The sequence below is a fragment of the Pseudorasbora parva genome, chromosome 6 (genome assembly GCF_024679245.1).
Source record: "Pseudorasbora parva isolate DD20220531a chromosome 6, ASM2467924v1, whole genome shotgun sequence".
Classification (NCBI taxonomy): domain Eukaryota; kingdom Metazoa; phylum Chordata; class Actinopteri; order Cypriniformes; family Gobionidae; genus Pseudorasbora; species Pseudorasbora parva.
Window position 1 is genome coordinate 29,248,138 of NC_090177.1, and position 72,089 is coordinate 29,320,226.

Sequence of the window (72,089 nt, forward strand, 5' to 3'; positions counted from 1 at the left end):
CGACTGACTCTCCCTGAACGAGTCACTATAGACCGGGCAGTCTGGGCAGCAGCACCAGTACTGGATGCTTCACCCTGAGATGGCAACACCGCAGATGACTGGGGAGTTGTAGGAGGTGAAACTGGTGAAAGGGGGCTATAATCATCCTCTCCACATTCTGCAGGTGCAGGCTCTTGAACATGGAGAAGGAGACGTCGGTTTCTTGTGTACTGTCTGCCCTGAGATGTTACCACATAGCTGTTAGGCTGAGAGGCAGGGCCTTGTACAACCGCCAGTTTGTCGAAGCCCCGAGCTGTCTGCATCCTCACTGTCTGTCCCTGTTGTAAGGTTGAAAGGGTGTGGGCTTTGCTGTCATAGTATGCTTTGCTCTGCTCTCTCCTCCTGGTCAACGCAGCCTTGACATCACGGCATACAGAGGGCTTCAGTCTGTCTTTCAGCTCCGGAAGAAAAGTCCTTGTACGCCTGGAGAAGAGGAGCTGGGCAGGAGATGGTAGGTCAGCACGTGAAAGATTACGCAGATGGAGTAAGGCAGCCTGTATGTCACTGTGCTCTCTGTAACATTTCTCAAGCAGATGTTTGGCGGATCGCACTGCGCGTTCTGCAAGGCCATTGGACTGCGGATAATGAGGGCTGCTCCGAATGTGCTCGAAATCCCACGCACGTGCAAAATCAGAAAAGTTGCTGCAGACAAACTGCCGTGCATTGTCTGTCATGAGAGTCTGGGGAACGCCATGAACTGCAAAGTGTCTCTTGAGTTTCGCAATTACTGTGACACTTCTCATGTCAGGTAGATGGTCAAGCTCAAACCAACCAGAAAATGAGTCTACTAGAACCAGGTGCATTTTGCCATGCCATTCAAATATGTCAGCAGCAGTGAACATCCAAGGAAGGTCAGGAACATTGTGCAACTGCATGGGCTCTCTTGAGTGATGGGGCTTGAGGGCATTGCAAGGAGCGCAATGAGAGAGTGCTCTCTCTATATCACCATACATTGTCGGCCAGTACATTGTTTCTTTTGCCCTGCGTTTTGTGGCTTCCAGACCCGGATGACCTTGATGTAGCTGAGTCACATAGTAACTTTGCAATGATGATGGTATCAGAAGTCTCTGTCCTCGAAAAATTAGTCCGTTCTCAACCACAAATTCCTCTCTCATTGCAAAGAATGGGCGGAGATCATATGATAGCTCTTTGAAAGAGCTTGGCCAGCCATGCATTATCATGTCAACAAGTCTTTGGCATGTAGGATCAGATTTAATTACAGATCGTAGTTCTTCTGTCCGTTGCGACGAGAGGACTTGAAGTGTCATTACCTCTAGCAAGTCGTCAGAGAGGGAAGGTTCAGTTGAGGAGAGATAAGCACGTGATAGAGCATCAGCGACAAAGAGTTCCTTGCCCCGTTTGTAAATCACATTGAGACTGTAACGTTGGAGCTTGAGCATCATGCTTTGAAGACGTGCCGAGGCAGTGTGCAGCGGCTTTTTGAGGATTGTAATGAGAGGTTGGTGATCCATTTCTATGGTGACGGGTCGGCCGTAGATAAACTCATGAAACTTCTGTGTCGCAAATACTAATGCTAACATTTCTTTCTCGATTTGGGCGTATCGAGATTCGGTGGGTGTTAAGGCGCGTGAAGCAAAGGCAACAGGCGCACCCTGCTGAATACACACAGCGCCAAGTCCATGTTGGGATGCATCAGCTGAGAGGACAACGGGTTTAGTAACATCAAAGTATTGCAGGACTGGAGGACTGGATACAGCATCTTTCAACTTTTGGAAAGCAGAATCCTGCACCTCAAACCATGACCATTCAGCGTCTTGCTTTAACAGTTCACGAAGTGGGCCTGTGATGTCACTATAGTGTGGAATGAACTTTGATAAATAGTTTGTCATGCCAAGAAACCGTTGCAAGGCCTGTTTGTCCTCAGGTTTTGGCATTTGGCGGACGGCTGTAGTCTTGTCAGGGTCAGGTTTGATGCCATCAGCAGTCAGGAGGTGGCCCACATAAGACACTGAAGTGACACGAAATTTGCACTTATCAGGGTTTAATTTCATGTTGCATGCACGGATTTTTTGAAGTACCTGTTTCAATCGCTCATCGTGTTCTTGTAGTGTGCACCCCCAGACAAGGATGTCATCTACCACGATTTGACATAGCTGTCCGTCAAAGAGATGTTCCATGGTTTGCTGGAATACTTCACTGCTGGTGGAGATCCCGTATGGCATGCGCAAGAATCTGTACCTGCCAAAAGGCGTCATGAATGTGGTCAGCTTGGATGATGCCTCATCTAAAGGGATTTGCCAAAATCCACATTTTGCGTCAAGAATGCTGAAAACCTTGGCCCCTGGCATGTCAGCAATAACCTGTTCAATGGTTTTTAATGGATGACGTGGCCTCAGGAGTGCTTTGTTGAGGTATACAGGATCTATACATATCCTTACAGAGCCATCTTTCTTTTTGGCGGCGACCATTGCAGACACCCATTCCGTAGCATCGGTTTCAGGGGTGATGATGCCCAATTTGGCCATTCTCTCGAGTTCTGCCATGACTTTCTCCTTCATTGCAATGGGCACTTTCTTGGGTGCACACACAGTGGGCGCTATGGACTCATCTAAACGCATGTGATAAACAACAGGCAGTTTCCCAATCGCTGTGGTGTCAAACAAGTCACTAAATTCCCGTACCTCTGGTTCTTGATGTTGAACTGCATGCACATGTGGTCCTAACTGTATTAGGCCCATTGCTACGCTGTCTTGCAATCCAAGCAGTGGTCTCACGCTGCGATCAACAACATGGAATTTGAGCTGGCCTTGCTCACAGTCTAATACTGTGGTGCCTTCAGTCTTGATAGTTTGCCCACCGTATACAATGAGGTTCACTTTTTCATAAGTATTTATGTGAGCTGAGGGTACAATGAGGTGTAGCTGTTGGGCAGATATAACGTTGCATTTGGCACCTGTGTCCACTTTCAGTTTTAACTGATTAGGTCCATGCTTCAGGTGTAGTGTTGAGAATATTTCACCTCTTTGAAAAACATCATCCACTGTCTCACAATAGAAAGTGTCCTCAGGGGCATTTAGGGTTGTGTCCAATTCGTTAACTCGATTTGATTTTGAGCTTCTAAATTGAGCTGTAGTTCGCTGAGGAGGGTAATCACGACTTTGAGGCTGTTGTGCTGTTCTTGGCGATGGAGCCGATCTGCAGCACTTTGCAAAGTGATTCCGTTTTCCACAGTTATTGCACTGTTTGTTGAAAGCAAAACACTTAAGTTTATCAGGGGCATGGTATCGGTTGCAATTGACGCAGCGAGCTTGTACAGTGCATACTTCAGCCTCGTGTTTCAGTTCTTTTGTGCTCTTTTCGGATTGCTCCTGTAATAAACATATATTGACCGCTGAGTCCAGCGTGAGCTTTTTCTCACGGAGCAGTTGTTTCCGCACATTATCACTTTCAATCCCACAAACGATGCGGTCGCGAATCAGCTCATCATTTAATATTCCAAAGTCGCATTTTTTTCCAAGTATTTTGAGTGTGGCAACATAGGACTGAATTGACTCACCAGGCTTTTGATTAGTGGTGTTGAAAACGTGTCTGTCCATTATTATGTTCTTTGTGGGCAAGCAAAGCTCAGCAAACTTTTGCAGTAATACATCGGGATCTTCTTTGTCCTCTCCCTCAGCGAACGTGAAAGCCTCGGATTTTTCCACCGCATCGGGACCTGCTAAATTTAGCAGAGTATATGCCTGCACCTTTTTCGACTTGTCTGATAAGCCAGCGTTGCAGTATATGCGCCATTCTTTCTCGAATTTGCCCCAGTTATCAGCAATATGCTCGTCGAAAATGAGCGGATCAATGCGGCGGAGTCCCTGAGCCATATTTATCCACTTCTGACACCATGTAGATTGTGTAAAGAACTGATACAACGCAGGATGTAGTTGCCAAAACGAACATCTGGTTTATTTCCAACTTGTGCACCTCTCACTCGCTATATCCTATTCATGCACCTCCACCGGAACCCCCCGCCCACTCTCGCATAGCTCTAACCTTAAAGGGCTATGCAACCTTTAACAACTCTACACTATATTTTTAATTTGGACTACAGTACCCATTTCAACCATAAGCTGTCATTCCTACATACAGCACCTTTAAAGCCATAGACATTGGAATGACTGAGTGGATGGATTTCCCTTTCTCTCATTGGGCCCTATTTTAACGATCTGAAATGCAAGTGTCAAAGCCTGAAGCGCAAGTAACTTTGTGGGCGGGTCTCGGCGCTGTTGCTATTTTCCCGGCGGGATAAATGGCTCTTGAGGCAATCTAAAATGAGTTGGTCTGAATTAGCTTAATTATTCATAAGTGTAGTTCGGGCGTAACGTGAATAAACCAATCAGAGCTTCATCCAACATTCCCTTTAAAAGCAGGTGCGCAAGTTCCATTATGGATTGCTATTATTATGGCGTATTTACCAGGCGCGCCAGGAGCGGTTCACAGCCGAGGAGACTGATGTTCTTGTAAGAGCAGCCCTTACGAAACAAAAATATATTGCAGTATATTGGAAAATTTCATGCAATATATTAGGCAATATATTCACATGTATGGGAATATATATTTATATTTTTCAATATATTGCAATATATTGAAAGCGGCAATCATTTATTTTGCAATATATTAGGCTACATGAATATATAATATATTTTATAATACCGTCAATATTATTTCATATATTTACTATATTAAAAAATTATTAATATTTAATTATAAATTATTAATACAGTTACAGATAGCCTACATGTTTAGAGCAAACAATCTATATAAATATTCAATATGACAATATAATAGAAAAGGCTTTTAATAGAAAAATATATATAATAGAAAAGGCATTTACATTCAAATACACAAAGAGGTACGCTATACAGGCAGGTACATAAATTAAAAGCAATATTTACTCAAGAACAACTGATCATGTACCAGACACATTATTTTTATTGGAGCACAAAAGGATATGTCAGTCAGAACATAATGAGACTCAAATCACAGGTTCTTTTCTAATGGTGACAATTCTTTTCTAATTGTGTTACACAAAATAAATGCATATGGGTGAGTAGATGGTTGATAAAGAAATTGTATACAATTAGCCTGAATAATTTGTAAGCTAGTTTTATTCCTATTTTTTCACATCTTCATGGCACACTACTGTGTTAATATTTTTTTTTTAGTGTAACAATTTATGATTTCCAAAAATAACTGTTGCATGTGTAGATTTCATGAGCAAAGTGTCTGCGCGTTGTGCACGCTATACATTATGGTCAAGCATGCGGCCTTAAAATAGCATAATGAACAACGCGCAACGCGCCACTGACTTTAGACTAGTTTTTTTCTGGTCAGAGGCGCAACTGTTTAATGGAACAGTAAAATAGCACCAGGGATTGTTTGCGCCGGAACACGCCTCCTTTTTTGCGCTGAACAACCCAGGGAGCGCAAGCTCATTCACTAGTTTAGCGACGTGCTTCTGTGGAGGGAAAAGCGCGCTTTGCGCGGGTGCAAAATAGGAATGACATATGCGTCGGTGTACAAAGTCAATTGCGCTGGGTGCAAGATAGGGCCCATTGTATTGTAACTCTGATGGTCTATCAGTGTTCACAAGCTGTTTACATCTCCCACAGACCCTCATAATGGTATTTTGCCTCAAGCCGGAATCTATTGTTTAGCATTTGACGCATGAGAAGAAAAAAACAGGTGTGAAATAGTTATTTAGTATATTCCTCCAATAAAGAACACTCAAAAGAGGTGGTTTTATCAGTGGGATTGCGCAGTGTTTTGTACTGAATTTAATTTCTAGTGAATTTTTGTTGTTGAATTATGTAGAATACTAGGCTGCATTTCAACAACTGTCTGGTATAATATGAAGGTACATATTATTATATATTTTAATATATATATATATATATATATATATATATATATATATATATATATATATATATATATATATATATAATATATTAAATATTATATATATATATATATATATATATATATATATATATATATATATATATATATATATATATAATTACAATGTTATTTGAAAAAAAAATTAAGTACAAAAAATAATTAATTAAGTACAATAAAACTGAGATTTGCAAAAAATGTGAAAGCTTGTGAAAGGTAATTAGGCATACCTACGACTTTTTATCTTAATCAGGTAAAAGTTGGCCTAATTGCGAATTCTAATTGTCTTTTTCCTCGCAATTGCAAGAATATATCTCACATTTCGAACTTTTCCGTTTATAACGTTTTTTATGAAAAGTTTCCCATTTCGGCACTGAGAATAAAGAGCATGCAGTGCACTCTTATTCTGTCTTTCCTGTTACGTCACTTCCTGACCCTTTCTCTTTCCTTTCCGTGTCGGCCATTTGTGATAATCGGTAAGAACACCATGAGCTCTTGCTTACAAGTGTATTTTTGACTGTTTTTAGCCAACATTTGCAACGTTTTTTCTTTTGCAAAATGTACACGGAGCTGTTCTACACAGTGTAGGTCAGATATTCGCGTTTTCTGCGCGTTATATTGTGAATAAATGTGGCAGCAGGGCTGAGTCGCTATACATGTGGGGGATTCGCTAATCGCGGCCGCTTGCCAGACCTTTTGATTTCACGGTGTCCGGTTGAAATAAATGTAAAAAATGTAAGGCTCAACTCTGCCTTCAACGTGTTAAAAGGTTTGTTTGAATGAGTGATCTCATTTTTAATGCAGACTGAGCTGATTGACAGTCATCAAGTAAAGACAAGATGCAGAACGACGCTGGCGAATTCGTGGACCTGTACGTCCCCCGTAAATGGTGAGTTTGTGAAGGATTTATGGAAAATATATCTTATGTATTTATACTATTGTGAGTGGTGCGCACAACACTAGCCATCTTTTGTTCTGTGCTAGAGTTTTATCTTTGACAGTCACATAAGCACAGTGTAATACTGGTTATAAATAGTGACCACACAAATCATATATATATATAAGGCATATATATTATTAACACTTGTTCATTGCTTTTTTTTATTCCCAGCTCTGCTAGCAACAGAATCATTGGTGCCAAGGACCATGCCTCCATCCAAATCAACATTGCTGAGGTTTGACATGAATTTCACTATTATGAAACAGTAATAGTGAAATTTACACAAATATGAGCTATATGATGTATTTTACACCATATTATAGTTGGTGAAGAAAATTGGGAAACAAAGTGTGTATTTTCTTTGACAAAACTGTTGTTATATAATGGGACTAATTTCTTTTAGGTGCCAATAGCTATTAGTCTATTATAATAGTCACGTCAACAAAAACTCAAGAGTTTTATTAATGAGTCTCTCGATCTGTTTGTTATAGGTGGACAGGGCAACAGGCAGGTTCAATGGCCAGTTCAAGACTTACGCCATCTGTGGTGCCATCCGTAGAATGGTATGTATGTTCAATCACATCTAAAGCCCATTTTACTGCATCATTACATCGTGTAGGATGCCAGGTTTGTATCAGATTTTGAATGTGTTAAATGTATAGTGTCACATCTGTTGTAGTCTCAAGACATTTATATTGTCTTCTACAGGGTGAAGCTGATGACTCCCTTCTGAGGCTTGCAAAGAACGACAGCATTGTGGCAAAGTAAGCTCCTGTCAGTGGATGACTGCTGTTGTGTTTTTCCTCTATGAATTTCCTATCGGATTGTAGAGGCTCTCTAAATCACCTAGTGTAGTGTTTTTCTATTGTGCTTGTTTGATGTAGTTTTCATAGTTTTTCGTCAACCCCCATTTTGTTGTTGTTTTGTTTTTACCAGCTTCAGTGAACACTTCATGGGGTTAGGTCACCCAAAATTGAAAATTCGGTCATTCATTATTCTTCCTCAAGTTGTTCCAAACCCATAAGACTTTCATTCATCTTAGGAACACGAAAACTGAGAGATGTTTGTATCTCCATTGACAGCTACACAGCTACTTTGACAGTAAAATGTAGAGATCGTGAAACCAATCCATATGAATTGAATGGTTTAGTCCAAATTTTCTGAAGCGATACATTTGCATTATATGGACAGATTTACATGAGACTGAATTTTGTTCACATATAAACATTGATCACTGAACATAAACAGAAGCTCATCTGTACTCGCTTGATTCGCGAGAACAAACCTCATTAGTTCTTGCAGAAGCTCATGCGTGCTGCGTAACACAAGAATGAACCTCATTGGTTCTTGCGGAAGCTCAAACGTGATGCGTAACACCAGAATGAACATCAATAGGCTTGTTTAAGATGAGCAAAATCTGCGCAGAACCGATCACCCAGAGGTGCATGCCATTAGAAATGTCTGAACATGATCCAGCTTTGGTCTGATGTCATGCTGACGTGTCAACTCTTGCGAATTGCAAGGCAGAGATGTTGGACTCTGCAGGCGGACCCAGTTGCTCTCCACCGACTGCTGATCAAAAGCACGATGGGAAACGACTTCCAGCCGACACAGCTTAATGCTTATTGGTTTAAACATCTGTGATGAATGGTCTTTTTTAAAATGTGTTTATGTATGAATATTCCAAAACTCTTGACCCGTGCAATCTTTCTAGGTTATGTGATTTATATGTGCGATCTCTCTGGGTTATGTGATTTTATTTATATATATATATATATATATATATATATATATATATATATGCGCACACACTGTACATTTTTTGTTGGTTTAACTTAAAAAAGTAAGTAACCTGGTTGCCTTAAAATTGAGTTAATTGAAATTAAAAATTAGTTGATAAAATAAATGAAATCTTTCAAATAAATAGAAACTCAAAATATTATTGTATCTGAACCACATAAAAAATTGATAAATCATGAAAATAGCACGTTTCACTGCGTCATCAGAAATAAAACACGCACAATTACCCAATATGCTTACAAAATCTTTTAATAATATTTTAATAACTTGTCGAATCTCAAAAAATGTTCATTGTATTATCTCAATTTTAAGGCAACCAGGTAACTTTTTTTCAAAAATGTTTAGTGTACATGCATACACACACATAATTAAAGTAAAAATTATTGATAAACATGTCTTTCGAATAGAAATTGATAACAAAATCATTGGGGCTTAAAGAACACCACCGTTTTTAGAAATAGGTCTTATTTAACTTCTTTTTTACTTTAGGATATATGGGCAAATGTTTTAGGGCATTGTTTTAGTTTGGCAGGGTTGCTGCTAGCTTAGCATAATGAATGGAATCCTATGTTATCAGCTAGCAAGTCCCGAGTAAAAGCACCCCCACACCTAATAACTTCTTGTGGCCTGCACATTCACAACGAGTACAAATAGCGATGCAGGTTAAGACTAGGCAATTTCCTAGGCAGATATTAACTTGGGACTATATTATGTGAAGAACAGGCGAAGCACTGCTGCTTGAACGCGCAGATATCCTCTGGCTGTTGAGCGATCACAATGTTGCGTGATATCTGCGCCCAATTAGCATTCATTTATACATATGTTTATTCTGAATGAACTGAACTTTACTGAAGAGACACTATCGCTTTGATAGTGTTTCTTCAGAAAATTTGGACTAAACCACTCAATATGGATTAGTTTTGATCTCTATCAACGTTTTAGTGTCAAACTAGTAGCATGTATTGTCTCTAGGACAAAAATCTGATTTCTTTAAAACATCTTCAGTTATGTTTGAAGATAAGTTTTACAGGTTTGAAACATGATGGTGAGATTGATGACAATTTTAATCTTTGGGTGAACTAACCCTATGAGTGACAAAGCAAATATGTGCTTATGTGAAACTGTATTGAAATGGCAAAAAACTTAAACAATCAATTTGAAATGGCTGCCATAATGCTCACTGAATTTCTACTCTTGTTGGTAATGTGTGTGGTTTGCTGATGTTTAAATCAAAATGCCTGATGCTGATTATGATTCTAACGATTGCTTTCTCTCTTTACAGGAACATCTAAGTTTAAGGATGGCTTCTGGAAGTTTCTTTGTAAAATAAAAAAGTAAAATTGGAAACCTGTGTTTGTGTTTTAATATTGTGAGTGTGTTAGTTATTCATTACCCCTAGGCTCCATGTGAATAATTCAAATGATTAACCATTTGAGGATTATTATTAATTGACCATGAGAAAAGGGAACAAATTGTGGTGGTGAGAATGTTCTATGATGGATTTCCTAAGATTCACTGTTGCCTAATGTGTGAATATCAGATAGAGCAAGTGATTTACATGTGGTACACCCTCACAGCAGTTTTAAATAGCTAGATGTGAGCACTGAATGAAGATTGGTTAAACATACAACACATACAAATGTATGCACTGAAATAACATACTTATTAATACAAGTTTTTACACTAATCTTTTCTACACAATATTCGGCGTCACTGACAATAGACAGCGATTGTCCTCCGTCCGGTAGAGGTCATTGTGAACTCAAATTCATGTTTGAGTTCGTGCTGTCGTTTCGGGTACATTTTTCAAACTGCTTGTGTGGGATAGTTCTTCCTCTAGGGGGCGTTTGGCGGCCGAGCAAGCTGAAGCCTCATTGTGCCACAATCAAAATTGAAAAACATTTTTTTGTCTTTTATAACACTTAATAATAATAAATATGTAGATGAGTTAAGTTTTGCCTTTTGCAACTGTTATATACTTTTAATATAATCGCATAATGATAGTGCAGTGCCAGTTATTCATAAGTTGTTCCTATTCCTGCAATGTTATCATCGAGTGAAAGGAAGACTGTTGCAAAATGTGAATTGGGTGATTTACATTTCAAATAAATCTACATTTACTAAATCCCCCCAGCTTTGTGGTGTTAATGATAGTTTGTTTTTTTTTTGTTTTTTTGCTTACTAAATAAAATACACCTTGAAAGGGCCAATTAGAATCTACGCCTGGTACGTTAAGCCCCGCCCATATAAGAATTTACGTTTGACGTGTAGTCTCCATTCTAGTCGTTTACGTTATTTCTACTCTTCAATGGCCGTTCTCCTGCAGACACTGAGGATTTTGTAATCCACGCGTGGAAGAATGAATATCATACTGCATGCACGGCTATTTTGATTACGTGTTCGAGTCAGTTACGGGCTACGTTTTCTCTCAAATGCCGGGGATTATTCCCTGCTTTAATCGACCTTGCACAAGATAACCTCAAGCTAGAGGAGACCTGCTGTCTGTTTGACAGCTCTCAAGTGCATCTTAATTTTTGTATATATATTTTCCGTATGTGAGACTTCTTCTAAATCCAAACCTACTTTTTTATTCCGTCTACAGTCGTCGTAGCAACATTTCGAGATTGTTTATAATAGTAATAACTGTATTTTTTTAACGCGTCTCGGAAAACTCGTCCTTGCAAACTCAAATCGTCGTCTCTTCATTAAACAATAGCAGCATATTCGTATCTAGATTTAAATCTAAATCTGGATTGAACTCTTTTGTTCACAATTTCAGATTCAAGTACACACAGCGCTTGAATGGGAGTGAAGCTCTCCCACACGGAAGTGACTTACGCACGTTAGGCCAGTGTGTGTTTTCTTAGTGTCTAAGTTGTATTAGTTGCGTTCATTGAATTAGTTATTAAAATGATCCCTGATAAGGCACCGGGCGAGGACGTGTTACATGCTTCAGAGGACTTGAAGAAAGAAGCGCACATTCCCAGTTTTGAGAAATACAAAGAGCTCTACATCAAATCTGTCGAGTCTCCCGAGGGTGAGTTTTGTGCTTTTGGGCAAGTTATGCACAGGTTAAAGCTGTTATTTTGGAGAAGGAAAAAAAATAATACTTCACTTGGCTGTGTCTCAAAGCCTTGTGCCCTTGATAGACAGCAGTTTTGGATATCTATAACCACCTATGCCCTAGTTTTGTGTTAGGTGAATTATTTTTTTATGTAATGTAATATTTCTTTGAATCCTTTATTGTTAGAATTATCCAGCAAAGCTTTAAATTCATGTATGTTTAATGTATAAAATATAATTCATGTTTCTTTAAAAAAAAAAAAAAAAAAAAAAAAAAAAAAAAAAAATATATATATATATATATATATATATATATATATATAATTTATGTATAATTGTTGTTGATGTAATTGTGGTTGTCAAATACAAAACAAACAAAAAAATAGACCAAATAATTGAATTTGAACATCTCTTCAAATATTAGTACATTACAATACATACAAAAATAATAGTAATTACAATACTTTATTAATTAAGTCAATTATTATTATTATAGTTACTTATATATTAGTGCTGGCTTTACTAGTACCACTGATAGCTAGTAAATGTGTCTGGTTTTGCTCTGTTTTTTTGTACACAATTTTTGAATCTGCATTTGTTTGTCCCTTTGTGTTCAGAGTTCTGGGGAGATGTCGCCAAAGATTTTTTCTGGAAGACAAAATACACCGGGAAGTTCCTGGACTACAATTTCGACGTGACCAAGGGTGAGATTTACGTGAAGTGCATGGAAGGCGCCACAACCAACATCTGCTATAATGTTTTGGACCGCATCGTCCACGAGAGGAAACTGGGTGACAGAGTGGCTTTTTACTGGTTAGTATTTGTGAAGTATGGGGTTTAAATGTTTGTTTTCCCCGGATGTTGCGCAAGTGATATTAAAAGTCTCTTATTGTATTTGAAGATTGGTGATGTCAATGTTTTGATTTTCATCTACTTTGCCAATGTCATTATCCAAAAACAAAATACAGTACACTAAAAGTGCCCCTATTGTGCTATTTTAAAGTTCCCTGATTTTGTTTTGGAGGTCTACTTAAATAATAATAATAATAATAAATTTTATTTATAATGCACTTTATATTAAACAAAATCTCAAAGTGCTAAAATAAAATATTTTATTTTAAAATAAATAGGTGGACATGCATCCAGGGTCAAAAAACACTTTAATTTTCTCTTAATATACATTGAAGCATCACCTCATAATTTCGTAAAGAGTCTGAAAAACGTTTGTTCGGAGATTCACTAAACCCCTCCTTACTGCCAGCCTACTCTGCTCTGATTGGTCAAATGGCTTAGTCTGTCAAGTATATGTCTCTGCAGGATAATAATAGGAGTTACTAGATCAGTAGGCAAGGCCATAAACAGAGGGCCGTTTTCCGTTTTCCACTTTGAATTTTAGCTTCAGAGCTTCCTATGCACTTGATACACAGTGATACGAACAGTAACAATGGTGCCGTATTTTTGTGTGTTTTTTTGTTTGTTTTGGATCTAATGCGAGTAAAGTGTTTTCGAAGTGGATTTGCAGCTTTGAAAACAGCATCTTCTTGAAATGTCGACAGCACTCTGTGTTTAAGGGCGGGTTAAAGTAGACGTTGTTCATGGACAGCCATTAAAAACAATTGGCAGGGATTTTGCTAATTTGTTACGTTGTTACATAGGTATCTAACAGGAAGTATGACTGGAGTTCCTGACAACTCCTTTCTGTAGTTTAGAACTGATTCTTTCTTTTAGGAGAAAACAACTTTATTTGTTGTGCACTTTGATCTTTAAAACTTTGCAGACATTTTACATTCACAAACAGCTTTTTTTATTTACTGCATGGAAGTAAATATTCGTAAAAAAGCATAATGGGACACATTATTATCTCAGAAATAACATTGGATTGTGGTGATTGTTAGCCCTTACCGAATTTCAGTCTACAACCTTTCAGTAACCAGTCTGATACTTTTACCACTAGGTTAAACTACACTTGTATTTAGGTTAGGACCTGTATATTAAGCCACAAACCTACATGGTTTAGTCCACTTTCAGATTACCTTAGGCTATACAGTATTGCTGGACTATTATATTCATATTATAATTTAATACAGGCTTGCTGACAGACAGGGACACATTGGAGCTATTTTAGTAAGCTTGAACTAGGTCCCACCAATAGCTGTCCTCCTAGAATAAAGTGTATATTGTGTTGCATCTTCATAGGCTTCATTTGTTCATGTGCATTGCAGTGGATCAGTTTATCTGTGCTGAATGCTGTCCATGCAGATCAGGACTTTTTTGGCAGTCATTGTTCCCATTCAGGATCTACAAAAATAGCCTTCAAGCACTTCACGTGTAACAAATGTTGCTTGTGGTAGTTGATAATTCTCTGCTTTTGCAATACCAGTTTAGCAATTGTAAAGTCTTCAATCATTTCTTCATCGTTTCTCAACATAAGTTCAAATCATTACAGAATTCAGTTTGAAACACTCAGGCATGAATCTTTTCCGCAGTCACGGTCTTTTACAAGACTTCTGCTTTCTGTGTCAGAATGCAGCTGTATTATAAGAATGTCTGCTGACATCCAGAGTCAAGGAAAGATAAAAAGTTAAATGTTAACTGTAGAGGATATTCAAGGACGCCTCTCATGGCAAAATAGTGTAATCAGAGGTTGACAGTAATTGGAACATATCAGAAACAAACATTGAAAGTTAGAATTGAACATACCGGTGAATCTAGAAGATGCACAAGTCTCAAGTTCATACTTTGCCACTGAACATAACATAAGTACTTAATGATCATACATGAATGATTATGACTGTGAATGAATCAACTAATTAAAAAAAAAGGTCTATGATAAATACGCTAACGTTCAAAAGTTTGGGGTCGGTAAGAACTAAAGAAGTCTCCAATGCTTAATGTTAGTATTATTACAATTTTAAATAACTCTTCTATGTTTGAATGATTTAAAATCTAGTTTATTCCTGTAATGGCGAAGCTGAATTTTAGCATCATTAGGGCCCTGCTGATCCGAGCGCATAGCGCAGGTGCACTTAGAGCGTATCCGAATCTACTTTTGCTAGTGTAACAACAGATAAACAAGTCAGCGCACCAGGCACAGAGTCTAAAAGGGTTGTACCCATAAACTGTAAAAATAAATATGGACGTAGTGTCTGTGACGTCACGTTACCCATAGGATTCCGATAAGCCGTTCTGGAGCTTAAAGTTGGGCGTTGCCATCTTGCGAGCTCGTCATCGCGTGTCACTCCCGGATAACAGAGAATAGGCAAAAGGGCGGGTTGTGGGCAGAGCTTAGGTGATGCAAGGACTATAGGCGGCGGATAAATGGCTATCCACCTGTCACTCAAAATAACCACTTTAGAGTGAACTTTAAGGCTTGATATGATGTAAACGAATGAGTTATAAAAAAATTCACCCCCTCACAGTTGTCATGAAAAGCAATTTGTACCAGGCTGTAAACATCTTTTTTTCTGCTGTAAAGTTGGGAATTTTAACATGGGGCTCAATGAGATTCTGCTTCCTTCTGGAGCCTGTACCTAGTGGCCAGTCGAGGAATTGCAGTTTACATTACTTCCCTATTAGCTTCAAGGGAGGTTGCCGCTTGGTTGTACCCAGTCTCTTAATGAGTCATGGGTGTGTTTTTGGGCGCAACGTGCAATAAACCAATCAGAGTCTCATCTCCCATTCCCTTGAAGCCAGTTGTGCTTGCACCATGGCGGATTTGCTATTTACATTGCGAGCAGAGACTATACGCTTCTCCAAATAGGAATCCTTGTTTTTTTTTATATTTAAAAATGTTTGTGTGCTGCCGCACGTCACTGTGTGTGTAATAAGCATAGTATACACATTGTGCACTTGTGTATAGGCGCACATTACTAATAAAAAATACAGCACCATTGATTTTAGAGGTTTTTGTTGGTCAATGGTAGCCTAGAAATCTAAACGCACCCTAGCGGCAGCAAATTTAATCTGCCCGCGAGTGTCGTCTAGCAACTCTCAATACCCTTCTGAGCTGTATTCGCCTAACTCTTGCTGGGCCAATCACATCGTGTATAGAGTCAGTGGGCGGGGCCATAATGACGACGGCCAAGTTGCGATTGCGTGATTCTAGTAAACACAGAAACTGGCGAACGGCGGTCTTTCGAATCATCTTTGACCATGACTCTGAAAGCTTTTCTCTGAGAAAAGAACAAAAAACGGCACTGTAGTCATTCTTAAAAAGGGAAGGGTGTTCGGAGTTTTGCTAACAGGATATGGCGAATGTTTAATCTATCAACAAGGTCTGTTTCACCTTCTTTGCTCTGGTTGGTGTAGTGCTATCCTATTGCGTGCAGAGGGAGTTTAAAAGACAACCATTTATCCCGCCCCTCGGATTGAGCCCTGTCAATGGTGAGTTTCCAGACCAAACATCTTGATGTGGGTCTGGCTTGTCAGGCTAGGTCAATGGCGCAGTCGATTTCAGTTCCCTCAAAATAGCCACGTGCCAACAATGAGCCTGAACACACCTCATTTTCAGGCCAGCACGTCGATGGGCGCAAGTGCATTTGCTGTTTAAACAATGTGGCACTGGACGTGAAAATGATAACTGCATTGTCTTTGAATAAAAACTCATTATACAGTATAAACTTTTCAACCAACGGTATATGACTAATATTTCTGCCATTGATTTGAACAGGGAGGGTAATGAACCTGGAGATCAGAAGACCGTGACCTACAGAGAACTGCTCCTACAAGTCTGCAAGTTTGCTAATGTCCTCAAGTCACAAGGTAAAACACAAATGCTGTTGTACTGGTTAAGAATGGTATAATAGTGACCAGCAGCAGGTTAAAGATTTGACACTGATGTTGTGTATTAAGGCAATGTCCGAATGCCAATGAGAGAGCCTTGCTCACTTTCTTTCTTTGACTGTGCAGGCGTGAAGAAAGGGGACCGTGTGTCTATTTACATGCCCATGGTGGTGGAGCTGGTGGTGGCCATGTTGGCCTGCGCTCGGATTGGAGCGGTTCACTCTATTGTGGTCAGTCTTTTGTAATTTGCGACTCATTTCCTTTGTCTTCCCTTGGAATTTAGCTGGAGCACTATGTTTAAAAAAACCAAAGTAGGCCTATCTAAACTTGTTTTGCAAAGTGTGATCTTTATCAGACTTTTTTCCCCCCCACTTTTAGCAGGTCTCTGCAGACTTTGCTGGAAAGCTCTGGCGCTGTATCAGAAATGTACTCTTTTGCAGCATTATACTTATCCACGTTTTTGTTTTCACAATCCAGTTTGCCGGTTTCTCCGCCGAGTCACTGTGTGAGAGGATCATGGACTCTCAGTGCTGTCTTCTTGTAACAGCTGGTAAGGAAAGCATGCCAAAAAAATCCGACATAATTTACTCAAAGTATATAATCTCTGCTAATCCCAAAGGTAATCAGATGAGTTTTCACCTAACTGCAAAAGAGTGCTGCATTTCACATTGTTCACAAGTCTGTGGATTGAAAGTGGCAGTAATCGTATTACTATCAAAAGCTCTTTAGCCTGTGGCTGTTTTTTTTTTTTTTTAAAGCATTTAGACTAGAGTTTGGCATGTTTAGGGTTTTTGGGATAAATATGACCTGGATGAATCCCATAATCCATATTAAGCTATTTTTAAAGGCTGGAATAGGGCTGCACAATAATGGTTTTGATAATCAAAATTGTTTTACTCAAATTATAATTAATTATTAATCACAAATAATATCCTGGTATTCCAGAGAAAGATTAATTTCATTTATATATTAAATAATGCTGTCAAACGATTAATCGCATCCAAATCCATGTTTACGTAATGTACACTATATTGCCAAAAGTTTTGGGACGCCTGTCTTTACATGCACATGAATTTAAATGACATCCCATTCCTATTCCGTAGGGTTTAATATGGAGTTGGCCAACCCTTTGCAGCTATAACAGCTTAAGCTCTATTGGGAAGGCTTTCCACAAGGTTTAGGAGAGTGTTTATGGGAATTTTTGACCATTCTTCAAGAGGCGCATTTGTGAGGTCAGGCACTGATGTTGGATGAGAAGGCCTGGCCCGTGCCTCGCAGTCTCATTCTAATTCATCTCAAAGGTGTTTTATCGGGTTGAGGTCAGGACAAGCCAGGCCAGTCAAGCTCCTCCACACCAAACCTGCTCATCCATGTCTTTATGGTCTATGGTTTTGAACCCGCTCTGTGATTTTTTTATTTTTATTATTATTATTTTAATGTACCTTTTTTTTTTTTTACATGGCTTACCACTTCATGGCTGAGTTGCTGTTGTTCCCAATTGGTTCCACTTTGTTATAATACCAGGGTTTTTCCTGCATGGGGTACTACGAGGCGGCCGCCTCCGTCAAATTTCGTGCCAACAAAACTCAGACAGGCAGTCACATGCTCTCAGATACACATTTTCACCGACACGGTTCTGTTGCAGGTTTCCGGCCTGTGTCCATTCTCAAACCGCTCGATAGGGATCAATGTTAAATCCGCAGATCCGTCGGTCGGGAATGTTAATAAAAAACATTACAATTAATTGTGGGTAGATTAGAGATAAATCATGAATGTGTTGATTTTAATGAAGACACAGAACTCATTTCATGGTAATACACAGCGAACTTGCGTCACTCTTTACTTTCCTTTTCAACATTGTGATGTCTAGTTTGTTTTTAGTGCTCTGGTCAAACAGTTCACAAAATTGGTCTGAATCGTTCTAAACAGTTTGCTTTCGGAGTTTCTCCTCAGGGAAAACCAATCGAGGAAAATATAGGCCTAGAGCCCCTCCCAGTGGATATTATATAAAACACAAAGGAAAAACCTAACATGAGATTGCTTTATAACTTAACAGCTTTAACGAAAAATATACACAAGCTTAACAAATTATTCTGATAAGAGTTTTTTCCAACAATGAAGTAGCCTATGAAGCGGGGACAGTTTATTTTTGAATGGTGTAAAACCTGTGTTTAGGCTTTTAATGAAATGTAATTTAACCAAAGAAGAACTTTTATTTTAAATAAATATTAATTTAAAAGCAGTCTACTTCAGTGTGATATGTTACCATATCATCATTATTAAGACACAGAGTTTGAATAATTGTAGTGTGACGATCAGGTGTCGATATCTAAATGAGAATATCATAGGTTTGGGCAGTTGCTGGGTGGATGACTTATTTTTAACAGTGGATTCAGGTGACGTTCGAGCTGATCCACACAGCTCTAGTGCACAAGCTCTAAAGTCCCTTTTAAAGTTCAGGTAAATGTCAGTGCACAGACTTGTTCATGTTGCACACTGAATATAGGCTGGAGCTCTTAATTTAGAAATCTCAAAGTTCACCAGATTAATGAATTCATCTTTAAAATGTACAAACATTTCTTAAGAAAATAGACCCAGTTAGACTTATAGACGTCACCGTTGTCACTTATAGCTGTGCAAGCATAGTGGCTTTAGGAAACTAGCATAACAAGTGGAGGAAAATGGTTTAAATCCACAGAATAAGAGAGACCTTATTTGTTGTGCCTTTGTATGCCAGAATCGGAATGCAAAAAAAGCTACATTTTTATAGAATTCCGTCATTGGACACCCTTTGAACTTGAAGCTAAACTCAGACGTTTGTTTGAAATCACAGACTGGACTGATGAAATATGCAATGATTAGTCTACCATTAAATAGGGCTAGGCGATATTTTCCTCGATAAAACGATAACAACAGTTTGATAAATTATCGATATAATGCTTATCCTTTCTATGCGTATTGCAGACCGAAGTACTCTCAGAAGTGCATTATGAATACATTATAGTTCTCCTTTTTAATCCGCTTAGAAAAGTGCCACGTTTTATTTTATGTCATCAATCTTGATCGTTCAACTATTCGTATAACTGTATTTAAATAGGGGAAACATGGAGATGTTTAGTCACTTCTAACTTGATCTCTGTTTGGTACCATAGTGAATGAACTGGGCTTAGTGGGCTAAGCTAAATGCTATCAGATTGTCACCGCACGTCAGAGCGAATAAGTGCACTCACTCAGACGAGAGAGGTATGTATCAACTCGTCTTAGTTAAGGGAATAACAGTTTAATATGAAAAAGCGGTGAAGTATCCCTTTAATAAGAAATGGGCTTTTCATTCTAAACTATAATGATCAGTATGTATTACAGAAAAATGTTAGGGTATATACCGTGCCTGATGCATGTAGGCAGCGCCAAAGTCTTTGAGCTTGGGAGTGGACTATATCCATAAAATAAACATTTCAGCCATGATAAAACCAACATCTGTTATCACCAATAAAAGTCTTTGTCTTTTCAGGATTTTCTGTGATGTGCAAGTAAATGCGTTTGTTGAATTTAAAAAATGTTTTATTGTGTTTCTTTCTCAGATGGGTTTTACCGTGGTGATAAGCTGATCAATCTGAAGCTTATAGCCGATGAAGCACTACAGAAATGCAGGGACAAGTATGTTAACTAGTAAAAAACTCTTGTTAACTAGTCGTGCAATGATTATCATTTTTGCACGTGCACACAGTGGCAACTTTATTAGATACATTTTTTAGTAGCAGTAGAGAGCCATTCTTGAAGACTGGAAAAAAACTTCAGTTCAACTCAACTGTTTTTGTCTCTGAATGGTCATTTTTGAGGAAGAAATGCTAGACTGGACAGTAATTCCTTTCAGCAGTTTTTTAGTCACACAGTAAGATCATTTTAGATTTCAGCAGAGCTATGATGATAAATCAGGAAACATTACAATTTAACATTTTTAAAATTCAATTTATTTCTCTGATGGCAAAGCTGAATTTTCAGCATCATTTTCAGACTTCACTTTTTTTTTTATACAGTATATATACATTTAAAAAGGATGGCATTTATTTGAATTGGAACATAACATAACATTTATTTATGGACACTTTTGATCAATTTAATGCCTCCTTACTTAATAAAGGTATTCATTAAAAAAAAAAAAAAATCTTACTGACCCCAAACTATGTTGTCAGTTTTGGAGAATGAAAGTGGGGTTCGTATGGAAAACTATTTTTGAGGAAGAAACACTGGACATCTAATAAAGTGGCCCTGTAACTGTGTACATGCTTAACAGTGTGTCTCTTTTCTGTTCACTTGATTCTAATGTCTTTCACACTGTCAGGTCTTTCACTGTGGAGAAATGTATAATGCTAAAACACCTCACGAAGGAAGATGTGGCCTTACCGCCGGGCTCGCTGTCACCCCCAGCGAAACGTGCCTGTCCCGACCTGCAGGTAAAACTTAACCTCTGCACCACATCCATACAACTATCAGACTTCACACTGTTGGTTTCTTTTCATGTTCATGTTTCTTACTCGTATGGACAGCTCCACATTGCTACAGGTGTTTTTGTAATTTATCCATCTGATCTCAAGCTTATTCTAGTTTTCCCCCCCATTTGATTAAATCTCAGTTACAAATGATTTTTGTTAGGTCAGTGGTAATAGATATTAAAGCAAACACTATGGGGTGTTTCAATTGCAGATACCAAAAGAGACCAGGGTGAACCATTTAATACTGTTCAAAAGTTTGGGGTCGGTGCGTCTGAAAGAAGTATTTTATGCTCACCAAGACTGCATTCATTTGAACAAAAATACAGTTAAAACTTAAATGTTTAAATTCTTAATTATAAATTAATTGATAATCATAAATAATTGAATTATAATGATAATATAAAAAGTATTATATATTTTTGTGATCACGTCTTCAGTCACATGATCCATCAGAAATCATTCCAATATGATGATTTGCTGCTCAAGAAACTTTTTTATCAATTAAATTTTGTATCAATGTTGAAAACAGCTGTGCTAAATCATATTTAAAGAACAGCATTTATTTGAAATATAAATAATTTTGTAACATAAATATCTTGCTGTCAGTTTTAATCAATTTAATGCATCCTTGTTAAAAAGTATTAATTTAAAGGTGCATTATGTTAGCCTGACAAGCCAGACCCACATCAAGATGTTTGGTCTGGAAACTCACCATTGACAGGGCTCTATCCGAGGGGCGGATAAACGGTTGTCTTTCAAACTCCCTCTGCACGCGATAGGATAGCGCTACACCAACCAGAGCAACGAAGGTGAAACAGAGCTTGTTGACAGATTAAACATTCACCGTATCCGGTCGGCTAAACTCTGAACACATCTTCCCTTTTTAAGAATGACTTCAGTGCCGTTCTTTGTCCTTTTCTCAGAGAAAAGCTTAACTCCAAGTCTTCCAGAGTCACGGTCAAAGCTGATTCGAAAGACCGCTGCCGTTCGCCAGTTTCTGTGTTTACTAGAAGCACGCAAACGCAACTCGGCCGTCGTCATTATGGCCCCGCCCGCCGACTCTATACACGACGTGATTGGCCCGTCCAAATTGTGAGGAGTAACAGCTCAGAACCGTATTGAGAGTTCCTAGACGACACTCGCAGGCAGATTAAATTTGCTGCCGCTAGGGTGCGTCTAGATTTCTAGGCTAGCATTATGTAGTATTTTTGCAGTAAAATATCCAAAACCACTTGCCTAATGTTATATATTTTGTTCAATTGAGTTCTTACAATACCCCAAATGTTTCCACCATTTGTAAATTGTGAGAAAATTGCTATTTTAATCAAGGAGCTGGGACGTCTGAGGGAGTCGCCTGTCAGTTGCGTCTTATCTGTGTTACCCTCGGTTTACCCTCGGTTTCCGGTTTTATTCTGCAGAAGCGCTTTACTCTTAGCAGTGTGAACAAGTGTCACAGCAGCCGCTGAAAGAACGCACAGAGTAATGTCATAACATAATTGTCAACACACTTACATGTATCTGATATGATAAACAGAACTTCTTTACCTCATACTCAAGACCGGAAAAGCTGAAATGGTGCTGGCGACTGTGTCCCTTCATAATAAAAGTCCTGTTGCTCGTGAGCCGTGTTTTGTGTAACAATCACTCCAGCGGCTTTGCTCAGCTCCACAACACTCGGTCCTGCTCTGCTTCATACTACAGTAACTTTAATAACCGCGTTCATGAACCTGATATCTGCCCGAGTCCTATCCTGATTCTTTTCCACCGGCTGTGAGGTGAAGACCACACGTCCCAAGATTCTGAGCTCGAACTTGGCATCATCAAACTACGCCTTTGTTTTGAATAGGTGCACTCTAGCGGACAGAAAAGTTACATAGTGCAGCTTTCAATAAAATAATAAAATCTTACTGACCCCAAACTTTTAAACAGCTGTTTACTAAACATTGCAGATATTATCTTTTGCATTATGAGCAATTACTCATTATATAATTGTAAAATAAGTGGAAGGAATGATATCAGGACAGATGGAAACCAGATTCAAAAGGAGGTTTCCCTCCTGAGCACATGCGCTAATCACTAGGCCATGTCTTTGACACTATTCTGAGGTTTGATTTTGAGTTTGAACTAATTATGATTTATATTTTTTCTGACCTTTGATAAAGAGCTCCTTTCATTATTACACCTGAATCAATCAAGATCTGTCTATGTAAGTGGGGAATAAAGTCATAAAAATGACTGCAGTATCCCTTTCATTATGTCTTTGTTCTGTTTTCTCAAATGTTAACTCTTGTCCTGTTCAACTCCTGTGGAGTTTTGAGTCTTGCCATTGAGTCTTGAGGTTACAAGTGTTACTTTTGGTTATTTAACAAAGGTTTGCTTTAATGTTGTAAATCCATAAAGCACTGGCATGATTTCTCTATTGTACAGAAGACCTTTGAAACTGTTTTATGTGTGACGCTCAGTGATGCAAGCTGACCTCTTTTTAACCTGTAATTCTAATAATGTCAATTTGACTTTTATGCAAAAGATTTTTGGCTTTTTTTTCCTCCATCAATGTGAGTCCATGTCTGTGTCCTTTTCCTCTTTCGGTCTGAGTAATCTCTCCATTAACCCCCTTTAGCAGGAGAAAAAGAAAGAAAGAGTAAGGAAGGTCCGTCCCCCCCCACAGGTATTTCATGTCTCCTTTGTGCATTGTTATTTTTCTTCTTATTAACACCTGTTTGTGCGCTCATGGGCGGCTCTCTTGCTCTTAGGGATGGCTCGAGACCTTTATCACTATCCACACATTCTCACACAACACGACGTGTGTGTGTTGCCGTGTGTTTGTTTTCACAAATGCCTTTCACCATTTACACACTCATCAGACTTGGCGTTCAATTATAAGACCATAAATTAAAGGCATGTTCTGACTTATTAACAACTTAATGAGCTATTAATGTCTTTTTCATAATGATAATTTACTTTTTTTTTAAATTTATTTTTAGACAAACTGTAAATTTTGTGATTTACAAATAAATAATGTGCTGTTATTGACTGCAGACCATAGATGTCACTTAAATTGACATTAAGTTGAAAATAACCTGGAATATAAATAAATAAATAAATATATATATATATATATATATATATATATATATATATATATATATATATATATATATATATATATATATATATATATATATATATATTTGAGAATAATCTAGTTTACAGTCTTGTGAGTGTTGAATCTAAATGTAAAATATTTTACATTTTCTGATACTTTTTACCAGTGGTATGCATTTGTGATGAATTAAAGATAAAACATATATATTTTTAATCTTACTGACCTCTATTTTTATTATGTTTATATCTTATTTTGCTTATTTTTTTCTCTCCAAGACTGAAACACTTTTTCATTGTCTAGTATGAGTTTGTTTAGTAACACTTCATAAAAACGTTCATTAACATCAAAAACATTTTGACTATAAAAGTATTCAATAATTACTTAATATTTCATTACATTCAGCAATGTAAAGAGTTTGAAATGTCAAATACTGACCTGTTCAGCATTATAATTTTTGTTAATGGTTTTTATGAAGCGTTTCGACTTCATCATTGACCTCTTCATGATTTGATCGCCAGTTCTGATCCATGAGCTAGCACTGAACCCTTTTACTGTGCCTAGTAAAAGAAATGATTGCCATATCTCTGTTCAATGACCTTGTTTCCATGTTTTAAACGTTCTCCTCACATACAATTTGCGATTTCATCACAAATGTATCTGGGAAGCTCTTCTATCATGGTAGTGACTAGACTCTAAAAGCTTGGTGTTAGCAGTTTTATGTGCTGAAATTTTTTCGTCCCAGTCTGTCTAATGGATTTGACGGTTCTTTCTGTGTAGTCAAACACTAACTCTCTCCTATTAGCTCCATGCAAATGCTCTTGTCACTTAAATGAACTCAAGTGCTTGTATAGTGTTCCCTTAGTCTCTGAACTGCATGAAAAATTAGACCTTTAGACTTGTTGCATTCATGTATCTTTGTTTGTCCGTCTAGTGTTTTTGTGTTTTGTGTTATTAACTAAACCTGATCTTTTCAGAGGCTTTCTCTTTCAGTTTTGAAAACGCCTTTGACTAAAGCAGATGGGCATCTGTGCTGCATTCACTTTGGTTAGATTAAACTGAATCAGCTGAAATAAATACCAACATGTGGCTCTAATTAATTTATTATATTCATTTTTTTTTGCATTCAACACTCTTTTGATTTAATCTTTCGCTGCTTTTCAAATCATTTTGGAATAGTTGTATTTACAAAATCGAAAACACAAAAGTTTTGCCAAAGCATTAAAATGTATTTTTTTCCTCCCAATTAACTATGATTTTTTTTCCATTTAGGGACTCTGTAGTTTATAAGCACAAATGTGAATCCTGTCTTTTTGGTTTGAAAAGCACATTTATTATTTATTCCTTATCAGTATTTTATTTTGTTAACTATATCTAAAACTATTTAGAAAAAAAATAATTGAAATAAAGCTTAAATAAAATATAGATATTAAATGTAAAATCTTAAACTTAAAAAACTTAAATCCGTTTTAATGCCTTGGCGACAAATTTAAATAAAGTACTAAAATTACTTAAACAGAAACTTAAATAAAAAAATAAAGCTGCAATATATTACATTTTTGAATGAGTGCACTCGATAATGTCCACTACTCTCCCCTCAAATAATGCCCTATTTGAGGGTTTGGGGGGGAATTTTGGATTCAGCCCATGTCCCAAGATTTTGCGCTCAAATTGTCGTCATCAAGCTACACCTTTGTTTTTAATAGGCGACGTCTAGCAGACGGAAAAATTACATAGTGCACCTTTAAAGCGAAATAGAAATAAAAATATATTTTGTGCCGAAGAAAACTAAACGTATAAAAAATTTGAATACTAATTCAAAATGTAAAAAGAAATACCATTATATTATAAATGATTCATAACACTGATGTAATTCCTGTTGGTGGAGTTTGCTCTGTACAAATAGTGCTTGTAAATGAGGAAGTAACTGAATTTCATTTGATCATTTATTAAAAAAAAATCCTTGCCAGGAAATTACTCATTTAGCCAGTTTGAGATGACGGACTACCATATAATATATAACTGTTATTATAACAGTTTTTTGCCGTCATTCTCTGTGGTAGAGTGAGAATACAAAAAATACTTGCAGTAGATCAGCATCAGTAATGCACAGGATGTACATTCTTTTGCGTATTATTTTGTTGCACTGCTTCTATAAAACAACCACAGATGAACTTCTTATGACTTGAAAGCAGCATTTTTTCAGTTCAATCCAGCAGTTTATAACCTTCACAGACTGATTTGATAACATCAGGTTCCCTAAATTTTGTATTGTTCTCTGAAGTGTGACACCAGGAAGCGTGAACACAAGTTACGTGAGCTGAGTTAACTATGAGCACTCTGTGTTGTGATTGGTGCAGGTGCCGTGGAATCCTGAGGTGGATATGTGTTGGCACTCTCTGATTGGTGGAGCATCAGAGGAGTGTGAGCCTGTGTGGTGTGATTCAGAGGATCCACTCTTCATCCTCTATACCAGTGGCTCTACTGGGAAACCTAAGGTAGATCCTCCAAACAACCCAATCCTCCCAACCCAATTTGCTTTTGTATATATCTTTTATTTGTCCCTCTTTTTATCACGCTCTTCTACTTCACTAGGGTGTGTTGCATACAGTGAGTGGCTACATGCTCTACACTGCAGCCACCTTTAAGCTGGTGTTTGATTATCACTCTGATGATGTCTACTGGTGCACTGCGGATATTGGTTGGATCACCGGTCACTCCTACATCACATATGGACCCTTGGCCAATGGTGCAACTAGTGTGTTGGTAAGGGGAACATCCTGATGAACACTTTTTGTGTGTGATGTAGTCTTTGTGCCCTTTGTAGTCTTTGTGATTTAAAACAGAAACATTTATATTACGGGTTCAGGAAATGGGTGAAAAACATCCAACTGTGTTGGATATGGGTGTGGGTTGGGTCGGACAAGGGGGAAACACGGGTCTAACATGGGTTTAAAACAGTCACGTGCGAACGTAAAAATGTATGCATATTTTTAGGAACACATCTAAAAAAATATGTCTTGCCTGTATTTCAAGTTAATCAAATAATTGTAAAATAATATCAGGTTATTTGTGCTCGTGCAGCCGCGCGCCCTCTCAGGCTTATCTCACTTTCAAAAAATCACACAAGGCTTCAAGGGGGTCGCACACTGGACGCGAAAAGCTCACCGCCGGACGCGCACATTATATAGGCCTATGCGCAAGCTCAGTTTTGAATCCACTTCTGACAGAAGAGCTGCACAATGTGTGCATCTTTTTGCACAGGGTGAAATCAGTATATTGGCGCTCTGTGGCGCGGATTTTGAACAACTTCCTGAGTCACGGAGAGGCACCGAATGTCGCCGCCGGTGTGCATATACACTCATTGAAAATAATTTATTCAAATTTTAAAGACGTGGCACGGTGCTGTATTTATTTTTGTATGGCCTGGCAATAAATGTGTTGGCCTATATAATGTTATGCTAAACTGATTGTATTTCGGGTGCGGGTCGGGTGTCGGTTCTATTTTAAGTGGGTCGGGTCGGGTGCGGATTTTAATTAGTGCTTCATGTCGGAAAACGGGTCAGATGCGGTTTAACGCACCGCGGGTACGGGCAGGGGCAGATTTACAAAATCGGACCCATGCAGGACTCTAGGACTATTACGGTACACAATAAAGCCATATGATTAGTCTTATGCTTTCAATCTTCTTTTCCTAGTTTGAGGGTCTTCCCACATACCCAGATGTGAGCCGAATGTGGGAGATTGTTGATAAATATCAAGTATCCAAATTCTACACAGCACCCACCGCTATCCGGCTACTGATGAAGTACGGCAGTGAGCCCGTTCAGAAGTAAGTTTGGTGTCTATCGTGTTTGTCCCAGATTTAGTACAGTAGAGTCATGCAACATTTCAGACCGTTTTCACAATATCAGACCCGTTTAAAATTGTAATCTACAGGCCTGGAGGAATCATTGAAAAGACAAAAATATTGAAATAATTAAAAAAAAACTGCTACTGTTCAAAAATTGGGGGCAGATGACTTAAAAAATGAAATACATTAAAGTGACAGTAAAGGCATTTACGTAGGAATGCACTGAAATTCATTTTCAGGGCCTTAAATTTAGGATGTACTTGGCCGAAAACCTAAAATAAATAACATTTTATTACAACAATTGTACAAACAATTAATATGCCCATAAGGCAGATTTTATCTCATCTTTTTAATAACAGAATTGTTTCAACTCCAGTTTGTTAGTGAAATATAAACATTGAAATGACAATAAACTTTAATAATTTGTTTTCATGACAGATCTATTTTTAAACATACATAAAATAATGAAGACATTACTAACAGCGTAAGTAAATTAATATATGATAGTGCATATATTTAGCAAATTGCTCTTTTCTAAAATTATTTTTTCTAGCTAACTTATGCGTTTATGGACATAAAGGCTTTCTTGGGGTAAATGTAATGTCAAGTGACTTTTTTTTAGCTTACAAACTGTTTAATTGAAGACTTTCCTCCGTTGCAACAGTGATTGCATGAGGATTAAATTTGGTAAGTTGTAGTATATCTTTCAACATACCTTCTGGTGTTCAGGTATTTTATTTCATGCTGTTTTCTAGTAGTAAAGAGGAATAGGTGCTCGGTTCATGGGTGACTGTTGTTTTGGACACTAATTAAAAGTGTTTTAAGATGATGATTTTTGGTTACAAACTATTTATATTCTAAATAAATTGTGTTCTTTTGAACTTTCTATGCATCAAAGAATCCTGAGAAAAAAAATTAAGCACAACTTTGAGCACAGCTGTTTTTAATTCTGATAATAATTGTAACTGTTTCTTGAGCATCAAATCAGAATATTAGAATGATTTCTAAATTATGCTAAAATCTCAGCTTTTTTTTTATTTATAATAATATTTCATAATATTACATTTACTGTATTTTTGATCAAATACAAAAACATAATCTTACTGACTCCAAACTTTTGAACGGTAGTTTTAGTGTATTCACTCCCATAGGTATGTTCAGCTATCAAAATATTTTATGACCTGGAAATATTTTTTTGTGAAATCCTTATCCAGAAATATTTCTAATTTACACTGAGTATATATTTAGTATATACAATATACTGTTTACAGTATAAAGTATAGTGTTTAGGAATGAGTATTGACGGTATTATGAATGTTTATTTATAATTCCCATTGCTTGGTAATGTTATTCACTTTCTCCCATTTCCAGGTAATGCTTGATTACATAACTTTATGATAACTACTATATATATAGATATAGATGTTAGATATAGTAACACTTGATAGTATTCATCTCTGTGTACAAAGTCTGCTAACAGATCAGCGTTTATAAGTCCATTCGCTTTGCATTGTGTGCAGTATGTGCCAGCTTTCTGTCCTCAACCAGTATTACGCAGCCTTGATACAGTACCAATAGATTGGTATATTGTTATTGCTAGTGGTCTTTGTTATAACCATTTTCCACATTTTACAAAAATAATAATAATGTACAAAACTGCATAATGGTTTGTGTTGTTAGATATAAGCGGACCTCCCTGAAAATTTTGGGGACCGTAGGGGAGCCCATAAACCCAGAAGCCTGGCAGTGGTACTACAATGTGGTGGGAGAGAAGAGATGTCCTGTGGTGGACACCTTCTGGCAGACTGAGACGGTATGAACTGAATTATAACATTGGACCAGAGCAGCAACATCCATGTTGCTTTGAAACAGTCCATAAGCTCACTTGTCTTTTATGTATCTTCCTTAGGGTGGGCATGTGATGACCCCTCTACCGGCCGCTACGCCCATGAAGCCTGGCTCTGCCGTGAGTGAACGCTGTGCTATGAATTAATAATAAAAAATAGCAATGAATAAAGATACACTAACGTTAAAAGGTTTGTGGTCAGTAAGATTTTATGTTTTTGAATGAAGTTTCTTATGCTCATCAAGATTGCATGTGTTTGATCAGAAATATGGCAAAAACAGTAATACAGCAAAATATTATTACAATTTAAAACAGCTATTTTCTACTTAAATATTTTTTTTAATTGTAATTTAGTCATGTTGAATTTTCAGCATACAGTCTTCAGTGTCAAACATGATCCTTCAGAAATCCTTTTAATATGATTTGATGCTCAAGGAAAAAACCTTAATGTCAATGTTGAACATTTGTGCTGCTTTAAAGTTTTGTGGAAACTGATAAGCATTTAATTTATAATAAAAATATTAAAAATATTATTAAAAATTAAAAATATTTTGTTACATTACTTTTTAATAAAAGTTTTTTTTTTTTTTTAATCTTACTGACCCTAAATTTCTGAACAGAAGTTTATATATTTGCACAAAGTAACAATTAAAGTTGAGCATTAACAGCATTTGTTGCATAATATTCACCTGTAATGTAATTTCTACAGAACAGAAAAAATGCATGATAATTTGAGATTAATGTGGTCGAATCGCTTTCTAACTCCTGTATGGTGGTTGTGTTTGTAGACATTTCCCTTTTTTGGGGTTGTACCTGCTATTCTGAATGAGTCGGGAGAGGAACTTGAAGGATCAAACGAAGGCTATCTGGTACGGTGATCTCTTGTTGCGTATTTTTAGTTAAATTATTTGATTACTTTTCTTTTTTTCCATGTTAGTTTTAAGTTTCTTAACACCAATTAATAATGTGAAACACGCGTTTAAAACACAAGAGCTGTAGAGTGTTCGCTCCTCTTCTCTTCCTCAGGTGTTTAAACAGCCTTGGCCAGGTGTGATGAGAACCGTGTACGGAAACCACCAGAGGTTCGAGACCACCTACTTCAAGAAATTTCCTGGCTATTACGTGACTGGAGACGGTAATTTATGCTGTGATTCTTTTCAGTTTTAAAGTAAGCGTTCTTCATGTGTTTGGGAAGTGAGAGCTTGTGCTTTAGTTAAGCGTGTTGTGTGTCCGTCCAGGTTGTCGTAGAGATAAGGACGGGTACTACTGGATCACTGGAAGGATAGATGATATGCTGAATGTATCTGGTGAGTAGAGGATGAGGATATTTGTGCCATTATTGTTTTACACAATACCCATCAACAAAAAAAAATCTCCTGTTGTGTAATGTTCCCCAGTGTGGAGTTGCTTGGTCTTGCAGATGTTGAAATAATGCAAGTTATTGATGGAATTCAGACCACACATTTTACAAACATTTGTCTCTTGCATGCTTTCTATCTATTTAATGAAATGACTAGAGATTTACAAAGTGTCGGAGTATACCAGTGCAATAAATGGCTTGTAAAAGAGCAAAAGCTTTATGTATGTTGCTGTTCGATCTGTTTCTTCCAGGTCACTTGCTGAGCACTGCGGAGGTGGAGTCAGCTCTGGTGGAGCATGAAGCTGTGGCGGAGGCAGCGGTTGTGGGGAGGCCACACCCTGTCAAAGGCGAAAGTCTCTACTGTTTTGTCACCCTCAATGACGGAATCAACTACAACCAAAAGCTGGAGACGGAGCTTAAAAAGCAGGGTATGTTTGCGTCAATGAATAGCAAAATTGTTAATTTTGTCATCATTTATACACTCTAATGTAATTTGAACCCAATGTGATGCTCTTTCTTCTATAAAACACACATGTAGATGTTATCCAGAGTGTTTGAACTCCTCTTCCCTATACAACAAAAGTAATTTTACTGTCAAACTTTAAAAAAGTACAGAAATATTGTTTAAAAAATAATAATAATCTGAATCTACTGGTAATCCACCAGAGCCACCACTCTCAAATGTTCCTAATTTAATTTTAATATTCCTATTTTATAAACTATTCCATGTGTTTCAAGCTTGTGTCTGCTGTTTAAATAATTGTATGAAACTATAAAGGACAACAAAAAAATCTGGGGGGTATTCCAGAAAGCAAGGTTAATTTACCGTCACATATACCTTGAACTCTTGGTAGATTAACCCAAACCTTGCTTACTCGAGGTATGCTGATTCCAAAAACAAGTCCCTGAGTAAGTTCAGACAACTCGGTGTGTTCCTGGTTAACACCCAAGACATTCTCAACAGCGCGACGAATCGATGATTTACCATGGAAACACGCTAAGAAAGAGCGCACCATTCTGCTTCCTCTTCTTCTTTTGTTTAATGGCGATTTACATAACCTACTTAGTGCACATCGCCACCTATTTGGTGATTTATGAAATAATTATTTGTTTAATAAGTAATCTTTATTCACTGAGAATAAGGATTATAGTGTTTGAAGCTAATTAATTAAATGCAGAGCCATGTGAAATAAAATAAAAATAATTACATTTAAACTAATTCTTTAGAATTAATATTATAATACTGTATATTATATAACTGAAACAAATGTGATTATATTAATCTTACTAATCTATATTAATTACAAAACGCATGTCTGAATACCTCTTAAGCAAACTAACCCTGGAACAGAAGCTGCTCTTCTGCATACGCTGAAAGTTACCTCTGTCTTTGGAAATGGGAGTCAAGGTTATCCACTAATTTACTCTTAAAAATAACTGGATATGTCACATTACCTGCTTTCTGGAATACCCCCTGAACAAGACTTTTGAAGTCTTTTTTGTTGTTTTGTGTTTTTTGTGCATCATTTTTTATTATTATTATTGGTGATCTCTACTAATAATCTGCCAGAGCTCACAAATTTACCTATTTTAATTCCATTATTCTGATTTTATAAACTATTCTATGAACTCTTAATTGTGTTTCAAGCTTAAATAATTATTAAATAATAAAATATGAATTAATTACAAACAATAAATTATTAATTAATAATATTAATTAAATAATAATGTCAAACTCAAAAAATATCATAAAACTTATTTGCTGTCTTCTAAGTCATACAACTGTAACATAGCTCACAGATTTTCCTTTTTTAATTCTAATATTCCTATTTTATAAACCATTCCTTGTGTTCCGAGATTGTGTCTGCTGTTTAGAGAATAATAACTTGACAAATTATTGGATGATGATTTTGTTTTTTGTTTTTCAAACAGTGAGAGAGAAGATTGGTGCCATAGCTACACCTGACTACATTCAGAATGCACCCAGCCTTCCAAAAACCAGATCAGGTATTATATTGAATGTTTTTTTGTTTTTGTTTTTTATATTATTAAAACTGTATTATTTATGATACTTAAGTGTTCTTCTGTTTTTTTGTTGTTGTTTTTTCATAGGTAAAATCATGCGTCGAGTCTTGCGGAAGATAGCATGTAATGAGCGGGATTTCGGTGACGTGTCCACATTAGCCGACAGCTCTGTCATTGAACAGCTGTTTGAGAACCGCTGCTGTACTGCTATGTGACCACCAGGGGCATCAAACACAACTCCACCGTCTGGCCCCAACACAAGCTTCAGTTCTGGAAGGAAAAGATTGAGTCTGAGCTTAAAATGGAGATTAGGAAAATGCTAGCGGGCAGATAGAATGGAAAAAAAACACTTAAGACTTTAAGAAATCTTTAGGAAAACCCAAGGTTTGGGAGCGTTACAGCTTTAACCAGATTTACAAGAATCACTTGTATTTTAGAAATCTTGTTTTTCCCTAAAAGTGTTTATTTTTTATTTGATTACATTTTGCTTTTCCTGTTTCCATGTTCATTAATCTTAATATGACTACACTGTCCTGCTTTCAATGTGCCAACATAACCTAAAAACAGGTTTTCATATGTTCTCCACTAAAACGGTAAATAAGACTGTACATGTTGTGTACTATGTAATAGCGCTGTGTTAAATCTCTGCTTTGGTCGAAGGTTTAGTTTTTAACATTTGACTTTCTATACAAGCCAAAGCATGCATTAATATTTCCCAGAGTAACATGGTATCATGCAGATGTTTCAACATGTTAAAATTGAACTGTGTATGTTTTACCCTTGGAACAGTTTATGACTTTGTTATAAAAGCTTGTGTGAACTAATATTGAAATTCTCCAGGAAACTTATGAATGAGCTTTGGCTGACTGCATAAAGGCTGTATGTTCATTTGAAAACATACTCAAGTGCAGTAAGTAGCGTTTGACCATGTTTTTGTCATAGTCCTCTGAACCTAAGACAACTGTTCAGTGAGCTTTCCATTTATTAAGTCATATTTCAGAGTGTATGAATCTGCCATTTTATATTGTGAAAGTATCCTTTCATAAAACATGTTCTGGAGATAAGTAATCAAATTCTGGTCATTTCATGTGTGTATGATGCTCTCATGCACCAGTGCTGGATTGCATTTGTTACTACTGTCAGATAATTATTATTTTTTCTAGCTTGGTATTCATTGTTTTTGTTTTGTTGGTCGAGTTAATTTGTTAATGTGGATGAGTATTAGCTGTCAGTGCTTCTCTCAACCCTCTAAACTCTCACTAGCCTCAATGATGAGCATTTTTGAACTTTATAATTATTTTATTTTTTTGTACCCTTTATTTTCCTTTTTATCATTAATTTCCCTGTAATCAATTCATTTGTGCAGGGCAATAACCAGAACTGGGTGAATTAAAGTGCTGAAATTTTGAAATCGCCTTTTGTGTTGTTTCTGTATGCATGTGCTTTACCCTTGCAATGTTTATTATCTGATAAATTATTATTAATTTAAATAGTCTTTTTTTTCCCGAATTTTTCTAATTTTGTGGTGGCGCTGCTCCAAAGTCTCAAGGGTTTGGGGTCTGTAAGATGTATGTTTACATTATTACTTTTATGCAGTAAGGTAAGGATGCATTAAACTAAAGAAATTTCGAATAAATGCCAGTTTCTATACATAAAAGAATCTTGAAAAAACATCAGTTTCCACAAATAAATTAAGCAACGTAACTTTTAACATTTGTTTCTTGAGCATAAAATCTGTAAAAGAATAAAATTGAAAAAAGAGGCACACACTTTACAATTCTTTAATATTATTCAAAATTTCGTGAACCAAAACAATTCTCATTACAATGAAACTCATTAACCAAATCAGAAAATGAATCATTCTTTTGAGTCGGATAAGATCCTGATTATAATTTGGATTGAACGAAATCATTCATACAGTTCAATTCACTGGTCGCAGCAGTTTTCGAGTATACCTCTCTACTTTGAAATTATATCAATAATGACTTTAATTTCGGCTTTTTATTCACACAAATCTATCATAACACATCGTTAAGTCGTATATTGTCAACTTTTATGGTATATGTGTAGCTTTTTGTGTAGCCTACCCTACGTGATCACAATCTGTTGAATGGAAAAGACGTGTAACATGCGATTTACAAACAGCACGAGGGTAAGGAAATATAGATTCGCATATAATTTCATTTGATGGGTGTGTGTGTGTGTGTGTGTGTGTGTGTGTGTGTGTGTGTGTGTGTGTGTGTGTGTGTGTGTGTTTATCATTATCTTTCTCTTTTTTTCCCTCCTTTTTTGACCATGTTCCAACCATAGACCGTAAAAAAATTACAACTAACGTTACACATAAATCAACAATCCTCCACAAGATGGCAGTGATTCCATAGCCGTCACTTCAGAAAGACGACGAGAAAAGAGGTCTTCTCTTGCTACTAAGGATCCAAAGCAGGTTTCGTCATTTTTCCATTACATAAAACCCCTTTAATTTCTGCATGAACTACACACGTGTCCGGTTAATTAACCCATAAGTTCATGTTTTGGTGCTCCTTTCCTGGGTGAAAAGCCCACTAGCCATCTGTTATTCAAGCCGTGTGAAAGTGATTGAATAATTCATGCAGCACTGCTCAGATTGCTGAGGAGCAGAGGGCAGTCTACTTATTTTCCTTTGTGTGTCTGTGTGTATATAAAGGCCAGGGAGTGGGTTACTGATACCATTTTTAACAAGAGATGATGAAGTGATATTGATAAAACAACGTATGGTTTGATAATTATATTAATAAGTGTGGAAACAGATGCATCCATGCATTTGGTGACAAGAAGATTAAGTGCATGAGTGATTTGAGTATTTTATACCGGTAGCCTATGTCTGCAGCTGGTGAACTGCTATTACTCACTTAAAAAAAAACATGTTGTTGTTAGTGATCTTCTTAACACAAGTCTGTGTGTAATTTTGTCCTGTCTCCATATGTCTTCAATTTATACATTTCAACATCTTTACATGTGCTTACACTTTCACCCTCTTCAACAGATATTCTCCTTTTTATTATTACCATTTCATATCTCCTCATTTCACCTTTCCATTCATGTCTCGTCGTTCTTTCATCTTTAGGCAGTAGCCTATGGATTTTTGTTCTATGGTACTTAAGGGAGGCAACAAGCCCTGTGTCGGATAATAGCTTAATATTCTTCAGGAGGTTTAGCTGAAAGCTCTACGGCCTCCTTGTCTTTTGTGTCTGTATGGCTGAAGGCAGTCACGTCTTGTGTTTGTGTGCACTCACTGGGATTTATTACGACACGAAGAAGGTGAAAATGCACAATACAACACGTGGTTTGATTCACTCGAGGCTTTGTTTTTGGAGGTGTTTTAATATACTGGTAAAAGAAAGACCCTTTTACTTCATTTTGTCAGGCATAAGTGATTATAAACAAACATATTTCAGTGTGGTATTCCATGTGGCAAATATGGTTTACATAAAGATTACAAACAGCTCAAAAAAATAATTTGTAAAAATGTGCCTATAGGATATTGCTTTGTGAGTTTTGGAGGATTGTGGAGAAATGCTCTTTGTACAGTTAGTCAGGTCGGTAAGCAAATTTAGAACTACTGTATTAGCATGATTTCTGAAGCATCATGTGACACTGAAGACTGGAGTAATGATGCTGAAAATTCAGCTTTGATCACAGGAATAAATTTCATTTTAAAATATATATTAAAATAAAAAACAGTTATTTTAAATTATAATCATTTTTGATCAAATAAATGCAGCTTTGTTGCATAGGATGCTTCTCTCAAAACATCTTGCTTTCGAAAATGAATAAATGCTTACATTTTGGTTAAATTGCTCAATTATTCCGTAAAGTTTTTATTTCAATGTGTAAATCATCCATTTGGTGATGGGACTGTTCCAGTTGAATTCAAATAAAAATAAAATAAAAAAAGCCTATAGTCCTATCAATATCAATAATCAATGAAAGCATACAGCAATTTTACAAAATTTGGCATACTCTACTAATAAGATTCTAACATGCTATATTTATCTCTTACATGCTTTATACCATTAAACAGGCCACTTTTCTACCTCATACACTAATATGAGACATATGGCAGGAACAAATACAATTGGCGAAGGAGGCAGATGCTTATGACTTAATATCCATTAAGATACTTAGGCTATAGATTAATCATAATAACTGGCTCTGATATTAAGATTTATACTGTGAAACTAATGATTTACTTTTAGTTTATTATCCACACAGTGGATTCAGCCTGACAAAAATGTCATGGTGCCATTGTCACCCCCACACCCGTTTATATCCTCAGGTTAAGCCTCCTGTTGAAGCTGTCTGCATCGTATCGTCTGGCAGACTGTGGGACACCCAGGGAGGTCTCTAGGGTGTGTGTGTGTGTGTGTGTGTGTGTGTGTGTGTGTGTGTGTGTGTGTGTGTGTGTGTGTGTGTGTGTGTGTGTGTGTGTGTGTGTGTGTGTGTGTGTGTGTGTGTGTGTGTGTGTGTGTGTGTTGGCCCAGCTGTCATCAACATTTGACCACTGAACATATGCAGCACGGAGCCGCTGCCGTTGTTTCTCTTAATGGGGCTTCATTATACACACACTTGTCACACTCCGGGATACAGACAGGCCTGGGACAGGTGGGAGAATGGAAGGACCGAAAAGATAGAGAGCAAGGAACAAAAGGAGTCATGAGGGATGCGAGAGCCAGAGTGCTACATACTTAGAATACAGAAATAACAGAGATGGATTAACAGGGAGGAGAAAAGAGCACAGTGATAATAAGAATATTAGATTTTCAGACGACAATAAATACATTTTTAATATAGTGTATTAAAAATATTTTATAGACCTAATTCTATGGACTAATTTTGAATAGGATGGATCATATTCATATACAGTAATGTAATACAATATTATATATTATTAGGAAAAGAGCCATAAAATTGCATTTTTTTAAATTACCATACAATTAATAAATACCATTAAATATAATGAAAACAATAATATGATACAAATAATATTTTTAAATAAAATGACCAGACTTTATGGACTAATTTTGATCAATTTGAATATTGATAAATTGTTAATAAATATTTATAAAGGACAGTCTTGTAAAATTTGAATGGTAAACCAGGTAAAAAAAAATCTTGATGCGGAGACATGTGTGAGCCTCTTTCTCATGAGAAAAGTCTCTGTTTGCTCTTGTTGATATCATTGCTGTCTAGAATCACTTGATATATTAAAAAGATCTCATTTGTTTTCCAGTCTCCAGGTAATCCCAGTAAATCTCCAGTGGAGTTTCCCATTCATTTCTACAAGGTGTGATATTCCCATAAAAGCCCAGTTTCAAAGATGAGGAGGAAAAAGCCCCATTACACATCAGGTCTTTCAGTTTCCCCTCTGCTTCTCTGCCTCCGTTGCAGTCTAAGGGAATCTGAAACTGAAAATTAGGCTGATATAAATAAATAAGGTAGAAATGAAGAGAAAGTGGTGCGTATTCTGCAGCACATGAACATGAGAGCAGCTGGTGATCTCAGCTGGACATCTGCAACCCCAATCACAGCACAAACTGTTCACTTCACTGTCTGCCATCACTGACGGCCTTCCAGCTCACTAAACTCAACTGATACCGTCCGCAGGTGCTTATTAGCAGCTTTTAGACATGTAAACATAGATGATTTACTTCACTCCTGTAGCCCTCATGTTAAATTAATTATCCATAACTCTGATGTCACTGTAACAATTGTCAAGCTTTGTCGTCACGTCGCTGGAATGGTAATTCTGTGTCTTTTAAGGAATGTTTTGGGAACTCAACTCATCCTTACATTGGTAAAAAAAAAGAATGCATTTACAATGGAAGTCTATGGGACAAAGCATTGCACCTGAATAAACATTAAATGCGCATTATATAAAGTATATAATAGGTTAACACAAATGTGACAGAATCACATATATAGATCACATATATATAAAGCCAGTTAACCCAGCAACTTTCTTTTTTTGCTCTACAGACTTGCATTCTAAGATTAATGTAAACACAATATTTATTGTGATCAACATTACATTAAATAAAATATTATTCCCTTCCTTTTAAGAGCAGGGCAATGCATATGAACACATCAACAGCTGTTTCTTATAGGAACCTAATTCACAGAATGACTGAACTTGTCGACTTCAAAGAAGTCTTTAAAGGGATACCTCACCGCGTAATGTTATTCCCTTAACTAAGACGAGTGTACACATCCCTCTCTCGTCTCAGTGTGTGTACTTAATCGCTCTGACCCGCGGTGACGATCTGATAGCATTTAGCTTAGCCCACTAAGCCCAGTTCATTCACTATGGTACCAAACAGAGATCAAGTTAGAAGCAACCAAACACCTCCACGTTTCCCCATTTAAATACAGCTACACGAATAGATGAACGATCAAGTATGGGGACACAAAATAAAACGTGACGCTTTTTTAAGCGGATTAAAAAGGAGAACTATAATGTATGGCGGAATAGCACTTCTGAGAGTACTTCGACTCGGCGCAGTAAAAATTAAAAATCCTCTCCCCCTATTGACAGAAATGAGAGAGGCAGGGGGAGATTTAAGGGGAGGATTTTTCAGGCAGGACTTATTACTGCGCCGAGTCGAAGTACTCTCAAAAGTGCTATTCTGACATACATTATAGTTCCATTTTAACCCACTAAGAAAAATCTTGACAGAAGCTTAATAATGACTTTAAAGATTGCTTATTACCACATCTGAGTAAATCATTGATCTTTCTTTCTCTCATTATTGTATGCAGTAGCTCTGTTAGATGTTTCCGGTAGGATGTTGCATCTGTGCAAACTTACCTGCAGTAAATCATGTAGGTTCTTCTCGCTCTAAACCTGCAGAATCAACAACTTCATTCTCATGCGCTTCAGCGCTTACATTTAAGAACAGACTGTAAATTGTAAAATCTTTCATGTCGTTTTATGTAAACAGGAAGTGGTATGCCAGAGCTGTAGGCCTATTTATTTCTTTATGTAAATTTTTTATAATGACAGAAAGCGAGTCCTAACTGAAGAGTATCCAATTCCATTTAAAAGCACCATTACTGATGATCAATAGAAACAGATTACTGAGCTACTGTATTGAACACTGATACTGTGGATGACTTCCAGTTACTGTATACAGAGTTACAGACCCAGAATATAATATCATAACTGGCACAAGCATCAGATGACGTGTCATGTGTAGCCCTAACAGTGGTGTAGGCAGAATTACATTTTTGGCTGGGCCTGGGCAAAAGTAGGCTTGTTTCACTTATAGGGTCCTTCACTTTCCTATACACCGATCAGGCATAACATTATGACCATTTTGTACTAAATATTTAGTTGGTCCCTCTTTTGCTGCCAAAACAGCCCTCACCCTTTGAGGCTTGGACTTAGTTCACTAGACTCAGTAGGACCCAAGGTTTCCCAGCAGAACATTGCCCAGTGCATCACACTGCCTCCACTGACTTGCCTTCTTTCCATAGTGCACCCTGGTGTCGTGTTATCCCCAGACTAGCAATGTACAAACACCCGGCTAGCCACGTGATGTAAAAGAAAGCAGGATTCATCAGACCAGGCCACCTTCTTCCATTGCTCCATGGTTCAGTTCTGATGCTCACATGCCCACTGTTGGTGCTTGCAGTGGTTGATTGGGGTTAGCATGGGTACCCTGACTGGCCTGCAGCAATGCAGCCCCATATGCAACCAACTGCGATGCACTGTGTATTCTGACACCTTTCTATCAGAACCAGCATTAACTTCTTGAGCAATTTGAGCTACAGCAGCTCAGGCCAGCCTTTGCTCCCTACGTGCATCAGTGAGCCTTTGCCGCCCATGGCCTTGTCGCCAGTTAAATGGACTGCATTTATATAGCGCTTTTATCCAAAGCGCTTTACATTTTTGCCTCACATTCACCCATTCATACACCGACGGCGATGTCAGCCATGTAAGGCGCCATCCAGCTCGTCGGGAGCAGCTGAGGTTAGGTGTCTTGCTCATGGACACCTCGACACTTGGTCAGGTGGAACCGGGGATTGAACCACCAACCTTCTGGTTTGTAGACAACCTACATGAACCACTGAGCCACTGCCGCCCCGTTCACCACTGTTCCTTTCTTGTACCACTTTTGATTGATACTTACCAATGCAGTATTGTAATGTGTCGTCTAGCCATCACAATTTGGCCCTTGTCAAACTCAAGTTTGTAACTCTGTATCAAAATTATTCACAATTGGTCCAAGTAGCCTACTGTTGTAGATTACAATACTCAAATTATAAAGTTTGAACAAAGCTGCATAGAAAGAATGTCTCCTATCCGTTCATTTATGAATACAAAATAGTCGATTCAATCACGTGAAATGTCAATTTTAACAACAACAAACAACAGCACCTAGGATAGCTACAACCCATCCACATACAAAATAACACAAAAAGATCTTCATTTCCAAATAAAACTTCTTACCTGTTACAGAATAAGCTGGAAACTGGAATTGAAAACTACAAATTATTACTGAATGGATAAAGACACACAACCGCACTGACATGAAATGTCTGGATAACACCTAATTAACGATGTCAATCAAACTCATAAAGCATTAAACAAAAACACATTTGATTTATTTTAGGATTTTGGATGTTATAATAATAAACTATAACTGTAGTATTCATCATAGTGGGAAGGCCTATAGGGAGTACACCTCAGTATGCCCCTGAGCCCTACTAATGTTCATCAGGGATTTCTTACTAACTGTTTCAAGAAAGAAAACTTCTGTTTTATTGCACCAACCATATATTATTTCTATCTCTTTCTTGTTTTCTCACTTTGGTTTGTCTCTTCCTATCCATCTCCTTTCCTTCTGACTTCCTGGCTCATTACCTCATGGGAAACATCTCCGGCTGTCAGCCATGAAGTTGTCCATGCTTGTGAAAGACATTCCCTGGCTAGGAGACTGCTGTTACAAGGCAATTGTTTCAGACAGCTTGAAGGCAGTGCACAGAGAAATGGTGCCTTTGTGTTTCCCTCCAAACAGTCGGTGTATTGTATAGGGCTTTGAATTGAAGAAAAAACAAACACTTTTTTTTTAATCATAAATGAATGATGTAATATCAAAGCTGAATTTTCAGCATCATTGATCCAGACTTCCGTGTCACATGAACCTTCAGAAATAATTTCTGATATGCTTATTTGATGCTTAATATTGTTAGAACTGTAACAGTGTTGTTTGTGTAAAAGTTGAGCCGAGGTCATTGAGTTTATATTCCTGTTTGTTTAATCATCTCTGCAACAATGAACCGATTAAAATTAGCAATTATGACCTACTCAATGAGAGGAACACATGCCAAATAAAGTGTTTGGGAGCTCGGAACAAAATTTGTAATTATAAATATTTATTATTACTTTATTATTTATTATTAATTGTATTATTTATACAAAATATCCTTTGTTCATTTTCTACATTAGAAATTTAAAAACAGAGAGGACATTTCCTTCACCTGAAATGTTAGCATTTATATAGAACTCCACTTGGTTGTTTTACTGATTATTTGTCTGTAGATTTGCTATAGCTGGAGATTGTGGTTTCCTCCATTTCTTGGGACACAAATACAAAGTTCTGTTGTGAAACTCCAGATGACACATGCTGGTGTTTAACTCATATGCTTGCAATCACATCATTCTCTAAAGGGCACAGCTAATTGGTTCCTGCTGTATCAGTAGCCAATGAGCTCGCTGCTTAACCTTCAAATACTTCGTCAGCATTTGCTTTAGCAGTTGCTACATGCTTTCAGAATGTTGGTATAGATCTGCTACAGGTAATTCATGTACACCCTATTGTGCAGCAGCAGCAGCATGTCTTACTTGCTCACAACAGCGTGTTGTGTGTGTATTGGCAGTAGCAAGTCCTGTACTTGCTATGCAGCAGCAATAACCAAAAGCAGATCTATTCCACCAAGATCAAACATATCAACATGGTCATAACCATTACCATGTTAAACATGCTGAGATTTTTCATGACACAAAGAAAGTTATATATAAGCAATATTGTATAATGCACACTAATTGCTGCTTGTAAATGTTATAACTAACTTGAACTAGTTAATTCAGGATTTAGGAAGCATTCAGACATATTTAATATTCAATACTACGCAGTTGTGCTGGCATATTTATGGTGTTTACTTGTATTGTATCCTGTGCAATACTTCAATAATCTTAAATATTCAGGATAGTACCCCAATTCCACAAGGCCTCATGCGAGACCATCCGTGAAGGTCATTGTACTTGAGGGATGGAAGATGATGGTGGCCAGAGGCAGTTTGGGGCTTTGGCTTTGTTCCCTTAGAGGGCCTGTGAGACAGAAGTAATTAAGAAAAGATTATTACATTGCCTTCATGTCACCCGTACAACCGTCTTTGTACATGTTATGACTGTAGGCGTCTACATTTGCATGTATTTTCCTCCAGAGGATGATTTGATTGGACAGTGGACTGGAAAGAGTGTTCAAAACTAAAGATGTCTTTGTTGCTCAGGTGAGCGGAGGTGCTCAACAGCATTTATGAATTATGGATGGTGTTCTTGCTGAAAGAGAAGAACTAAAAGTGCTGAATTTTATCTGCCGTGAAGTAGACTGTCTGCATATCAAAAACTAAAACACATCAAAATGTGCATGTTTATATATATATAGTGTTTTTGGTTGTTGTTGTTGTACATTTTCTCATTTTAAATATGTAGAAATACTACCAAGAGCCAATTATGCTTTCTATGCCAAAAAAAAAAAAAAATCCTCACAGTGTCTGACTTTTTTATGCATCTCTATCAGTGTCTTTTTAAACAGTAATTTCACCCCCATCAACTCATTTATCCTGTCATTAACTAGCTTCACTTGGAAATCTGCCTGCAGTTTGAGTTTGTCAGGCTGCCAGATTCTGATAATAGTGCTAAGACAAGAAATTAAATTGAATGTTGTTGAATTGAAGTTCACACAACTGAGATTAATCTACTTTACTGGGATTTAGTCCTGTTCTCATCTTACGTGCCACTGTATATTTTAATGTCATTTACACATCATGGATATGAAATGGTCCCATTTAATGCACTTTGCAGAAATCCCAACTGTAGTATTCATCGTTTCGTACAGAATCACAATGCTCAGTATGGTTCAAAAGATATTGATCAATTATTAAAATGTGTCCTTTTAAATTTATGGGGGGATCAATCGTTCTCAAGGGGTTGTAGTTTAAATGGTCAGACTGCTTCATCTCTTATTCATTTTGATGCCAAGTAAAAAGATGAAGGCAGATATTCTCAGTCTCCCCTCACAAACATTCAGTTTGTTCCAGAATGACTTGCAAGTCTTCTTGAAAGTCTGACAAAGTCAGGGAGGTTAAGTGGAAATGCTGAATTTCCGATCTTACCCACTAGATTTTTAACTTGTTAGCCTGTTATTCTGTTCTAAATACAAACATACATGACAGTAAAATGTCTGAGGTTGTCATTTAAACCTGAAAATAAAGATCAAGTGCTCATTAAAGCTAAAGGGAGACATACCAAATTCATTTGGAAAATTCACAAAAAAATGCTTTACATTTGCAAAGTTTAGATTTTCCTAATATATTTTTTGACTTTATTATGTTTTGTCTTTAGTTTGAAAGTTTGTCTATCTGTGAAAAAAAGTCCTCTATATACAACTGTTTACCAAAACCACTTGTCAAGTTTTTGTTTAGTTATTTTTTTAACTTGTATTTAGTCAGGACACATTAATTAAATGCAATACAAAAGTGACAAAAAAAAATACATTAATAATGTTACAAAAAAAGTTTTTTTTTTAAACTTTTGTAAAAGATTACAGGAAAAAAATGTTTGCATTTCCAACACTGATGATAATTTTAAAATTAAGCTTTGGCGAGCAAAAAAATATGTGTTTTTTAAATATAACTCAGGACATCTTTTAATATTACTCTGATTGTATTCTTCTGAAAGTAGAATGTCATATACACCTAGGATGGCTTAAGGGTGAGTAAATCACGGGCTAAATTTCATTTTTGGGTGAACTATCCCTTTAATAGTAATTATATATATTTTCTTTATCATTTTTCATGTCGTTGTCCTATGATGAGATCATTTTCCTTTACATATACTAAGACAACACTGTTAACGTCTCTTATCTGTATTCCTTTAGTTGCCCTTCTTGTCGTGAAACTGTAAATTATTCTGCGTCTAAAAATTTGATGTGTTTTTTGGTCACTTATCCGATTGTGTGTATCTGTAGCACAGATGTGATTCCTGAGGTAATGGCTTTTCATTTACGCACACACTTGTGTGCGGGGTTTAATTCTCTTTCTCTGTCTCTGTCTGTATTTATATTCACCAATCTGTTAAACCTTCATGGTTGTTTCTAAAGAACAATAATAGTTGCTAAGGCAGAGCTGTCATACTATGTGGCACAGATAGGGGGTGCTGCAGCTCTGGGGTTAAGTTTCTTTGAATTTCTTTGTGTTTGGTTCAGGGTAAAATTGAGTGGGGGAAACAGCTTAAATGGTGCCAACTGGATGAAATAACAATGTTTAAAATCATGGGCTGACACTGTGAAGAATTGCTTTATAACAGATGCTGCATTTCCATTTCCTCTCTCTGTCTCTCTTTCTCTCCTCCTGTGTGAAGCGAGAGCGTTTTTCACAGGTCAGATCAATCTTTCATCTTTTGGCCCCCTCAGCGTCTGCATAAAACACATTCACAGCAGATATTCCCAGCAGCTGTGCCAACGGCGCTCATGTGCGCAGATATTGTGTTATGGGTAATCCTTGATATCACATGAGTCTCTTAGAAACTACAGCATTTATCTCAGTCAAACAAAAGGCAGGGCTGGTGATGGATTGCAGTTAGAGGAGCTCTCCCGTGGCAGCATGTCCTTACATGGCTCTTGTAAATGCAGCGCTGTTGTTCTGCTCACTCGCAGACAGCTAAAGCGTATGGGGTTTATGCTGTTATGTTGATGTTTTATTATTCTGGAGGTGATGTGAACTCTGTTTTGGCCAGAAACAATGTAAATCTTTGTCTCACTATCTCTCTTACACTGACTGTCTGACACACACACACACACACAAATGCATCAGATCTCCTGCCCTGCCTGTCTAGAGAATGCCAGGCTGTTGCCGTGGCAACCAGGACACGTTTGTGCTTCAAGCTCCTTCATCCCTGCTGAGCCCAGCAGTACAGAAAAAGAGCAAGACTGTATAGCAGAACACCGGTGGAAAAACACAGAGAAAGACCTATAGTCATAAGAGACCATTAGAAAGAGTTTCCCTTTTAGACTGACTGCAATTAATTCAAAAAATGTATAATTATTATGTATTTATAAATACACACATGCATATAAATATAAAAAGAATTCTTAAATATATACATATATATATATATATATATTTATATATAATATAAATATGTATGCATGCAAATATTTCTTAAATATATACATGTATTTGTATTCAAATATACATAATTATACATAGTGCACACACATATATTATGTCAACAAACTTTTATGTTGGATGGGATTAATCACGATTAATCATTCGACTCTACTGCCCTAATATACACCGATCAGGCATAGCATTATGACCACTGACAAGTGAAGTGAATAACACATCATCTCTTCACCATGGCACAAGTAGGTGGGATATATTAGGCAGCAAGTGAACATTTTGTCCTCAAAGTTGATGTGTTAGAAGCAGGAAAAATGGGCAAGTGTAAGGATTTGAGCGAGTTTGACAAGGGCCAAATATTGATAGCTCAACGACTGGGTCAGAGCATCTCAAAAACTGCAGCTCTTGTGGGGTTGTCCCTGCAGTGTTCAGTATCTATCAAAGGTGGTCCAAGGAAGGAATAGCGGTAAACCGGCGACAGGTTCATGGGTGGCCAAGGCTCATTGATGCCGTGGGGAGTGAAGGCTGACCTGTGTGGTCTGTTCAAACAGACAAGCTGTAGCTGATATTGCTCAAGAAGAAAGTGTTTTGCTTACCTGGGGAACACATGGCACCAGGATGCACTATAGGAAGAAGGCAAGCTGGTGGAGGCAGTGTGATGCTTTGGGCAATGTTCGGCCCCACTTTATATTAGGTGGCCTTAAGTACTATGTAGTTACATCAAAAAATAAGTACAATGTACTTAATGTGTTTAAATTTTATTGCAAAAAACTTTTACTGATATTGAGGAGGGATACGGGTAGAGTTAGGGACAGGTGTGGTGGTGTGGGTCAGTCTAAGGATAGGGTTAGGTGTAAGAGAAGTGCCAACTGTGTAATTACAAATGTAACTACAGAAATTAACTACAGACGTAATTACATGCTGGTATTTTTAAAATGTAAGTACAATGTAAAAAGATGTATGTACACAATAAGTGCATTGTATCAAATGATTAATTAAAATGTTAGTACAGAGTAGTTAAGGCCACCTAATATAAAGTGGGTCCCAATGTTCTGCTGGGAAACCATCCATGTGGATGTTACTTTGACATGTACCAACTACCTAAGCATTGTTGCAGACCGTTTACCCTTTCATAGAATCAGTATTCTCTGGTGGCTCTGGCCTCTTTTAGCAGGATAATGCATCTTTCAGCAGGCCCTGCCACAAAGCAAAAATGGTTGAGGAATTGTTTGAGGAGCCAAATTCCCCAGATCTCAATCCAGTCGAGCATCTGTGGGAACAAACAAGTCCGATCCATGGAGGCATCCCCTCACAATGTACAACACTTAAAGCGATAGTTCACCCACAAATAGAGACAATTATGTTTATCTGCTTACCCCCAGGGCATCCAAAAATAAAGGTAACAATATCTATTACAGAAAAAAAAAAAAAAAAAACATTCCATATTAATCACTGCGGCTTGTGACAGCACATCAATGTCTTAAGACATGAGAAAATCGGTTTGTGCGAGAAACCGAACAGTATTTGCATAATTTGTACTAATATGTACAACAGATCACTTCCGGTGAGTAAGGTCAATGTACAATGTACACGATCTGGCACTATTTACACAAGCAACGGAAGTGATCTCGCGCGTATCTTTACTCCAGATCGTGTACATTGACGTCACTCACTGGAAGTGATCGCGTGCTGAATGCTGTTGGACATACACTCTAAAAAATGCTGGGTTGTTTTAACCCAATTTTGGGTCAAATATGGACTAACCCAGCAATTGGGTTGTTTTAACCCAGCGATTGGGTTGTTTTAAACCTGCGGTTGGGTTAAATATTTGCTTTAAACAACCCAATCGCTGGGTTGAACAACCCAACTGCTGGGTAAGTCCATATCTGACCCAACATTGGGTTGTTTTTTACTGAGAATTTTTTAGAGTGTAGTGGTGTATTAGAGTTATTGGTGGCACGTTGTATTTTTCATATTTGCCGTTTTGAGCAACATTTGGACACCCTGTCATGCTGTTGGCTGTATGCCACTGCTGTAGATACATAAAGCAGTATTAAGATTAATTGATTGTTAATTTAAACAACGATCGACCGTGGGAATTTGTGTAAATTGACATCCCTTTACACGACCATAGTTTTTTTTTCAACATGAGACCATGGTACTACCATGTTTGTTTTTTGTTTTTTTGCATACCTTGGAGAAACATAATTACCACTGTGCATGATTATGGTAATATTTCAAGGTATTCCCATCTTATATCAGCAACGTACTTGTATGCCATTCTAAAACATACAAACAAATCACGTCACCATGATCTGCCCATTAACACTGGAGTGACATTAAGTCATTATAGCCTGGGGGGAATCATAAAGCTTAATAAACGCTGATGCAATTTCATCCTCTGTCAACTCAGTGCTGTGAGAGAGTTTGGTAAAACATGTCAACTCAGAATAAGCAAATGGCCACAGGCAAAACTCAGAGACGAGAGCAATCTCACAGCATTGCTAAAGGATACCACCTGTCTGACAGAGATTTATGACTTAACAGAACCAAAGCCCGGTGGATCAACACCTTCATTTTACAACTGCCTACATTGTATGTGAAGTTGCATTATGGATTTGATCTGAATATGGGCTTTTAAAACCTCCCAAGCGCTCTGTTTATCACAACAGTCTGTAGCCGTCAGCTGAGCCATATGGCTGTGCAAACAATCTCATCAAGGCGGATGGGACTCGCTATTTTCTATTCAAGTCACTTGTCACAGTGTCTGTGTGCTACTCAGATGCTGTTTGTTAAGGGGAGGAGGCGGATCCCAGTCTGTCATTTTCAGCATGTCACCTAATTATTATTGCCGTATGAATTGCCATTTGTTTTGGTGAGATGTTTGCTTGAAGTTTTGTATTGGGGATGTCACTGAAATTATGGCAGTCTCACAGTCTAAAACGGGTTGTCATGAGATGTACAATTGTCTCACTGTCCCACTGCTGGAACTGGATTCTTCAAGGGTTAAATACAGACACAATGAGTTTCATGAGCCTTAAAGGCCTGTCATGCTGTCTTCTCCTCTCTCTCTCTGTCCTATTGTGTTCCCTTTAGTCTAGCGTGCTTTCGTGCTTTCCTGTAGTGATACAGTGCAAGGTCAGCAAAAATATAGCAGAATGTTTTACCCTCACCCTCCGTCTCTCTCCTGTCTCTTCTTTCTCAAACTGCTTTGATTTTCTACTGTCAAGCATTCAGGATGTTGTACATTTTAACATGCACTGGAAGCCTTTTTGCACAGGACAATGAGAAAGTCAAACACATCCAGCATCAGCCCAAAGCTATTTTAAACTCAAGTGTGCACTACGCTATAGGGATGATTCATGAAATGGTGCCTTACTGCAAGAAGTAATACGGTGATGTACAGAGAGAGAAAAATGCTTTAAATGATTAGGTTGGAGTTAGTTAAGTGAGGAGCTCATGCAGGCTGTCAGGTTTGAATCTGGCTTGCAACATTTCCTGAACCCTTCTCCTGATTATTTAATTTCCTTTCTATATATTCTTTACCTTTATGTTAGTGGTCCTCAAACTGATGTCTGTGAATTACTGATCCTCTGTGAAGGAGTCCAAGTTGATTAGATGAAATAGATAATTGACCAAAAAAGCACCAACATTAACTTATCATTTAATTAACTAATTGTGTTCAGTGTTAGACTGGGTAAACTCAGCCTGATCTGCCTGTGATTTGATTTCACCTGGAAACTCAGTCTGGAAACCTGTACATTTATTTCTACTGCGGGAACATTTACACTTTAGCGGGAACCAATCACAGACTGGCTTATCCACCTGGTGTGCTATTGGCCGGTTTAGCACGATGACAAATACAGAATCGATGGGTCGTTGCCTGTTGATCACACCTCTTGTGGTCTGATTGGTTTAAGGACTATACAATTGCATAAAGAGTCATTCAATAATGCTTGTTCGCCTCTTGTGCAGTGGAAAATACACAGCAGACTCCCCAGACCAATGTTCAAATTTAAATTGAGCTTGGTCTGGTGATAGCCAGACAAGTTCAGTGTTGTTATCATTAAAAAATATTGAATAATTTGTGTTAGTTAGTAGTAAAATAAAACATACATATTAGATTGAAAAACTTAAACTTACAAAATTTGGAAATGTGTCTTGGCAGCTAACTTGAATAAGTTTAGTAAGTACTGAAATATCAGCAAAAACTGAAATAGAAAACGAAATACAAAATTTAAAGAAAAAAATATTAACAAATATACATTATTGAGTAAAAAAAAAAACCTTTATTGTTTAATTTCTGCTGTCTCACTTTAATAATGCCACTGACAGTTATAAATCAATGTGTTGTGTTCATTCATGTTCACTCCAGCTTCTTAGTGAACAGTCAGCTCTTTTATGTTTATTAGCTAAAAGTAGGAGATTTAAGCTAACTAAGAACAAACCAGCAGTCTGTTGAAATTACAGTTAGTAAAAGACAATTTCAAAATTAGTGAATCTACTAAGATATATTTATATATTACTTTTAATTTAGTCAGTAATTGTTATGAGAAGGCCTCCTCGCAGTCTTCGCTCTAATTCAGCCCAAATGTGGTCTATTGGAGGTCAGGACTCATCAAGTTCCTCCACATCAAACTCGCTCATCCATGTCTTTATGGACCTTGCTTTGTGCACTAGTGGGCAGTCATGTTGGAACAGAAAGGGGCTATCCCCAAACTGTTCCCACAAAGTTTGGAGCATGAAACACTACGTATTTGGCGCTACGGCGCTACGCATTTGGAACCCTTAAAAGGTTATATATAGAAGTATAGTTGAGTATGCTCCAAAGACCCTTTTATCCTAAAAGGGTTCTATAATGACATGAAAGAACCATTTTGGCACTTAAAAAGGGTTCTATATAGAACACTGAAAGAAAATGCATTTCTTATCAAAGAAAAAAATGCATTTCTTATCTTAGCAAAAACTCAAGACAATTACTTTTGCTTGGTAAATACTTCTTGTTTTAAAGCCGCACTTGGCTACTTTTGCTCTCGGGGTCCCCCTACAGTTTGGAAAAAATAATGTCCTCAACTTCTGTCGTAAGAGCTGTCATCCTACAACAGGGGATGCCATCGCGCGTGCATTTGTTGACATGCAGGGGAAGTGTGGGTGTTGGTGGAAGTGACGTATATGCCGTAAAGCAGTCGAATTTTGTAGTTCTTTTTGTTCTCGGCTTACTACCCGAAACCCAAAGATTAAAAGTATGATTAAAAACGATACAGACCCCATCAAGCTATGGCAGACGTGTCATTCAACCTATTGTAAGTCGATTTATCATCACAAGAGTCTTAAAAAATATATTATGAAGGTTGAAAAGTTACCTAGTGCTGCTTTAAGAATGTTTAGATGTTTGGACTAGAAACAAGAAAAAAATACTAAGTAAGAAAAGCATTTTTGCAGTGAACCTTTTAGGGGTTCCGACTACGTAGCGCTGATAGAACCTTTTAAGGTTTTAAAGAACCTTTTTTTCTAAGAGTGAATTAACTAAAATGTCTTGGTATGCTGAAGTGTTAAGAGTTTATTTCACTGGAGCTAAGGGGCCAAGCCCAACTCCTGAAAAACAACCCTTACACCATAATTCACACTTACAGTGAAACAAATATTGTTCTCCTGGCAACTGCCAAACCCAGACTCATCCATCGGATTGCCAGACTGAGAAGCATGATTGGTCACTCTAGAGAACATGTCTCCACTGCTCTAGAGTCCAGTGGCGGCTTGCTTTACACCACTGCATCCGACGCTTTGCACTTGGTGACATAATGCTTGGATGTAGCTGCTCGGCCATGGAAAACCATTCCATGAAGCTTTCTACGCACTGATCTTGAGCTCATCTGAAGGCCACATGAAGTTTGGAGGTTGTAGCTATTGACTGCAGAAAGTTGGCAACTTTGTGCAGTCGCCAACTTTCTGCAGACTTTCTGCAGTCGCACAGTGTTTCACAGTGACACTGTGCGCCTCAGCGTGCTCTGACCCCGCTCTGTGATTTTACGTGACCTACCACTTCTTGGATTAATTGCTGTTGTTCCCAATTGCTTCCACGTTGTTATAAAACCACTTACAGTTGAACGTGGAATATTTAGTAGTGAGCAATTTTCAGGAACGACTTATTGCACAGGTGGCAGCCTATCACGTTACCATAATTGAATTCACTGAGCTCCTGAGAGCGACCCATTCTTTCACAAATGTTTGTAGAATCAATTTAATACACCTTTGGCCATGGAAGGGATTGGAACACCTGAATTCAGTGACTTGGAGGGGTGTTCCAATACTTTTGGAAATATAATGCATATGCATAGTAATATGACACATTTCAGGACAAATTAACTGTATATGCCAGCCAGTAACTTGCCAGAGGTTTTTGTTTTGTTTGTTATCTTATGTTTATTAGCTTCTGATGGAAGATATATTGGCAACCAGTTGTGTCACTGCATGTAGGATGTCTTCTGTGAACTCCTTTGAATTCTTTTGAGTGAAACTGTCCAGACAGTCAGTGGTTTAATTCCTCTCACAAGCCCTGCCTGGCACAGAGATTCTCTTTTTTTCTAGCTCTGTACACAATAGTAGAGGAGAAGTTTACCTCTATATGTTTCCATTTAAGGAATCCTCCCTTGCATCTGGCCTTGATATGTAAACGTGATCATCATCCATCTCTCTAAGAATGAAGGATCCACACAAAGTGTCTCTTAGACCTGTCCTGGAGCAACTATAAATATGAATGCCTCCAAAAAAAATTAATGATGAAAGAAAGTTTGGGTGTCTTCGTACAAATAGTAGCTTTGTTTTGTTTGTGGTGAATCACACTTTAAACTCTTCCCCAAGTGAACATGAAAACAGAGCAGCACATTTGTTTTGTTTTTGTCTGAACGCAGCTGTGTGGGATTTATGAGGGGCATCACGGACACACTGATGCTTTCAGCTGCTGAATAGACATGTTTTTGCCACACGCTCTCTTATATAACTGGCAGGACTGAGGTTGTTGAGGTCAGTGCTCAGTACACAGGGCAGGACACAATGTTATCTAAAGACACAGACAATTTTTTTGCATTTTCTGCAAATGTGCAAAAATCTTGTCTTTAGGGGATGGGTACAGCAGCTTGTTACTGGGGCAGTACCCATCTTAAACAGTACACATCTTTGTACCTCAGCTGCCCCTAAAATTAGTAAATTAGTACTTTAGAGTTGTAATATTAGGCTATATAAAATACGGTACAAAGATAACCCTTTAAGGCTACTTCAGTTACAAGCTACTGTACCCCTAAAGGTACAGTTGTTGCAAAATCTGTGGAAATTGTTTTGAGCATAGTAAAATTATTTTAAACAGAGAGTAAACATTTATTGGCAGCTGGAGAAAAAAAAAATCTGATAGCCAAACTATTTAACAAACAGACATGCAAGGGCTCAAAAATATTTGAACTTACAATAAGAAAATCTGCATGTAAACCTGACCAATAGGGTCTTACACTCTAGTTTGTTTTTGGCACACAAAAAAACAAAAAAGAACAAAACGAAAACCCATAAACCTAAAAAAAGACAGTAAACCAAATAAAAACTGAAACAAAGGCGGGATTCGTAGAAGATATATTTGTATATTAGTATAAGAGTATACAGATGAAGGACTTAAAAATAGTATTTATGTGTATCAATTTACTGCTCATACAGTAGATGTACTGATAAATGAAAGATTTCTGCATCAGTCACATATAAAACCACCATTACAAAGCCTCAGAATTGTTTGTTTGGGGTTTTGGTATAGTGCTGTTTAAATTAAGGGGGCTGATGATAGCTCACATTACTGCTAAAACCACCATCTCTCTGCCCTGCTTTGATGTTTGCTTCTGCTAATGGGTATTTTAATGCGTGTATGAACAAGCAAATTTCCCTGTTTATGCAAAACCACATAAAGAGTTTGACTGTGGTAATTTGTCAATTAATGTGTGAGCATTTTTCTCTCTCATCTCTGTCAATTCAATACAGAACTGAAAGGCTCTAACAGACATTATAGGCAATAGTGAACATAATATGAAGAACTACATTTTTTTAGGTTTTTTGAAGAAAATGTCTATGGCACTTACAACTTACAACACAAGGTGGTTGTGAAGGTGTTCTGTTAGTTAGCATGCTTCTGCTATGCGTTTGCGAGGCTGTTCTGGTACTTGCTACTGTGGATGTGTACTGACTCAAGACCCCAATATAATCATCTTCAATAAGCCGTCAGAAAGCAGGTTAACGTGTTTACATGCTGCGCGAAATCAGAGTAAGAGGCCAAAAACAACCTGTCCCGACCGGTTTATGCTTACGCCGTTTATGACCTTACTCCGATAAAAAAAAACGGGTTACCGCATTTACATGACCATGTTCATTTCCGGCTTATTAGGTATAATCGGCTTAAGAACGTGCATGTAAACGCACCCACTGTCCGTTCTTGTTTGCACACGCTACTGCTGATGCATGCTTCTACGGACTCACCTGTATACTTACCTGTGTCTCCTTGTCTCCCGAGTGTCTCCACGTCTTGTCTCCTGGCTCCTTGTCTCTATCGCTCCATCGCCTCAGTCTGCCAACCCGCCATACACCTGCAACAGAGACGTATCGCATTACCCTAGTATCACTCTCCTTGGATTCAACATGCCATCACTCACCTCTGCAGATCTCATCCTGGTTGTATTCAATAAGCTCTGTTTCACTGTCTCCAGTTCTCCGTGTCCTGTCTGTTTGTAACAGTATGTGAGCATGGATTAGGAGAGAGGATAGATGTAAAGTGCAGACAGTGCGCATTACATCATCTAGCGTCATTTACCTTGATTTTGAGCAGGCTTTATTCACATTACATTGAAAATATTTGCCAACACTGGTGGAAATCTCCTCCTGTTAATTTCTTCTGTTCAGTTCATCGAGGTCAGACATCTGCTGTTGTCAGATGCTTTCTGTACTACTGTTTTCTCACTGCTGTTATTTTTTGAAGTTTTATTGCTATTGAAAGGAAACCGTGCATCACCATAGTTACATATTCATCTAAATGCCACTCTCTACAGTGTGAGTGGCGTCGGATGTTCGCTAACAATACTGGTCACATATTTTAAACATATTTTTACCCCTAAGCGTAGAACAAAAAACAACAACATTACAGTGGGTGTATCGGGGCCTTCAATTCAAGGGTCCATCACCTCTATGGTATTCTGTTTTTTAGATACGCCTTAAGTCTCTCCCTTAATGTACAGTATGTACACAGATAAACATATTAAGTGCAATCATTGTGAATTGTAATAGCATACCTCTCCACAACAGATCTCAAGATTTGAATTACAAATTACATGTTGAACTTTCAAATTTGGCAGATTTAAAAAACCCTTAAGCCTACGTGTGAGCAATAGTTGTGATATAGATACCTGAACGGAGAGGCTACCTGTTAATAAATCCCACAGACATCAGTATCTGAATGCATCTTTTAGTGGGATGGGTGTAGATCAGTCTGTGTCTCTGGCCTTTCCCTCTGAGCTTTTAATATTTAATAGTGTTCTGGCTGATCAGAGAGCAGTCTGCTGCTATAAATGGCCTGATCGTAATGCTTTACCGTCTGACCAGCTCTGATTGAAACTGAAGCCTGGCTTTAATCCATGACATTTCACCTGTCAGTCTGCACCGTCCAGGCACTCTCTGTGCCTCCCTGGAGCCGTTGAGTTACTTCACGCTGCGCTCTGCTAGATGTCATGGCTCGTCATTTTAGGCTGTTTGCGCATAAATCACTTTACGCTTGACTCCTGCTGTGCCAGCCTCCACACAATACTCATTTACACATGCTGTTGTGATGTTTGGATATGCTAATCTGTGTTTAATCACCTGCTGCTCATGGGCGGAAGGGCAGTTGATGTAGGAGGAAAATCCTGCTTTTAAGAGTCTAGTTTGGGACAGATCAATTTTTTCACCAGGGAAGATTTTTGTTTTATTTAAATGCAGATTTGTGTGAATTGCGTGCCTCCCATTGTTCTCTGTCAAGAATTTAAAAAATATATAATTGCAATCAGGGCTCAACATTATTCAGGACAAGTACATTTTTTTGAACGGGCAAGGGAAAGAGACAAGTATGACCTGATTAAAACAACAACAATGCAATAGTTCCTGCGTCCCAATGTCCATACTATTCAATAGTATGTGAGATTAGAATAAGGGTGTCCCAAAGCATAGGCAAGGCAAGCTTATTTAAAGTATGTTGAAAAGTGTATGTCAAAATTCCCCGGATGATCTACCATTTCCTGTAGTTTTTTTTAAGTGTCGATTCATGCGCTGGATACTCTAATATTGCCCACAACCCATTGCCCTTTGGAAGAGGATTCGGTTCAGAACTACAAACTACAAAACATGGTGGGTTATTCTTTTGATAATCAAAGTTTAATCCGTGTTATATCTATTTCATCTGCAATAACAATGTGGACTTTTTATAATGATCCGCTTGGCTATTACCTTTTAAATGCATCGTTATGCATAGGAAGAGTCACCGCATGAAAGATCCGCCACTGCAGATCATCACGCTACTGCATTTCTCTCCGATACGGTACGGAATAAAATTAAATGTGGAGGATTTGAACTATGACAAGATGATTGACAGGCCAGTTTTACGGTGACAGGATGCAACAGAGAGCAAGTGTTAAAGACGCAATTGTATGACGTGATAGTATGTCCCAAAGCTTGTCTACTCTTTTGCTACACACTTAAAAGTATGTACTTTTTATTCACAAAAAATGCTTTTAGGACATAGTATAAGTAGGCGAATTAGGACATAGCATGTGTTTTCATTACTGAATGAGTCAGCATTTTGAACGAATCAGTTACCGTAAGTCAGAGATTTAAAGCTAGACTGTGTAACTTTTTTAGTTTATTCTTAGCTAAAAACACTTAGTTCTCATTATGTGCTCATTAATGTATATTTACTTCTTTCAAGTAATAAAGTATTCTCGTAAGTTTATAATATGCCATTGAAAATACATACGGGTGAGGGGTTTGAATGTTGGTCGCCATGTTGCCCCTCCATCTTGAAAGTACATTAGACAAAGAGAGACATACCCATAAATTCAAGCTTCGCCTTTCGCGTTTTAACACTCGATGGCACCGTGTCGAATGTGAAGAGGGGGATTGCTATGTTAATCTTGGACTAAATCGGCCACCGTAGGAGTTAAAACGAAATCAGAATTGAGAGGAACAGAAACTATTATTCACTGGATGGTCATATACCTTTACACCGCTAGATGTGGGAAAATATCACACAGTGTAGCTTTAAAGGCCCATTCATAAATGGCAGAATCAAACTCAACTGACTCAATGACTCACTCATTAAGATGTTGCCTGCTGCCACCTATTGGTGGATTAGTTTCAAAGGATCATTCTTTGCATTTGTATAATTTCATATTTGTATATTACAAAAATATTTAAAACAATCTCATAAAAATATTTAATGCAGTCATAATTTTTCGGTGTAAATTATTTAATTTGATTGGTAACAGCCCTGGTGTCTTATTATTATAATAGAATTTATTGATCAAATGTAAGAATATAAAATGAAAGATGAAGGATACAAAAATGTAATAAGATTAGGGAAACAATACCCTTTATAAAGCAACAAAAAATGCCTAAAAATTCTAAATAAGCAGATTTAAATGTGTCTAAATAAATACATTTTAATAAATAAATAAATAAATAAAATAAATAAATAAAATTTAAAAGCTGATGAGAATATTACTTCAAAATAAATTATTTACTAAAAAAAAATCCCATTTTTCCGATGGACAAGCCCTGAGTCTTAATATTTAATTTAAATCTTCTCTAGTCTCTTAGGGGGGGTTTTTCCCATCGTCCTTGAAATTTGGTTCTTTTATTCCTTTCATTTTTATTTCAGATCTTTCACTGACACTCTAAAGAAGGCTTTTAGGGGCAATCCAAATCTGAATCATCCACTCTGTGTGTCAGAGGGAAATCTGAAAGAGCAGCTTGAGTGTTTTAAAATGCTACCTACCGTATACTGGTGCAGACTCCTACTGTGGCAGCTATCTGTATCACTCTCTCTTTTTTTATGAAAATATAAATGTCTAGTTCACTGTACCGTGCAATAAAAGTAGACCATAAGCATCACCATTCAAGAATAAATGTGTAATTACTTTATTCAAGATTTACTGCATAATAAATCATAAAAAAATATTCTCAAAATAGCATCAGTTAATCAGTCCCAGTAGTGAAGACACTCTCTCAGCTGAATGGGCACACCATGATTTCCCAGAAACGCCTCTGAAGTTCCAGTCATTAGGTCCGTCTCTGAGTTACAGGCCTGTATCGAACAGCCTGTGTGTTTCCAGCACTTTGTCTGATCTTACAGACAAGTGCGCATGAAGGAAGATAGATGTGAGGAGCAGTCCAGCAGTAACATATCTCTGACTTAAAGATCCTATTGACTGTTGTGCTGAGTGATGGCATTGTTAACGTCTGCCAGTGATAAAAAGCCAGGAAAGGGTCAAATTTACTGTCGAATAGCCGCCTATCTGACCAGTGATGAAAAACCTAGTATTGATTCTACCTTGTAATCCTGTACAGAATTACAGACACGCTGTTGTTTAAAGCACAAGGTGAAATGAGGGGAAGAGGTTTTACGCCTGTGAAAAATCTCTCAGTATTACAGTATTATAGAGATCGCTTGAGCTGCAGCCTGTTACAGCATGTTTGAACTCTCTTGCTTTATGCCACTTAACTGGTCCCTATCTTTTACAGTACATTAGCCGCATAGAGTACATGAGAGCTTTTATGTGTTTGTTTTACAAATATGGTTCATTGTTTTCCTAGGCACAATATGTACGATTTTTAGATTAAAATATACAAAACCATCAGAGCAATGTTATATATGTTGCTTCCTTGTGTAGGCCTACTTACATTATCCCAAACGTTTCCAACAACGTTTGAATCCAGAGAAATCAGCTAATTTAACCAGTGTTACGGACCTTGTCGGTGCTTCGCCTATCAATGACATCATTCCCGCGCTACCTGATTTGCATAGAAATCACGGAAAGACTGAGCGGAAAGACTGAACGCTTCTCCAAAGAGGAATCCTTTTTTTAAATTATTTTTTTTATTTGTATTGTTTGCGTGCTGCTGTGTGTCCCTGTGTGTGTAGAAAGCAGAGTGTACATGTGTTGTGCACCCGCCTATAAACGTATATTAACCGGCTTTTTAAATAACAAAAAAATTATGAATTCCACAAAAATGTTAAGCACTGAAGACTAGTAATGTTGCTTAAAATTGATGCTGAAAAAAGCTTTGCATTAATAAATGACATTTTAATATATTAAAATTGAAAAAAAAAATCAATCAGCAGTACAGAATCGAAAACCGTTTCTGTCGGACACGTTCGAGAACCGATGAGCTGATGAGCTGCGCATGCGTGTTATTTGTTCAGAGGCTATAAAAAAGTTTATAAAACAAATCACATTTGGAAACATCATAACAAAGCTGTCTTATCACTGTATTATTTTAAAGTTTGGAAACAATGGATTGTAAAACGGTCAAATTAAACATGTATTTGATTTGTTTTATCAATAATGCATGATATTTTCAGGAACAGCTTTTTTCTTATTTAAAGGGGGGGTGAAACACTCAGTTTCAGTCAATCTTGAGTACCTATAGAGTAGTATTGCATCCTTCATATCTCTGAAAAGTCTTTAGTTTTATTATATTTATAAAAGAAATATGGGCTATACCGAGTCTTTCCGGAAAAAAACGAGTGCCTGGAGGCGTATCGTGTGGGCGGAGCTAAAGAATGACGAGCGTGAACAAAGCGGTGACGTCCTCAAGCGTGGAGAAACTCATGGCTATTGATCTCAGCTAATAGATATATGATCCAGAATCAGATTCGGAGGCTGAAATAAATTGAACAAAAGAAACAGCAACAGCAGGACGTCCGTCTCTGTGGTATGTACTGTATTTAGTGGCCTGTCAACATTTGTGTGTGTTTACTCGCAGTTTATGAGGACATGATTCGGTTTATGGACTATTGTATGCGACTAAACCTTAGCAGTAGCAAGCAAAACGTTTTTGCACGTCAGACTAGTGTAACGTTATACATAGAACAACAATGGAGTAACCGTTAGCGCATTTGAATGACGAAGCACGTGATCGTGTCGTTTACTGATGTTTCCTCACGCGGCGATAGCCAGCAGCATAGACATTTGAAGCAGTTTTACTCACCGGCTGCTTCCAAAGCAGGACCAAACCTTTATTGCTGGGACCGCTCCGTCAAAAACACACTTCTTTGGTATGATTTGGTGAAGTCCTGTGACAGCAGTGGCCGTGGAGATCCACTTTGCGAAACGACTGAAGCGATGTTGTGAAGCTTCCCGTCATTTCTGCGTTCAAATCGGTTCAAATGCAGCGCTGCCTTCCAGGAATGCTGTGCTGAAGCGTTGAAGTCGCTTGATATCACCCATAGGAATAAAGTGGAGCGCGGCGCGGAGTGTTTATGGGCATGCATTTCCTCTCTCGCTCTAGTCACACGCACACCCTACCGGGAGAAGAGCCCATACGGCCCATACAAGGACCTTCCGCTCTTATTAACGTCAAGCGTTAATGCCCCCCCCCCCCCCCCCCCAAAGTCGATACACATTTTAAAATGTAATCAAAACAGTAGGTTTGATATAAGCCCCGTTTCCACCAAAATTACCTGGAACAATTTGTACCAGGAACTTTTTTACAGGAACTTTTCTTCTCACCCTATCATACATACAATTGTCTCAGCAGTTATACCATTTTCAAGGTCTTATCCATGTCATTACTGCATTGTGGATGGTTCTGATTGACTCAGAGACAAAGCACAGTCATGGTATATTTCCACACGTCAATTAATCTGATGCACGTTTCCATAGATGTGTCACTTGTTTACGCTTTCACCCCAGAATTAGGCCTGTATCGATCTTCCAGATCTGGAGCAGGCATCAGCTTGCCCAGAATAACAAGTCCACCCATCTCTTAGGGTGCCCGTTGTAAACCATTCTCAACACTGATCTGTAACACAGAATTTTGTGCACATACACAGATACACAGTCTCTCCAAGGTTGGAGCTGATTAAGCTCCAGTTCTAACCAGTTCTAACCAAAACATACTGATAACATGTGCTTTCTTTCAGTGAGAGGTACAGACAATAGTGCAGGCAATATTCATGTTGACTTTAGTGTTTCAGTAAAAGGAAATATAAAAGGAATAAAATATAATAAATTAAATGAATGACAAATCCATATTACATATCTGGAAGCTGGGCTAAGTGAGCAAACCCTGTTACTGCACTCCTGACATGTTACCTCAAAAATCCAAACACACGACCTTGTTGCAAATGTTTAGTGACACATCACACATCTCTAGGCCAGACCCTCAGTCACTCCTCAGAGAGCAAACACACACTTTAGAATACAAAAAACTAAAAGCAAAATCATAACTGGAAAGAATCATTATAATAGGAAGATAAATATTGATTAAGGCTTTGATTACGATGTAATCAACTTAAACGATGTCTGATGAGTTACACGCTGAAGTTTAATACTTAAAGGTTAAGAATAATTAGTAGTAATATTGAAGCTTTCCTTTGAAATTTCCACTAATAAAATCTTCACCTTGACCAATGCAATCAGCTGATGTCAGCTAATTAGAGAGAAAGAGAGAGAAAGGGAACGAGAGGAATATTGATGTAGCATCTGTCTAAATCATAGAAATTTCCTACTGAATGTTCAGAGAAACCCAGACAGATGAAATTAAAGAGAACAATGACAGCTGAGCGATGTCAGTCCAAAGCCTGTAGTTCTGTTCTGTTTGTCATTAGTTCTGTTTTAGATTTAAAATGCTACACTTAAAATGAGTTAAAAAAAATTATTCATTACGTTTATTAGGTTTTTGTGTAGTCGAAGTGTTAAAATTACATTTTAAAAAGACATCTTGTATTAGCATGACTGAAATTATAAATGTTCAAAGTGCACAGTGGTGAAGATCATAGTGACATTGAAACTCATTTGTATTCATTGTCCATTGATCCTTTTAGAGTAATTAAGATATACAGTACGTGTCCTTTTAGTAAGGAAATATAATGCAGTATTTGTGACTTTAGAGTCCAATGCTGATAAAAGTCATTGATTCAATGAATCTGTTACATTTTATATTATCCAGTTAGATTGTGGTTTGGTAGAACAGTGACTGTGACATAAAGGGGTAGTTGTGTGGAAACGGTTGCCGGAAACGCCATGCCCCTTACCATTACGGGCAGAAGTCATCTGTTGGGACTAGAAAGGGTTTATGATGGCACCAACCTGGGAAGAAGCTTGTTGTAGTCCAAACTGGCCATTTTAGTAGGCTATACACTGCTGTAACTTTAAAAGACTATATCTCCGTTTGCATTGAACTTTCAGAGCTGTAACTTTGCAGATACTGTTTATGCTCAAGCAGCAACACACTAACTTAAGTTTAAAGGGGGGGTGAAACACTCAGTTTCAGTCAATCTCATGTCAATCTTGAGTACCTATAGAGTAGTATTGCATCCTTCATATCTCCGAAAAGTCTTTAGTTTTATCATATTTATAAAAGAAATATGGGCTGTACTGAGTCTTTCCGGAAAAAACCGAGCGCCTGGAGGCGTATCGTGTGGGCGGAGCTAAAGAATGATGAGCGCGCAAAGCGGTGACGTCCTCAAGCGTGGAGAAACCCATCTATCTCAGCTAATACAGATAATGATCCACAATCAAATCTGAGGCTGAAATAAATTGAACAGGAGAAACGGCAACATCAGGATGTCCATCTCTGTGGTATGTACTGTATTTAGGGGCCTTTGTGTGCAGTTTATGAGGACATGATTCGGTTTATGGACTATTGTATGTGACTAGACCTTAGAGGTAGCAAGCAAAACGGTTTTGCACGTCAGAGTCAGAATAGTGTAACGTTATACAGAACAACAATGGAGTAACCGTTAGCGCATTTGAATGACGAAGCACGCGATCGTATCGTTTACTGATGTTTACTCATGCGACGGTAGCCAATAGCAGAGACATTTGAAGTTGATTTACTCACCGGCATCTTCCAAAGCAGGACCGCTCTGTCAAAAACACACTTCTTTGGTATGATTTGGTGAAGTCCTGTGACAGCAGTGACCGTGGAAATCCACTTTGCGACGCGACTGAAGCGATGCCTTGAAGCTTCCCGTCATTTCTGCGTTCAAATCGGTTCAAATGCAGCGCTGCCTTCCCGGAATGCTGTGCTGAAGCCGCTCGACGTCACCCATAGGAATAAAGTGTAGCACGGCGCGCCACATAAGTGTTCACGGACGACTGGATCTGCAGCTGAGAGACTGTTTACAGCGTGCATTTCCTCTCTCTCCCTCTAGTGACGCGCGCGCACCCTTCCGGGAGAAGAGCCTGTACAGCCCATACAAGGACCTTCCGCTCTATTAACGTCAAATAGACCCATACTCGAAAAAAACTCGCCGAAACTTGTGAGAAACCGGAAGGAGTATTTTTAACACAGAAATACTCCATCAAACGTCCAACATTAGTTTTTGAAACTTTGTCTATGTTTAGGATGGGAATCCAAGTCTTTAAAGGTGTAAAAAGCTCAGTATGCATGAAACAGCATTTCACCCCCCCTTTAAAAAGTGAAACACATGCAACCACCCCTTTAAGAACTGAGAATCAGTACTTTTCCTTACCATCAATGCTTCTCTGAAGACACCAGCTGGGCTAAGCTAATGCACTGCTGAAACACACACACACGCACGCACGCACACACGCACGCACGCACGCACGCGCGCACACACACACACACACACACACACACACATCCAAGAGATAAGGAAGTGCTGATGTTAAATACTGAAGAGTGTGTCTCTCATGCCCAGTGGACAGTCATGCAATCAAAAGGTCAGTGACTGTCAGACAGGCCAGCAGACTCACGCACATAGTTCTGCCCTCCAATGAAGACACAAGGATGAGAAAACAAAATCAGAGAGCAGCTGGGTTTATTTTAGGTTTTCACTGCTGGCTGAGGGAATGTGAGAGAAAGGTGTGTGTGTGTGTGTGTGTGTGTGTGTGTGTGTGTGTGTGTGTGTGTGTGTGTGTGTGTGTGTGTGTGTGTGCGTGCGTGCGTGCGTGCGTGCGTGCGTGCGTGCGTGCGTGTGTGTGTGAGTGTTTCAGCAGTGCATTAGCTTAGCCCAGCTGGTGGTGAGAACGCCATGGAAGGGACTTGAGGGGAGCTTGGCATTTTCACTTCCTGTCCTGACTAAAATATGTGCTGCGGAAAAAAGAAGAAAAAAAAGCGTGCCATCTTATTGAACTTTGATGCAAGTACTACACAAACAAAACACACACTCACTGATGATGATGGCTCCTATGAGAAAAGACAGACTGGGGAGTGTTGTAACATCTTTTTCATGATGATTATGTTTATCTCAAACCTTGATAAAATATTCACATATTTTTCTGCTGCTACAAATCAAAGTTGTTTAGAAATCTATACCATTCAAATACAGTTTAAAACAATCATATTGCAAAATATTATAATTTTAGTTTTTAATGTTAAAATATAATTTATGCCTATGATTGAAGCTGAATTTCCAATTTTCCAATTTGATTGAAGCTGAATTTCCAGCATCATTACTTCAGTATTCAGTGTCACATGAGCCTTCAGAAATCATTATAATATGATGATTTGCTGCTCAAGACATTTTTCTTATTCTTATCAATGTTGAAAACAGTTGTGCTGCTTCATATTTTTGGTTTTTTTTTTATTAATAGAATGTTTTAAAAAAATCATTTGAAATAGAAATATTGTGGAACAACGTAAATATATTTACTGTCAATTTTGATCATTTTAAGTATTAATTTCTTTCACTTTTTTACTGACCTCTAACTATGAAAAGTGGTGTAATTCCTGAACTGTGCAAATAAATGAACAAACTCACACCTAGAGTGGATTGAAACACAGATAAAAAACTTGAATGTCTTAAATGTGTGCCATTTATTGTCATGATCAGTTTTGCTTTTAAAATATGTGTTGTTTTTCAATAGTTTGGTCCTGTAGAAGTACATAAGAAAATTCTTCCTCTATGTGTTGTTGCCATGATATTTATTGGTGTTTTTATCTTGTAAGGAAAATACTGATGATACCAGTTACTGTTTAACATTCACAAGCCAAATTATAAACCAGATATGACAGTTGACAAATGTATACCTTAAAATGTACTTGTCCAGTAAATGATTGTACCAGTTTGTAGTAGAACAATTTTTACTTGTATCACCTCATGAGGACAGTGCTCATGTATGGTATATCTCATTTATAAATGGTTAAACTGATGGTGCTACACCTCATCCAATGTTACAACACTCCCGCTCTCCCCTACAGGTGCTCAACATTGCTATCAAACACAATGACTTTTATATGAGAGGCTCATCAATCATCTAAAACTCTCTTTTTCTTCCCATGCACACTCTCAGATTTCCTTTCTTCTTCAGTCTGTCTTATTCACCTGTCACCTTTTCCAGTTTCCTTTTCTTTGAGCAAAAAAGGCTTTCAGAGCTGAGCATGTGTGGGCGACCATTTGACGTATAAAAGTGGCAGATTACCAAGACTCTTTAAGGAGACTTCTCTCCTCTCTTATGCGCCGTAATAATAAGGGAGCAGCCTACACACATCCCACAGTTCTGAGAGTTAAAGAGCCATTACAGCTCCACCTCCTGAGGTGATTGTTGTATATCAAATCTCCCACAGGTATTTTCTTCTCCTCTCGGAACCATCATTGATAGTCTCTCAGAGCTTAAGCTTGACCATCACTCATTAATTTCTAATCAGTCATGATAGAGCCAAGTGATTTAGACTGATAGCTGTCTCTATTTTTAATGAATAGGTGGATCTCATGGCAGTTAGGGCTGTTGCTGTGATTGATCTGTATGGCAACGGAGGATTTCTCAGCTCACAAAATAAACACCTACAGGTTTATTACAGGTGCTGCGTAACATGAGAAGGAACCTCAAACGTTCTGCGTTTAAGGTTTGAGCTTCAGCAAGAACCAATGAGGCTCAAGCTCAAACGTTCTGCGTAACAAACAAGAATGAGCCTCATTGGTTCTTGCTGAAGCTCAAACGTTCTACGTAACATGAGAATGAGCCTCATTGGTTCTTGCTGAAGCTCAAACGTTCTGTGTAACACACGAGAATGAGCCTCATTGGTTCTTGCTGAAGCTCAAACGTTCTGCGTAACACACAAGAATGAGCCTCATTGGTTCTTGCTGAAGCTCAAACGTTCTGCGTAACACACAAGAATGAGCCTCATTGGTTCTTGCTGAAGCTCAAACGTTCTACGTAACATGAGAATGAGCCTCATTGGTTCTTGCTGAAGCTCAAACGTTCTACGTAACACGAGAATGAGCCTCATTGGTTCTTGCTGAAGCTCAAACGTTCTGCGTAACATGAGAATGAGCCTCATTGGTTCTTGCTGAAGCTCAAACGTTCTGCGTAACACACAAGAATGAGCCTCATTGATTCTTGCTGAAGCTCAAACGTTCTGCGTAACACGAGACTGAGCCTCATTGGTTCTTGCTGAAGCTCAAACATTCTGCGTAACACACAAGAATGAGCCTCATTGGTTCTTGCTGAAGCTCAAACGTTCTACGTAACACGAGAATGAGCCTCATTGGTTCTTGCTGAAGCTCAGATGTACTGCCTAACATGTGAACGAACCTCATTGGTTCTTGCTGAAGCTCAGATATACTGCCTAACATATGAATGAACCTCATTGGTTCTCGCAGAAACTCAAACCTGCTGTGTAACATGAAAATGGACCTCATTGGTTCTTGCTGAAGCTCAGATGTACTGCCTAACATATGAATGAACCTCATTGGTTCTTGCTGAAGCTCAGATATACTGCCTAACATATGAATGAACCTCATTGGTTCTTCCTGAAGCTCAGATATACTGCCTAACCTATGAATGAACCTCATTGGTTCTTCCTGAAGCTCAGATATACTGCCTAACCTATGAATGAACCTCATTGGTTCTTCCTGAAGCTCAGATATACTGCCTAACCTATGAATGAACCTCATTGGTTCTTCCTGAAGCTCAGATATACTGCCTAACATATGAATGAACCTCATTGGTTCTTCCTGAAGCTCAGATATACTGCCTAACATATGAATGAACCTCATTGGTTCTCGCAGAAACTCAAACGTGCTGTGTAACACGAGAATGGACCTCATTGGTCCTCACGCATCAAGCAAACATGGTTTTAAGCTTCTGTTTACCAACATTTGAGTTTATTAATGTTTAAATGTGAAACTAAAGACTAAATTAAATCTGGTCATCATATAAAGCGATAATGTATCTTCAGAATATTTGGACTAAATTGCTCAATTCATATGGATTCTTTTTATGGTCTCTTAACTTTTTGGAGCGCTAGCTAAATTGGTAGTTGCGTAGACTGTCAATGGAGGGACAGAAATAGATTAATAGAATGTTCAAAAGAAAAAAAATTGCATTTATTTGAGATAGAAATATTTTGTAACAGCGTCTTGACTATCACTTTTAAATTATTTTTTAAATTATCCATTTAAAACAAAACTGACACCAAAATTTGAATTTTACTGTGTTTTTTTTTTTTTACTTATCTTGTTTCACTTTGCTCCATGGAAATTATAAGGAATAAATATGGTAATATTAAAATAAATAAATCAGCAGGACACAGTATAAAAATACAAGGCACTAAAGGGAAGACAAGCTTATTAATTACTTTTAATTAATTACTATTAATTAATTTTTATTTACATACTTATTTTGAATATCTTAAGTGTTATTAAAACAAAATGCAAGGACACAATAAGGACTGTCATTAGCCACGTTTCCATTACAGGTTTGTGCAAAACTTTGGTGATATTTTCTAAATGTTGATGAGAAACTATATTGAGAAATGACAGCATTTCCATTTACTGAAGTAAAACGACTAAAACATTTTTTTTTCCTCCAGCGACGTCATTTAAAAAATTATGCCATGTACTGTATGTTAGTAGGTTTATGTATTTCCCAGCCACCGCACTAGCCCTTAATTTTAAGGAGATGTAGGCGTGTAATCAAGCATTAATGGCAAGGAAAGCACCTTATACCTGTAAGTAGCCACGGATGAGGTGTTTGTGGGTGTTTCTCCGTCATATCTAGGTCTTAATGATAATTTGTGGCATTTCTTTGTTTTCTAGAATCCAAGTCTTTCTGTAATTCTATTGTCTTTTATGAATTTAATTAAGAACTCTCGTCTTCTGTCCAAACATACCACGTCATCTGTAAAGAATGATCAACTTTTATATGTGCCAGGTGACCTGTAACTGCCTGTAAAACTCTGGAAAAAAAATCCATTTCAGTTTTGCGAAAATGTCCTTTTTCAAATTGCTTGAAAAACCACCTCATGTAAGCGTAAAAACTTTATTGCGATATATGGGAGTTTTTGCTATTTGGCTATTTCAATTTGCACAATTTGAACGGAAATGGAAACACCGCTACTGTGAGCGTATTATGAGACACTTGGTAAGGACGTCACATTTTAACGCACAGGGTACCCCTTTAGCGTAATTTTTCAATGAGCAGGGTGCTCTATTCATTTCAATGAGAAACCTTTGGTGTCAATCACAGATGCGTTGGGCATATAATCATAATGAAATAATATATTGGGTTATGATTTTACCATTATGAGATGTTGGAGTATATTTTGATTTACGTTAGACACATTTGAATAATGTAACCGAACCCATCTCATCCCTAAACCATTTGTCTTTATCATATAAAACACAGGATATAAAAGGCAGATATGACCGCATGCAAAATTTATTCAAAAAGTATGTGTTCCGAAGACAAACGATTGATTTGTGTGAACTGTAAAGACAAAAAGCAATCAGCATCTCCAGCCGCCGAAGATCAGGCATAAATCAAATTTAAAAAATTGCCGCCCGAAGAAACGTTACGTCAGATTTCATAGTGAAATTGCATTGGCTGTCGTGTGTCTCATGACCAATTGCGTCATTACGTCAGCATTGATTGTAAAACGTCATTGGCTCTCATGTGTCTTGTGACCAGTCATGTCATGCTCAAGAGTGAGGTGTGTCATATGAATGAGAAATGAATGAGTGCGTTCACAGAGCGGCAGGATCATCATTTAAGCGATTAAAACATTAAGATCAACTCTGTTCTTTACATGAAGATATCGTATGACTTCAGAAGACTTGGAATGCAACATGAGTTAATAGTTTTATACTGTTTTGGTCAGTTTTTGCAATAAAAACCTATGACTTTACTTTTATTTGCCTGGTACGTGTTTTATATTGTTAAAAAGTGGGTTAAGGGCAAGAGTTGGGTTAGTTGCTCCAAAATATAATAGTAGCCTATAAATATTCATAAAATCGTGTCTACTTTTACAAACGCAAAAAAATAAATACATCTTGATCTGATGCATTAGGCAAACAATTGAAATGAATGGAGCACCCTGCTTGTTAAAAACTGGTGCTAAAGGGTATCCAGTGCATGCCAATGGGTGACGAGTCTGGAGTGAGAACCTGTTGGAGTTGTCACAATTTAGATTAGATTAGTAGAATTATGGGATATAGAATATGGTCATGTAGAATAAAGCATCAATATTTGGTTTAATAAACAGTCAATATCCTAGTAATATGCATGCTAATAAGAAACTATAATTAATAGTGAGAATTGGACCCTAAACTAAAGTGATACTGAGTAAATTTGCCTCTCTGCAATGCATTATTCAGTTGTATTATTTTTGTTTGCTGCACTGCAGATGTTATTAATCACATTGATGTATTCATAATTAAAATGACTGAATGTTTGCGTAACGAGAGATAATGGAATAAATAAATGCATTTTAAACTGGAAGTGCTGTACATTTGTCATTTGCATTACTTGGTAGAATGTAGTGAATAACGTATACATTGAGTGCTTTTGGAAGTGCCAAAATGTTGTTGATTGTGTCTGTGCTTTTGGAAGTGTCAAAATGTTGTTGTTTGTGTGTGTGTGTATGTGTATGTGTGTGTGTGTGTGTGTGTGTGTGTGTGTGTGTGTGTGTGTGTGTGTGTGTGTGTGTGTGTGTGTGTGTGTGTGTGTGTGTGTGTGTGTGTGTGTGTGTGTGTGTATGTTTATTATTCTGTTAAAAGCAATGTAGGTTTTGCAGATTTGATGTGTAGGTGATTGTAAGGATATCAGGACTACTATAGTGTGGAAGGTGACCTGACTCACTCACGGCAATTGCTAAGGTGTTGCAGCTATTTATCATATCATTAGCACCGCCAATGAACGGCCTCACACAGACGAATCCCATCATGGGATTCTCCTCCATTAGCACCAGTGCATGCTGGGAAATATCTGCTGCTGTATCCTGCCACGTTGCTCCCTCCACGTTGACAACTGTTTCCATGGAAACAAGGACAGGGCACTGGAGGGAAATAGATGAGGGGTGCACAAAGTGTGTGTGTGTGTGTGTGTGTGTGTGTGTGTGTGTGTGTGTGTGTGTGTGTGTGTGTGTGTGTGTGTGTGTGTGTGTGTGTGTGTGTGTGTGTGTGTGTGTGTATGTGTGTGTGTGTGTGTGTGTGTGTGTGTGTGTGTGTGTGTGTGTGTGAGAGAGAGAGAGAGAGAGAGAGAGAGAGAGAGAGAGAGAGAGAGAGAGAGAGAGAGAGAGAGAGAGAGAGAGAGCTTATGTTTAGTTAAGCAATCCATGGGTGGCAGTATTGAACTGTGAAGTGGCCACTTTGGGGTTTTCTTTAACAATAGAAGTAATGACGATAGAGTATATTGTCTGAAACATATTTTAAAATATTAAAAATATATATTATTTTAATAATTCATTATTATAGAATGCAACAGTCAGGTTCCGGAAGTAAAAAAACAGTTAAAGTAATAAAAAAAAATCTCCATGGGGAAATTGATTTTCAACAACAAACTTATGAACCTGTAAAGCTCGACCTAATGTAAGCTACAAGGTTGTTCATCCATGATATTTGTTTCTGTTGAAACCATCAGCCTGCATTATTTAAACTTATTTTTTTAAATAATCATGTTTAACAGCAGAATTCTTGCTGGAAAAACTACACACACACACACACACACACACACACACACCTATATATATTGCGCTGTTGAAAAAGGATCAACCTCTATTGTTCAATTCTCTATTGTGCAAATGTTTGTAACAAAATACTTTATATTTTTTTTAGACTTCCAATGCAAAAGCCTCTAAAAGTCTGGGTCAAAAATGATATAACAATACTGAGTGAATGCTCTGCACATAGTATACATTCATCAAATACTTTCGCTTTAAACCCACTAAATCCCATGCTCGGCCCATCAGA

General features: G+C 37.7%; 2 protein-coding genes across 4 annotated transcripts; both read left to right on the top strand.

Annotated features, from left to right (window-relative positions):
* Window positions 1-6,352: 6,352 nt before the first annotated feature.
* rps21 (ribosomal protein S21) lies at window positions 6,353-10,036 on the top strand. Of its 2 annotated transcripts, XM_067447336.1 has the most exons (6): window positions 6,353-6,425; window positions 6,754-6,838; window positions 7,061-7,124; window positions 7,381-7,452; window positions 7,598-7,653; window positions 9,972-10,036. In XM_067447336.1, exons 2-6 carry the CDS (start codon window positions 6,789-6,791, stop codon window positions 9,979-9,981), a joined length of 252 nt encoding a protein of 83 aa, XP_067303437.1. In that variant the 5' UTR covers window positions 6,353-6,425; window positions 6,754-6,788; the 3' UTR covers window positions 9,982-10,036. The 2 variants fall into 2 exon arrangements, with proteins under 2 accessions (XP_067303437.1, XP_067303438.1); XM_067447337.1 differs by lacking the exon at window positions 9,972-10,036 and having other exon boundaries at window positions 7,598-7,657.
* Window positions 10,037-10,980: 944 nt separating this feature from the next.
* Window positions 10,981-34,625, top strand: acss2 (acyl-CoA synthetase short chain family member 2). 2 transcript variants are annotated; one of them, XM_067446591.1, is made up of 19 exons: window positions 10,981-11,726; window positions 12,370-12,565; window positions 16,422-16,513; window positions 16,661-16,764; window positions 17,012-17,084; window positions 20,116-20,191; window positions 20,877-20,988; window positions 23,648-23,695; window positions 26,491-26,628; window positions 26,726-26,896; window positions 27,829-27,962; window positions 29,664-29,796; window positions 29,893-29,949; window positions 30,618-30,698; window positions 30,856-30,964; window positions 31,068-31,136; window positions 31,441-31,617; window positions 33,122-33,196; window positions 33,302-34,625. In XM_067446591.1, the coding sequence occupies exons 1-19, from the start codon at window positions 11,600-11,602 to the stop codon at window positions 33,427-33,429; spliced, it is 2,100 nt and encodes a 699-aa protein (XP_067302692.1). In that variant the 5' UTR covers window positions 10,981-11,599; the 3' UTR covers window positions 33,430-34,625. The 2 variants fall into 2 exon arrangements, with proteins under 2 accessions (XP_067302692.1, XP_067302693.1); XM_067446592.1 differs by lacking the exon at window positions 23,648-23,695.
* Window positions 34,626-72,089: the final 37,464 nt, after the last annotated feature.

Excerpts from the sequence above, each read along its gene's own strand:
- rps21 (XM_067447336.1), top strand. The coding sequence starts at position 6,789 with ATGCAGAACGACGCTGGCGAATTCGTGGACCTGTACGTCCCCCGTAAA. Across the intron at positions 6,839-7,060 it reads CTGTACGTCCCCCGTAAATG|CTCTGCTAGCAACAGAATCA; the intron begins GTGAGTTTGTGA and ends TTTTATTCCCAG. Across the intron at positions 7,453-7,597 it reads GTGGTGCCATCCGTAGAATG|GGTGAAGCTGATGACTCCCT; the intron begins GTATGTATGTTC and ends TGTCTTCTACAG.
- acss2 (XM_067446591.1), top strand. The coding sequence starts at position 11,600 with ATGATCCCTGATAAGGCACCGGGCGAGGACGTGTTACATGCTTCAGAG. Across the intron at positions 11,727-12,369 it reads ATCTGTCGAGTCTCCCGAGG|AGTTCTGGGGAGATGTCGCC; the intron begins GTGAGTTTTGTG and ends CTTTGTGTTCAG. Across the intron at positions 16,765-17,011 it reads GAGCGGTTCACTCTATTGTG|TTTGCCGGTTTCTCCGCCGA; the intron begins GTCAGTCTTTTG and ends TTCACAATCCAG.